At 32.9% G+C, this 61,970-nt stretch overlaps 11 protein-coding genes and 2 non-coding genes across 16 annotated transcripts; 7 read left to right on the top strand and 6 right to left on the bottom strand.

The window, feature by feature from the left end:
• The first annotated feature begins 13,358 nt into the window (after positions 1-13,358).
• Positions 13,359-14,352, top strand: LOC108832102 (40S ribosomal protein S29). Its single transcript, XM_018605593.2, has 3 exons — positions 13,359-13,520; positions 13,967-14,066; positions 14,180-14,352. The coding sequence occupies exons 1-3, from the start codon at positions 13,459-13,461 to the stop codon at positions 14,186-14,188; spliced, it is 171 nt and encodes a 56-aa protein (XP_018461095.1). The 5' UTR covers positions 13,359-13,458; the 3' UTR covers positions 14,189-14,352.
• A 435-nt stretch (positions 14,353-14,787) lies between these two features.
• On the top strand, positions 14,788-16,215 carry LOC108832099 (uncharacterized). The gene has a single exon (XM_018605590.2). It carries the CDS (start codon positions 14,981-14,983, stop codon positions 15,872-15,874), a length of 894 nt encoding a protein of 297 aa, XP_018461092.1. The 5' UTR covers positions 14,788-14,980; the 3' UTR covers positions 15,875-16,215.
• An 85-nt stretch (positions 16,216-16,300) lies between these two features.
• On the bottom strand, positions 16,301-17,770 carry LOC108832100 (uncharacterized). Its single transcript, XM_018605591.2, has 4 exons — positions 17,288-17,770; positions 16,888-17,116; positions 16,654-16,778; positions 16,301-16,541 (listed from the first exon to the last, which is right to left on the bottom strand). Exons 1-4 carry the CDS (start codon positions 17,660-17,662, stop codon positions 16,452-16,454), a joined length of 819 nt encoding a protein of 272 aa, XP_018461093.1. The 5' UTR covers positions 17,663-17,770; the 3' UTR covers positions 16,301-16,451.
• Positions 17,771-19,484: 1,714 nt separating this feature from the next.
• LOC108835712 (putative F-box/kelch-repeat protein At5g38680) lies at positions 19,485-20,534 on the top strand. The gene has a single exon (XM_018608933.2). The coding sequence runs from the start codon at positions 19,485-19,487 to the stop codon at positions 20,532-20,534; it is 1,050 nt and encodes a 349-aa protein (XP_018464435.2).
• Positions 20,535-26,734: 6,200 nt separating this feature from the next.
• Positions 26,735-26,820, bottom strand: LOC130512173 (small nucleolar RNA Z195/SNORD33/SNORD32 family). The gene has a single exon (XR_008945733.1). It is a non-coding gene; the product is annotated as a small nucleolar RNA Z195/SNORD33/SNORD32 family (small nucleolar RNA).
• A 66-nt stretch (positions 26,821-26,886) lies between these two features.
• Positions 26,887-26,976, bottom strand: LOC130512228 (small nucleolar RNA U31b). The gene has a single exon (XR_008945785.1). It is a non-coding gene; the product is annotated as a small nucleolar RNA U31b (small nucleolar RNA).
• A 2,747-nt stretch (positions 26,977-29,723) lies between these two features.
• LOC108853054 (F-box/kelch-repeat protein At4g23580) lies at positions 29,724-30,954 on the bottom strand. Its single transcript, XM_018626517.2, has one exon. The coding sequence runs from the start codon at positions 30,855-30,857 to the stop codon at positions 29,739-29,741; it is 1,119 nt and encodes a 372-aa protein (XP_018482019.1). The 5' UTR covers positions 30,858-30,954; the 3' UTR covers positions 29,724-29,738.
• A 1,089-nt stretch (positions 30,955-32,043) lies between these two features.
• Positions 32,044-33,174, bottom strand: LOC108849936 (uncharacterized). Its single transcript, XM_018623534.2, has one exon. It carries the CDS (start codon positions 33,172-33,174, stop codon positions 32,044-32,046), a length of 1,131 nt encoding a protein of 376 aa, XP_018479036.2.
• A 2,422-nt stretch (positions 33,175-35,596) lies between these two features.
• LOC130511459 (probable protein phosphatase 2C 63) lies at positions 35,597-37,572 on the top strand. Its single transcript, XM_057008453.1, has 4 exons — positions 35,597-36,077; positions 36,160-36,524; positions 36,857-37,093; positions 37,184-37,572. Exons 1-4 carry the CDS (start codon positions 35,816-35,818, stop codon positions 37,445-37,447), a joined length of 1,128 nt encoding a protein of 375 aa, XP_056864433.1. The 5' UTR covers positions 35,597-35,815; the 3' UTR covers positions 37,448-37,572.
• A 3,997-nt stretch (positions 37,573-41,569) lies between these two features.
• On the top strand, positions 41,570-43,177 carry LOC130494714 (uncharacterized). 4 transcript variants are annotated; one of them, XM_057008456.1, is made up of 6 exons: positions 41,570-41,672; positions 41,762-41,984; positions 42,150-42,346; positions 42,423-42,521; positions 42,727-42,778; positions 42,882-43,177. In XM_057008456.1, the coding sequence occupies exons 2-6, from the start codon at positions 41,846-41,848 to the stop codon at positions 43,019-43,021; spliced, it is 627 nt and encodes a 208-aa protein (XP_056864436.1). In that variant the 5' UTR covers positions 41,570-41,672; positions 41,762-41,845; the 3' UTR covers positions 43,022-43,177. The 4 variants fall into 4 exon arrangements, with proteins under 4 accessions (XP_056864436.1, XP_056864438.1, XP_056864437.1 ...); XM_057008458.1 differs by lacking the exon at positions 41,570-41,672 and having other exon boundaries at positions 41,679-41,984; positions 42,432-42,521; XM_057008457.1 differs by lacking the exon at positions 41,570-41,672 and having other exon boundaries at positions 41,679-41,984; positions 42,426-42,521.
• A 1,051-nt stretch (positions 43,178-44,228) lies between these two features.
• On the top strand, positions 44,229-46,959 carry LOC108837281 (serine/threonine-protein kinase SRK2E). Its single transcript, XM_057008454.1, has 10 exons — positions 44,229-44,865; positions 45,033-45,107; positions 45,200-45,301; positions 45,377-45,430; positions 45,511-45,603; positions 45,727-45,819; positions 45,961-46,065; positions 46,166-46,264; positions 46,397-46,595; positions 46,662-46,959. Exons 1-10 carry the CDS (start codon positions 44,695-44,697, stop codon positions 46,757-46,759), a joined length of 1,089 nt encoding a protein of 362 aa, XP_056864434.1. The 5' UTR covers positions 44,229-44,694; the 3' UTR covers positions 46,760-46,959.
• A 3,819-nt stretch (positions 46,960-50,778) lies between these two features.
• LOC108836999 (uncharacterized) lies at positions 50,779-51,519 on the top strand. The gene has a single exon (XM_057006950.1). The coding sequence runs from the start codon at positions 51,112-51,114 to the stop codon at positions 51,307-51,309; it is 198 nt and encodes a 65-aa protein (XP_056862930.1). The 5' UTR covers positions 50,779-51,111; the 3' UTR covers positions 51,310-51,519.
• A 9,573-nt stretch (positions 51,520-61,092) lies between these two features.
• LOC130511991 (pollen-specific leucine-rich repeat extensin-like protein 1) lies at positions 61,093-61,966 on the bottom strand (the record flags this gene model as incomplete). The annotated part of the gene is made up of 1 exon (XM_057010022.1): positions 61,093-61,966. A coding segment is annotated over one exon (612 nt), but the record flags the coding sequence as incomplete, so codon positions are not given.
• Positions 61,967-61,970: the final 4 nt, after the last annotated feature.

Below are 61,970 nucleotides of genomic sequence, written 5' to 3'. Positions count from 1 at the left end.
TTTGTATGATCTTTCTTTGGACGTCTTAAATCATATTCTCTGGTCCGAGGATCTTGCCAAGACAAGGATGGTTAATACCATTCCATTTCTCTTTATACTTGTACCAGCTTATTTCTTTCTCCCCCTGATGTTGGATAGTTGGATTCATCATGTAATCCGTAAACCTGGCCTTAATCTGATCACCCATATTTTGGCTCAAGGTCTCTTATAAAATCGTGGGAGGAAGACATTCTCATATCCAACATATATTCCCAATCTTATTTCATCTTCTTATGAGGTTCCATCCTAGACGGCACATATTATTGTGGTGGTCTATACATAATATCTTAGGATGGTCTATGTCTGGATCATGACCCTTTATAATTATTAGATGGGAATATCTATGCTCACTTTATATGGCCTGATGCATCTTATCTTTCATACATGTAAATCCATAATGTCTCCAAGCTTATAGACTTTGAAAGTCTGAACCTTATAGGTTATGGTCTGTTCGACCAAGCTCTTATATCTTATGGCCTGTTTGGCCAGGCTATCACATTCTGTTTGGCTATCATGTTCATGTTTTTATAGTATGGTCATGGACCACACGGGGTGTGTATTCTCCCCCTCATGAACATGCTATAAATTTGTTTGTGTAAGGACACTAAACCATTATGCCATTTCGTGATGCTTGGGACAATTGAGCCTCATGAGTTTCCCTTGTGTACATGTTTCACAACGTGAGATTTCTATGGGATAACTCTTTGTGCCTTTGTAATATTAAACTTTGCATCAAGTTTGGACTAGGATGGCTAATACGGTCATGCCATAAAGTGTTTAATTTCGTTGGTCAACCAATCTGGTTACCTAGGCCCTGTGCCTTTATCATACTGATCCTTGGCATAGTCTAGATCAGTAGAGAATGCAGGTATAGTCTCGACCATTTTCTATGGTCTTGGGCAATTTTTCTGTTCTCATATATCTGAAGGAACTTTTGTTTCATTTGCCCATTGGTTCAATGCGGAAACCATTCATTTTTAAATCTTTATAACTCAATGGGTCTTTTATTGGGTGTATATAATGCCTTGGCCGAGTGACTATACTCTTATTTATAAACTCATATATACTCTTATCTATATCATAGAGTTTTTGATGTCGAGATTTTTTTTTTCAAGGCATCTGAAGTCTCATAATCCATCTGATCATTTTCTTTTTCATGAGTTTCATACTCTATTTGATCAGTATGGTCATGATCCATGTCATCTTCACCATCTCGGTAAGCCATGTTGGCTTCCGGATTTTTCTTCAAACTCTCTATGTAAAGCTCATACAAGTGCTTTGGAGTTTGGCAATTATTTGCCCAGTGATTACCCATACCACATTTGTGACACAAATAAGATTTTATTTAAGGTTTAAAAGACACACTTCGACCTCGACCTCGACCACAGCTAAAACCGGGTGGTACTACGGCCTCGTCCTCGCCCATGTGTCTTAAATGTGTCACGACCTCGTCCATAACCTTTCCCACGGCTAGGGCCGGAATGGTTGTTGTGCTGGACGAGATTACTTTCTTTCTTAGGCTCCAAAGTCAGCCTAGAAATGTCGGGTAATGATTTTGTACCGGGAGGTCTCATCTCACTGTTTCTCACTAATAACTCATTATTGGTCTCAGCCAATAGTAAACAGGAGATCAAATCAGTATAGGTGGTGAAACCTCTTTCTCTATACTGCTGTTGCAGTAACACATTAGAGAAAGTCTTGTTCAGTTACTTCTTCACCACATTGTTTCAACATTGAAACTATCTTAAACAGAACCGAGTTGTATTCATCCACAGACTTATAGTATTGAAATCTCAGGTTCTTCCACTCAAATTTTATCCTTTGGTAATAGCACCGTTTTATGGTGATCATATCTCCGCTGTAAGGCGGTCCAAAGTTGTAGTGGATTTTCTTTACTGGGATACTGATTTCTTTAGACTCTCATTTAGATGGTGGCTAATAACTAATATTGCCATGTATCAATCTTTCTCGTTTGGCAATATCGCCTTATGTGATTCATTCACCAAGTCCTTTTGACTTTAGGATAACCTCGGTATCCAGTGCACATTTTAAATGATTATCTCTTTAGAGATTTAGGACAACATAATCCAAGTTGATTTTCGACATCTCATATTATATATCACTCAATCTTTATAAGAAAATCAATCATATAAATCGTGTGATCAAACAAACAATCGAGTTAATGCTTTCCTAATAAACAAGTCACACGGCTTAGATATATGTCTAAAATATAAAGTTTTTCCTTTTATAGAACGTTTCTGAAAATATAAATTTTCTGAAAATAGAAAGTTTCCATTTATAGTAAGTTTCTAAAAATAGAAAGTTTCCTAAAAATAGAAAGTTTCCTTTTATAGTAAGTTTCTAAAAATAGAAAGTTTCCTTTTTATAGTAAATTTCTAAAAATAGAAAGTTTCATTTTCTAGAAATATTCTGAAAATATAAAGTTTTTTTTTATAGTAAGTTTCTAGGGTTTATAAGAAATCGATCATAATTATGTTTTAGGAGATGATCAATTTCAAAGTTTAAAATCGATTTGATCATTCAGATCAATGATGTTTTCGAGATTCAGCAAGCCATTGAGGCTGTGATTTTAATTGATTAACAATCTCATATCGAACTTTAGGTTTAAGAGCTCCGATTTACTCATAGATGGGTTTGGACTTATTAATCTAGGTTGTTAGGGATTTTGCAAGATTTTAATTGTCATAACCTTTAACATCAAACCAAATTCGATTGTTTGTGTTCTCTTTTAGAGTTTCAGACAGTTTACCTTTGTTTAGAGAAGATCTGAAACCGGACCACCAAGAGAAAGAGAGATCGTAGATGGATTAGGGTTTTGACGGCGCAGCTTAAAACGGAAGGTGAGCGCGCGTCTGAAATCGGATTGATGTGACGTTTGCGGCACTGGATTCTTCTCGTCGAGAGCTTCAAATTGATAGGTTGATCGTCATCTGAGTCCTTACGGTTAGAGAGATATGACAGTTTGAAGTTGTAGCCGAAATTAGGGTTTTAGGTCACTTGACGGCGCGTCTTAGAATAGCGATTGAGAGCGCGTCCGACGTCAGATAGAGTCGAGGTCGACGGCGTTGGATTCGTCTCGTCAAGAGCTTCAATTTGGTATGTGGCTCGTCGTCTGGATCCTTACGGTTGAAGAGAACGAGCTGTTTGAAGTGGCGCCGTCAATTAGAGTTTTTGAGGTAGCTCGGGATTTCAGAGTTTCGTGCTGATAACGTGTTGTGAAAGTGTGTTTTATTATTGAATCAAAGTGTTCCTTATATAGGAAATACATGGCGACATGGGCCTAAATACAATGGGCCATAAACGGGCCAAGATTACAAGTAAATATCTAATGGGCTGGACATCCATAAACATAATATTTATAACAATATTAATATATAATATTCATAAAATAAAATAAATAACAAATATATATTCTATTAAAACACAGTCATGTCCAATTAATAAATATATGATCCAATTATATGTTTCATTTATTTAATAGATTATTATAACTCTTCTATTAATACTAAGTATAAATATGATTACAAAAAATACTAAATACAAAAATAAAAAATTTCAGTAAAAATTTAAACAAAAGTATATCCGTCTCTTTCAAAAAGCGGGGCATGATCTAATTAATATACTTAAAATAGATATATGCCCTAATCATTTCTATAGATGCATATGTATAATTTCATTCAAAAATTTATATATATAACATATATAAACTAGATAATTATTATTTTATGTAAATCCTACAATATTTTTTATTTGTTAATTAAATTAGCTAGTTAGTACTAACAATATATATTATTTACTAATGCTCATAAGTAAATCCTACGTTTTTGTATGCATGATTTATGTAAATCCTACAACATTCGTCATAACTACAAATATAGTAACATTCGTCCGCATACTTTGATTTTTAACACGTTTTTGTATGCATAATTTACAAGGTTTTAAGATATGTCAATCGCATATTATGTTTGTTTTTGATGAAACATCGAAAATTTAATGTGAAAATTTTGTGATATGTAATTAAGAATATTTTTACCTCAAAAATTCAGAAACCGAATCTGAATTGTTATACAAAAATATCCGAATGGAACTTAAGAGCTTAGTACTTTGGAGTTTGGTTATAATCCGAACTGAACCAAAATCCGAACCGAAATTAGTTAAATATGTTTATGTTTTTATATATCTTAAAGTGATTTAGATATTTTAGAGTATTCAAAAATATTTATTGTAGTTTGTTTTATTTGTTCTTTTGACTATTTTGTAGTTAATTTAAATTTAACTAATTATTAATTAGATTTGTAAATAATTTATATATTTTGAAAAAAATATTGTCAATTTTTGAAGTTTAAAAAATTATATTTTGGACGATTTTAAACTTTGGTTACATCCGATTTGAACCGAAAGGGACCGAACCAAATCCTATTCGATAATTAGTGAAACCTGAATAATATTTATGAGCATAGCACCGAAAATCCGAAGATATGAATCAACCGGACCGAAACCGAACGGATCACCGAACATTCATGCCTACTAAGTACTAACAATAAAAAGTGTAGTAATGACTAATGTTTCTATATTTGGAAGTTATGGAGCCACATGGTTAGGTAGGTTTTGGCGTGGATCGTATATTCGGGTTTTTAAAGATATTTATGATTTCCTTTGTATGTCATGGATATATAATTTTCGATTTGTTTTGTTTCGGAATACGAATATTCAAAAACGGATATTCGGAAAAATAAATAGATATTTGTAGAATATTTACAAATATCTTATATCTTTTGATTAATACAAATAATCTTAAAAATTATAATTTTCTTTTATAATTTTTTTTTGCATGATAATAAGATAAAACTAAAAGAAGTAGTGAATGTACATATTTTGTAAAAAAATTAAACTTACTTAACAATTATAATAGCACAAAATTAAGAAAATGTTATAATTGTCATAATTTTTTTCTCTTACTTTTATGTAATATTTTTGTATAAGTAATAATGTGAATAGAATTTGTTGAGTCATAAGTTAGAATAATAATTATATAATTTTATACATTTAAAACTTTAAATATAAAATCAAGATATACATGTATTTATATATTGTCGGATCAGATCGGACCGCTTTCCAAAATTTTAATATTTGTGACTTACTTCGATTTTAACGGATATTAATTTTTAGTAGATGTTTTGCCTCAAAATTTTATAGACCTTCGAATTTTTCGAATCGAATTGAAACGAATACGAACCAAATCAAATTTAACGGATAAAATGTTCGATTCTAGGGTTAGAGGCCTAAGGGTGTTACTAGTTAAATACATTTAAGGTAATAATGTACTTTAAGGCTCTTCCTCTGTTTTTCTGGTTTATACAGTTTTATACACAAAAGCAATTTCTTAAAACATTAAATTGTTTTTGTAAAATTAAATTTATTATTAGTTATTATCTAAAAAAGAGTCGAACTCTTCTGTTGCTTAAGTTATCATTATCCGCGAAGGGATGAGTTTATGAACTGGAGAAGGAGAACGAAGAGAGAATAGATGTGAAGTGGAGAATCAGAGACCTGGTTGTTGAACGTGACAGTTTTTGTGTCATAGTAATTTATTAAATTAGAAAAAAGTAATGAAGCTGATTTATTATGATTTTAAATGTTAAGTAATAATTGATTAGGTCGTCAACCACTGGACGGCAGATCGTGCGTGTGGAAATTCCACAAGCATAAGCCATATTAAAAAAAATGAGCACACTCTCTCTCTATCAGTTAATATCTCCTTTTAATTTTCGTTTTGTATCAGTTTGAAATTTCAAAACTTAAGCAGCACTCTCATTATTAAGAATTATAATTACTATTCAAATCTACTTCATCATCTAAGCCAACGTATATGTTTGTTATAAGAAAAATATAGCTTAATTAATTTCAATATTTTTACTCATAGCGCTTCCCTGGTCCTTTTACCTTTTTAGAAATTGATTTTTATTGAAATTGATTCAATTTACAAATGCTGTTTTGTGGGTTTTATCCACAAATATCAACGAATGAAATAAAAAGCGTAATGGAACTCAATATGTTATTCTTTTTAAAACCTTTCGGAGATTATAGGAAGTATGAACAATAGCCACACACCATAACAAAATATGCGAGAGCCTACTTTGTTGTAGCACTATTGTAGTATGTCATTTTGCATTACATTTTCGTAATAGCTTGTCTCTGCAAATAAATGTTGTTTATAATTTCTTCCAAAATTCACTTTTTATTACGTAAGTTGCTATTTTAACAAACATTCATTAAAATATTAAATTCACTAAAAATTTTCTTACTGTCAGACATAATAATTTAGTTATATATACTCTATAAACAGGTAGAATAAGAATTATGAAATGCAAACCTAAAAGGGAATATTAATTAGGAAGAAACTGACAGTTTCACTAATGATCCATACACATTAGAGATCGGTGAATATGTGTCGTCCAATATATTTTCTTTGAGCTGAACCAAAATATCATTCATTATACACAGTCGAATAATTTGCACAAAACATTCCATTTTATTCTGGATATTCAGTAGAATAAAATCTGTGCACAGCTCGAAAGACCCAATTGGGTAGATCTGATTAAATTAAATTAAAATTATATTGCTTGAACTATTTACCCAGTTTATTTTGGAAGGATACCTTTCTAAAGCAATCCTTGCACGCACGATCAAACATTATTGCAGATCGGGTGAGTATTATTATGATATATAAATAATTCCTATAGTTTCTTTGTTGTGTTGATAGCTGGCAATTTGATGTGGCTTTAAGATTTAAAATTAGCCAAACGACAATTTTGTTTATTCTTCATAACATTGTCGTTTGAGTTAACATGGACGACGCTATTTCTAATACTTTTAAACCTTTTTTAACAGCTCAATACTTTAAACCTAGTTTTTTTTCTTTTTTTTGTAGTAGTACTATTTTTTGGATTTTAATTCCAAAAACGAATACAAGAATGATAACAAGAAAGAAAAAAATATATAGCTGGGTTTTATTCATCTTGTTCACTGCTTTATCAAATACATTGCATCAAAAGTTCAAAAAAAAATACATTGTATCAGTAAGGGCGTGGCGACATATGTGTGAATCAAATTAGAGTTTATGACAAATCTCAAGATTGATTAGATTACCTATCTATTGTAAAAAAATGTGATGAATTTATTCATCATATTTTCAGCTGTTTAATTATATTACAAAACAAATCATAAATATTATCTATGTCCCTATAAAGGTTCTTTTTGACACAAAAAAAACTAGGACCTTATGGACATATATAGCTTATATTCATGATTTGTTACTATCTCAAATTACATGGACATTGGAGGCAGATCGTGCATCTTTAGTATGATTTTTACTACCTTATCGGTAAATTTAAATAGAAGTTGGCTGTGAAGTCTAATCCTTTGGATCCGTTGTATGACATCAATTTCAAATTTTATTTGAAAAAGCTCATTCTAGGTAATTAGGGTATTTTAGGTACGTCTTTAGCTCCCTTCTTATTACTACGTACATGAAAGATTAACACTATTTTAATGAAGTTAGTATTATGATGTCATTGATGAAAACTTTTATTGAAGTTAGTATTATGGTGTCATTGATGAAAATTAATAATCTGTGATAATCTACGTATCCTGCCAAACACAATTAGAGATCAAGGTGCAACGTGTGTCGGATATTCCTCAGCATCATTGTTCAATTTAAATTCCTAACGAATGCGTAGTGACACTTAATATATACACGTAGATGCAAACCACACGCAAATAGTATTAGAAAAAAGGATAAACAAAGCTAATTATGAGTCATAAGAAAATCACATATGTTACCCAAAATTGTAAAATTGTTATAGTCCGCTAGAGAGAAAAACAATGCTAAGTAATTCGTTTTAACTAAAGCAGAATGTATATTAGTGTTATAAAAAATTGTGACGTTTTCTTCTAATCTCTTACCGTTTTAAAATGTAACGATGTAAAAATACATAGTTTCTAATATCGAGACTCACCCATGTATATCACTTTTTAAACGAAGTACCAAATTCGAATCCTGTCTTTCAAAGTGTGGATATATTTTTTATATTATATTTAAAAAATAATAATTTTATGGTGTTCTAATTATACTTGTGTTTTATAATCATATTTATGTAAATAAAATTTTAAATGATTAGTAAGAAATTTTAATAATTGTAAATATAATACTCATAATTTAATATAATAGATATGTAAAGTACGAACTTATAATATCTCTGTTCAAGTGTTAAGCATATTATAAAGGGGTAATTATTTGATACTATATCTTATTTAAATTTGATTCGGCTGACGATTGGTAGTTGAAGAGAATGTCTTTATTTATTTATCTATATAACTATTGGCATTATAAGACCATCTAATAATAAAGTTTTCTTACTCTTCTCTTCTTTCAATATAGCTTCCTGATTTGATATACTTAACGATACGATTATTAGCAGAATCTTTAATATCATATTAAAACGTTTGTTACGGTTTGCGTCTGCCTCGTGCATTGGCCTTTTTCCCTTTTTTTGAATGGAAGCCTTTTTCTTTTTATTAAACTTCGACGTTTGGTGTATTGGTTGATGTAGGACAAAAAAATTGTATGGCTATACAATAGTGTTTTTAGACAACAAATAGCACTAACATTGTTTAATAAAAACTGTATAAGGAAATATATAATCGACCAAACAAAAAGAAATGAACTATACGTTAAAATACATATTCAAGTGATTTTGTCCGTATCGTTTAGTGGCCAGAGCTGAGGTTCAATCGCCATGGCTAGTCACACCATCGAAAGCTGATTATATCCTTTCTCAAAATTTTATTGTAATCCTATTAAACAGGGTTTGTAAGTAATGAATTTTCTTAGTTTAGAATATCTGCAGCGTCGGAGTTTTGACGAGTAAATGGTTTGTATAACTGAAAGTGGGTTGCGTCTCTAGCTAGGTCTCATTCTTATACTACTCTGTCGTATGATAAGATCCAAATGGATTTCGTATACTGCTTAACAGGTGTGTTCATTCAACACTAGTAATGCGTTGTTTAATTCTATTATCCTTAACATAATACGATCCACCATTTTTTGTCACTTGATTCAAATGTAACAAATTTAACCAATGTAACACGTTATTTGAAAATAATAAACTAAAGAGATGCATAAAATCGTATTTCTAACATCTACTTTCAAGATAAAAAGCTACATTACATACAATAGTATTTCCAACATCTACTTTCAAGATAAAAAAACCTACATAAAATAGTTAAATCATTTGTTATTTGCCATTTGTAAATTGAGTTCTCATCATATTAAAAGTATGTATAGTTGTTAGATATCTTTGAAGTTATATTTTTTTTTTTCAAACAATTGATAAGTGTATTGTTCCGTTGCACTACTATATATAGACTATCCACAATGTGTTCAAAATCATTTTAACAATCTACATCATTTTATTTTTATTTCGCCTTATCATTTAACACACATTTAACTTTTTTCAACTACAATGATTTTGTTTAATAAAATTCAACACTCTATTTTACTAGTTAATAATTTTTTTTCTATATCCAAATTAAATAAATATAGTATTTATTTATAAAAAAATAAAAATGATAAACTTTGGTATAAGAAATAAAAATAAATTATTTAATTTATAATAAAATTATTGGTTTTGAAAATATCAAAAATCTTTACAAAATAACATGTGTCATCGGTGTTCTCATTTCTTTTTACATGTTGAATTTATTCAGTACCAAACATTCTACATCATCAATTATAGATAACTTATGTCACGAGATATCGATACAATAGCAAACAAACAATAAATCACTTGTGTTTAAGCAAGTGATAGACATTCCACAATATGTCTTTTGTTTTTGGTAAAAGATTTCATAATCATTTTACTAAGCTTATTTTGCTAAAATGAACATAGAATAGTTATATACAGACAAATACCTAAAATATGTGACGTTATTAACTACTAAGTAAAAGACTACCTATAAATATGAGTCTACTAGACCTTGACCCGCCCGACCGGGCGGGTATTTATTTTCTGTTTTAAATTTTGTGTTTATATTAAATGATGAATTTGTAATATTTGCACATAAATTCCGATTGAAAATTAATTTTTGCAGTTATAATAAAATTTAAAATTAAAAGCTTAATAAAATATTTTGATACATAATTTAAATTTCTTAATAAAAATAATATAGAGGTGGGTCATATTTGTTTCCAATTTAAAAATCTTAGCATCCCAATAAAATAAATTTATAAATACATAAAATATATAAACCATATTTGGAAAAATATTTCTATCAAAATAATTTGTTAAAGAAAAATAATTTAGCGATGTTGTTGTTTATTTCTAGAGTTTGACCCGTGATCGTATAAATATTTGCTTTCATTTTAAAATTTTATTTGTACTAATGGTATAATATATATATATATTTAAATTAAAATGTATTACATAATTATTAATAAAACATTTTAAAACATAACAATTTTATTTATTATTATATTTTGTGATTTTGATCGTCTATTATATCACATTGTATCATATAAACAAACCCAACATTTATAACTTATTATATTTATATTATGAAACCATTATACTAATAATATATGAATAAATTATTTTATATTTTATTTATATATTATATAAATTGATTATGATGTGTGATTTTTATTTTATTATTTATACCAATAAATATTAAAAATATTTAACATGTTAAAACGAAGTATATTGGGAAATCTATTTTCGTAAATATTTGATTAAGAAAATCTATTATTTAAATTAAGAAAATACATTAAATGCTTAAATCTATTATTTAAATTATGAAAAGATAAGCATACTTAAATATAGGTTCAATAAAGATAAGTATACTTAAATATAGGAAAAGACAAGCATACTTAAATATAGGTTCAATAAAGACAACTATAATTAAGGAAAATGCATTTACAAATCAGAAAAGACAACTATAATTAAGGAAAGTTAATTTATTACTTCAGTGGCATTCTAATGTAAATAACTTCAAAAACTTAGGGACATTTTCAAAGTGTACTTCTATTTTAATAATATAGATATTCATATTTGAATCTATGTTTATTTATCTGCAGTGTTTTAATTATTACAAAAACCTAAGTTAATGTGCCAGGCCTTGACCATGAAACACATATTAGTTAAATCTATGGATTGGCAACAGCTCCAGAACACCATGAACTCTAATCTTAAAGTTATATATAAATGATAAATCCTGAAGGGAAAGGGAGGCGTTTGTTTTTCAACATCAAAAGAGGTACCTGATCGTCAAGAAGAATCATTTCGACCTCCATAAGCTCTCCGCTTCTATTCACATTCTTGGAATCCTAAAATCTGAGCAGACAGCGGTGGTGCTACAGCGACCATTGAAGTCATCAAGGAGGAGAGATAAGCTAGCCACTCTGCTCAAAAAAAGTTTTTACTGTTGTGAGAAAAATCAAAACAAATGTGTTTACGGGATTAAGGCAATAAGGCATATCTTTTTATACATGGAGATTCACCGACTGGAAGGAAGGGTAGATACATGGAATGAGGAATCGTGGTAAAAGTGGGATTAAGCACTTAAGATGATCACTAATGACGACGATTGATTGCATCATGTAACGCTTCGAATTTCTCTTCTCAGGCGTAATCCACTCTAAAGAAGACGAACAGATTATGCCACGGAGATTAGCCGTAAAGCTCGTCTCCCATCACTTTCAACAAAGTACATGCTCGGTCTCCAAAAGATGAAGATGGCCGTGTCGGCATGTCGAAGAAGAGGAGAGACGAACTCCCGTCATTAGGATTAGGTTACGGACGAACTCTGTTTATTTGGGCCGCATTGGTCAAAGCCCAACAGCTCACAGGATTAATGAAGTGCTGCGTTTAGACGGATGGGACACGTGTCACAATGCCATGACTCGAATTAGTGACGTGTCATCCTAGGTGGAGGGCCCTGGAGAGAGAGAACTCTACTTTATATAAATAGATATCAGTTTTTTACTACTTGTATCACAAATCTCATGAGTTTAGTATACTATGAGAACTTATAGAAGAAACATTCAGAAGGGTCACGCTTACACAAAAAACTAACATTTTCATTTATTCAGAGGAGTAAATTAAGATAAGTTTGTATTTGAAAGATCACTAACATATTTTCTAAACTTTAGAGATAATTTTCAAGATGTTAGTTTTAAATATATTGTGACATTTTTGACTGAAAATAATATTGTGACAATGCAGAAACATTTAGTGCGATTATTTGACACAAGTATACTATTTTTTATTTTCATAGTCCAAATATCTCTAAGTTAAACATATATATACTTTGTTGACAAAAAAACATATATACTTTAAATACACCTTTGATCTTGACATATAATTTTCCTTATAAATTATGAGACTAATTTCCGAAACTAATAAAATACATAAAACATGCATCAATCAAATAATAATACGGTTTACACTGGATATTCTTCACCAATTAATTCTATATTTTGAGACAGTGTTTTCGCAACCTGTTAAATTACAGTTGACTTTTGTGTTTCATCTCCTATTAAATCAGAATTGACTTTGGTTCATGGTATTTTAAATATACTGTATTGTTTAAACTTGTTAATAGCTAAGGCAAAAGTTATGTATATTTTTAAATTGAATGATATATTCAACAAAAAATAAAAGTCGAATTACAGAATGGCGAAGGGAAAAGTTATTTTGATTTTCCATATCCTGATATTTGAAGACTTGAACAAAACTATGCACAAGTTATAAGAGTTCAGTTTCAAAAAAAAAAAGTTATAAGAGTTTAATATATGCATAGAGGTAACAATATAGTCTATTTATATTGTTTTTATCACTTGACACCAAAGCTGATACATGTGACTGCTCCTTGGTGGTTACAAAGTATAAACTTCTCTGTCGTTTTCTTAACTTCTTCTAATACTTGCCAGTTATTTTTTTACAAATTTAAAAGATTTGTAATCACATAGAATATTAATCCAAAATAATTTGACAAGTATACTGAAATCTTCTCCACATTGTATGGTTTTGCTTGAATATTAATATTATATATGGTCACTGTGATTATTATTCTTATAAACTTTGGAATAGTAGCTTGTTTGAAGAAACAAGTAGTATCAAATAATCTGTTGACAAAAAATAATCAAATAATCTATTGAGCCTCCATAACTAAGCCCATCTTATAATTAACATGCTTTCTTTTTGGGCCAGTCACACACTTATATTAATTGGTTATGTCCGTCATCGCCTACGAAATCTAGGGTTTTCAAGAATCTGTGAGTGTTTATAACGCCGCTCGTCCTCGTCTTTTAGCTCCTCACGCCAGAGCAATCGAAAAATCATGGGTTTCGCTGCGATCTGGAACTCTCATCCTAAGAAGTACGGCCCTGGCTCCCGCACCTGGTATTCCCCTCTTCGTCTCCTCTCTCGTTTTCTTCGTCATTTGGATCTGTTTTATGATTAGTGTTTCTCTAGCTGGAATGTTTAACCTGCGGAAAAATTCATTTGAATCTGATCTTCTAATTGGTATGATTGATCTTGTGAAGCTTTTGACGTTCTGTTACTGTTTAGGCCTTATGTGTGTAATAAAGTAGGAAACTTGTCCGTGTCGGAATCAAATTCATTTTGATCTGTATCATAACCTTAAGATGGTTACATTTGTCTTTTATTGAAAAGATGTAACCTTTTGCTTGAATGATTTAATGTAATGATATAATGATTGCTAAGAGTACCATTTGATTACTTGGCCTTAGCACTCAATTATAATGGTTTAAAAGCAACCTTGTTTTGTAATCCCTAAAAATGTGTTGACGGTGTTGAGGGATCTAACTTAAGTTTGGTTTGTGTAGCCGTGTGTGCGGAAACTCGCATGGGCTAATCAGGAAGTATGGACTTAACTGTTGCAGACAGTGCTTCCGCAGCAACGCCAAGGAAATCGGATTCATCAAGGTAGAAGTTTTTTCATTACATAGCAGTTACTTTTGTCTCCATAGGATTGATTGTTTTTCTCATCCTTTCTGAAAGCTAACTAACTCAATTGTTGTTTTTTAACCTCTTTGCAGTACCGTTAAGAGATCCGGTGTTTATGGCAGGGCAGCTGTTTGGTTTTTAAGCTTTTGAAACTTTCATTTTATATTGTAATGGATCTTATAAATGTTCTATGATTTCTATAAGACAATTGAGTTGTTGAGCATTTTTAGCTTCTATGTTTTAATCCAAAATCTTGGCTCTACAATTTGACCATCCTATAGAGATTTTGAGTTTCTCTTTACTCTTTGAGTTCTGAGCTGTGTATTAATCTGTTTGAGCTATAATCTCTAACTCTCTATGTTACACCAGAGAGAGGAAAAATTGGTTGATTAGTAAATGGCACTAGTAAGCAACGAGAACTATTTCATCTCTCCAATGAAGCAAATCATTCACTATGATCATAAACTAATCAAACATGTAACATCGTATAATCACTTAAATAAAACCCACAGAAAAAGTTAACTTTAATCACGCATCATTCGATTACGAAATATATAGAGAAAAAAAAAACAAGAATCTAATGCCCTTAAAGAAAAAAACTCACACGTATGAAATCATCCAAAGTCCAGAAAGAAAAAACTCGCACGTGTGGAATGGTCTTAGTGTTCACTTTGTCACGTACGAACACGAACTCGACGAAACAAATGAACTAAACAAAAAAGCCCCCTTTTGTCTTTAGGGCACACACAAAGGAGAAGACTTTGAGGAGAGATTAAAGCAGAGATCCCTTTCTCCTCCGAATCTCCACAGGTACGCGTCGAGAATTAGGGTTATCAAGATCCCGAATCGAGACTCCTCCAATCTAATTAAAGAGATTGCTTCTTCAATCTAAGATGGGATCCGATCAAAACTCTTCCCGGTCCGATACGTCGGAGATCAAATCCCTAATCTACCGGCAAATCGGGACTCAAAGAGCTGACATTTACTTCCACCACCTCGGGAGATTCTTCGCCTCGAGAATCACCAAGTCAGAGTTCGACAAGCTCTGTCTCAAAACCATCGGGAAGCAGCACATCTCGCTCCACAACCGTCTTATACACTCAGTGATCAAGAACGCTAGCGTTGCTAAGTCTCCTCCTTCGAGGTACGCGAAGAAAGGTGGGAGCTTTGTTAGGTTGAGTGATGGGAAACAGAGCATTCGCGGTAGGAAGTTTAGAGACAGGCCCAGCCCGCTTGGTCCGCTCGGGAAGCCTCAGAGTGTGACTACTATCACCACCACGAGTGCTACTGAGCTGATGTCTCTAGGGAGTAGACCTCCTTTGGAAGTTGAGGAAGGGGAAGAGGTTGAGCAGGTAGCTGGGAGTAGTAGTGGGAGGAGGAGTCATGTCACTGCTCCGCTTGGTGTTGATTTGAATCTCAGGAGGAAGGCTGTTTGGTGTGGTGGTTTGAGACGTGAGAGTTGTCAGAGCAGCGGTGAGTTGCCGGATACGAGAACGCTGAGGAGCAGGCTGGAGGGGAGGTTGGAGATGGAAGGGGTTAAGGTGTCTATGGAATCTGTTAGTCTTCTTAATAGTGGGGTTGATGCGTTTATGAGGAGGTTGATTGAGCCTTGTTTGAGTTTGGCTAATGCTCGATGTGGTGGGAATGAACAGCAAAGGAGAAGGCTTTCTTCTTCGTGTGTGTCTATGTCTGATTTTCGTGCTGGTATGGAGCTGAATCCACAGATTCTTGGAGAAGAATGGCCTATACTTCTGGAGAAGATATGTTCGCGTGGTTTAGATGAGTAAAGGTTTAGAAGAAACGCTATAGTTTAGGTTACTTATACATAGCATTTTGATTCTTCTCATTGGCTATAGCCTATACCTGAACCTATACATTCTCTTCTTGAATTGGGTTTTGTGTCTTGGTTTGGTCTGTGAGCCACTAGAAAGTGAAAAGTTGTTTGGTTGTTTGAAGAGAAGAAGTTGTTGGGTCTTTGGTGTTGTACAAGTTCTTACGGTAGAGTGAGATTCAAGTAGAGGTTTTAAAGTAAATGCCCATGTTGTTTCATTCTCCTTTCTATTTTTTACGTTCTTTGCTTTCTCTGATGTAAGAAAATTAATAATGAAAGCAGAAAGCATTTCACTTTCTTTCTTGAAAAGACTTGTTCGAATATGTCTGGTCAAAGTTGACAGTAGCTAAGAGCCTTACATTTCACTAATAATTACATAAAAAGTTTTAAAAGAGTTCTTCCAAGGTTGGTTCTTTTACATTAACTCTCTGAAATCAACAGAGAGAGGAAACAAAGAATGTTGAAGAAAGAACGATTCCCTTTCTACATATCTGACTTAACATAACTGAGCCCATAACTGAAACAGAGCTGTTTCAACCAGCAATTGCAGTTGGTTTCTCACGGCCTGCCATGTAAGTTATGTAGATTGTCCACAGATACGAAAACGAGTTACTCACAAGTGGCTGCATACAAAAGGAAAAAAAAAAGATCACCGAGTTATATTCCGGATAAGAATAAAAATGATTTTTTTCTTGAACTAAAACAGATCCACATCAAAATGAAGTGGCAAGTTACCTGTAAATGAACTGGGAAGAACTTGAATGTAATAAAATCACACATAGGCCAATACATGACACCGTTCATCATCGTAGGTAGTAAATCTCTTTTCAATCTAGCAACTATCTCTGTACCGTTTTCACCTGAGAAAATTAACCGAATATATCAGACTTAATGACCTATAAGACCAAGCCTAGGATCAAAATTATCAGCAACCAAACAAACTGCTCAATAATCCATATCAAGCTTTACCTTGTAGGGCTGCATTCAGCGAGAAGAAAATAACGTTCATGGTAGGGCCATAAACCGTCTGTCCCATGGCCATTTTCTTAAACGTTGTGATCAGATCTCGCTTCGGGAAGAGTCTTGACATGAGATTGAACCAATAGTGAAGCGTAGGACCTAAGATCAACAACCCATACCCTGCCATCCTTGCTGTTCTCACCAAGTCATAAGACTCCGAAGAAGCTTGAGGAATTGTCTGTGTGGAAAACATCCAAAAGTCACTAACTATCTATGTAGAAACATCCAACAGTCATTAACCATCTAAGTCCCATTATCCAATATAAAACAAGAATCACAACAACACAAGGCACAAAGAAACGTAGCTAACTAATACAAACAACAACTCAGTTCACAGGAAATTAATTACCTGTGAAGACAAATCAGCGGCTATGTAGATAAGCGACGACGTTACGGACTTAGTCAGAACCGGCCGCGTTTTCAACATGCTCATATACCATCCCATGAATCCTGTCCTCATAAACGACGCCGTAGAGGCTGTCGTGGAAGAAGAAGAAGAGGAAGAGCAGAAACCGGAGATCAAAGAATGAGGAGGAGAGACTCTGGCTTCCTTTGATCTCCCGAGAAACTGCGGCGTGCGAAAATAAGGCCTCGGCTGGAATCGCCGGACGTCTCCTCGTGGTAAGAGATCGAGCTTTCCGAGAGGATTCGCCGTGGACGTTCGGTATGAGCGTAAGATCCGAGCGGCGTCGGAGGCAGCGTTTCTGAACAATGCGCCGGTCATGCTTGCGATATAGCTCCGAGGGTTTCGGGGAAGGGTTTTATATATAACGGCGGAGGAGGAGGAGAAGAAGAAAAATAGAACAGTGTTTAAAAAAAAAAAAAGCTCTCTGTTATGTAGTAAAAGGAGAGTTAATCAGATGCGATATTCTCGCGAGTATATATATATATATATATTTCTACTCGCGCTAAGGTCCATAATTACTATTCCTAATAAATACTATATTATACTGCATTTTCTAGAGACGTTGAAGAGTTTCCCAGATCTTTCCAACAAGAAATGACGCCATCGATATATTCATATAGCCAATAATCGATTAATTAATCATATAACAAGATAACACATTAATTAGCAACTCAATATATTCGATAAGTCCATCCTAAATTTAGTCTTCAATTTATGTGCATAATTACCTCTGATTGATGGTCTTTTCGTCCTATGAAAACGAAGTGAGTTCATTAGAGAGAATTGTACCTTGCAAACTTGTGTAGAAAGATACAACAACAGAAAAGTTGGACGGGTCAAAAACCAAACGTCCCCAAACTATTTTTAGTTTGTGTAGTTTTCTTGGCCGTCTAAAAAGTCGACTTCACATTGGCTCGGTCGATGTCATGGTCTCTGACACGTACAACTTTACTTCGTGACACTAACTTTTAGCAGCAGCCACGTGTTACTACCACTACCACGCTTCCGGCTGTTAAATATAGATTAGTGTTTGCGGCCTTTTAGTTTAACAAAACTTCAGCTCTGTTGGAAACTAATCTCCTCCCATGAGTTGAAGGTTAAGGATTCAATACTCTTTTGTGCAGTCTTTTATTAGCCTTAACTTTTTATTAAATTTACATATACCAGCCCAAAATCATTATTTTGCTTCCAACTCCTTATAAACCAGGACCAGTACTGTTCCCAAATTTGAGCCACTTGTTGGCTTATTTTTTTTTGTCTTGACCAAATTTTCACTAAAAGGCAATAGTCCAAAATGTGCAATACAAGATGGAAACTAAACCTTTTTTTGTTCACTCTTATTAATATATATATATATATATTAACAAAAAAAAAACTTTGGAAGTAGATGCTAAACAATAAACAAAACTAATGTATTTGTTCTTTATCACTTTCATTTTCATTAATGAATATTTAGCATTTTAGCAAAAACATCTAAAAACAAGAAGTTTCATGAAAACTTACACAAATTAGCGACTATGTATAGAATAAGCGACGACGTGAAGGGTTTAAAAAAAAATAAAGTTTAGTTTTCTATTTGAATACAATTTATTTTTAAAGTTTAATTAAATTATCTGTGAAATCTAAGATTTTTTAAAGTTATTAATTTAAGCTAATATTTAATAAGTATGTGTATATATATATATATATATATCTAAAATAATAATCTTGGAGATATTTCTATCTATTTTTTATGTTTAAAATATATTTATTTAATTCTATAAAACTAAGATAAAAAATTTATTAAGTATATACATAAAACAAATAATATTTTTAAAATTTTTAGATATAAAAAAATAAAATTATGGTATTAGGACTAGAAAATTATATTTTTTTAAAAAAATGCATAAAACTTTAATGAATTAGGACTAGGGTTATGGCCCAGGCCCGTTTCGAAGATCATCAAACCGTTAACGTTCCCCAACGTCTATAAAACCCGTCACGTTTAAAAAAGATCCACCTTTCTTCGTCTTCCTCGCATTCTGTTTTCTCTGCAAGAAAAGAAAAGAAAAGAAAATCAAGAAAACAAAGAAAGCTCCATCCTTTCAACATCTAGTCTCCTCTACTTTTTCTTTCTTCATCGTTCTTTACCACGGGAGAGATGGCGCCGCTCCATTGCCTCGATGATGACGTCGCCTCGGGATGCGTCGCCAGAGTACCAATTCTCCACCACCGGACTCTATCTGTAACGTCACCGGACCTGAGGAAGATGATCGCTTCGGATGATCTTTACGAGCGCCGGAAATCTCTAAAGATTCAAGAGCCGATCCTTTACGTTGCGATGTCTCAGAATCAGAACAGTAGGTGGTACTCTCTTGGACTCAAACCAGCAGCGGGATACTGGTTGATGAGCGTTCCCATGCCTATTTCTTATTTCCCATCATCATCAAACTCTGTTGTTGCTCTTGGATCAAATATCTACATGATCGATGGGGAATCGGATGTGTTTTCTAAGCTGATGGTCATGAACAGCGTCACTCATGCGTGGACAGAGACATTAGAGATGAGTCATTCAAAGATGGCTAAAAGTTGTTTTCTGTGTGTACTGGATGAGTCTGTTGTTGTTGTGGGAGGTTGTGACCAAGGGGTCAAGATGGAGATATATGATACACAGACTTTCTCATGGGAATCTGTCCCTGATCCAGTGTATAACAAGAAGAGCAAAGTTCTTTTGGTGGCTCCATGTGGTGGGAATATCTGCGTTTGGATGTATTCAACTGGAGAGCGACGTGGCAGCAAACAACTGTTCAACCTGAAGAAACGTTCATGGAGTTCTGAGCAGCCGTCTCATCTGTCTCCTTCTCTTTTCAACACGCAGACAGTCTTGATCGGAGACATCATCGTGAGAGTAATCCTGGGAAATATTCGTTTCTATGATGAGGAAAGTGATAGATTTTTACTCGTGGATGGGTACAGTGTTCTTGGTAAGCAGATTCTCTACACCGCTGTCTCTGCTGGTGGGAATCTTCTCGCATTTAGCAGGAACAGAGCGGTGGGAACTCAAGCTGCAACGCTGTTCACAGAGGAGATTAAGTTGGAAAAGCGTGGAGGTAAAGTTGTTGCAACTATGCTCTGGTCAAGCACCACGGCAAACTTAGATCATCAGTCTCCAGTTCCTAGGTTCTTTGGTTCAGCCTGTGTTACCAAATAGCTAGGAATCATCAAGTCTTAGATATGATGCATGTTGTGTAATTCTTTTGTCTGTCTTGTTACCATTGTAAGAACTTGATTTTTTTTCTTTCTTTCTTGGGGGGGGTGGGGGGGGGACATAAAGCAAGTGTAAACGCAAATACATTGTTCTTTCCTTTACATTTTTACTCTGAAATAGAATCAAAATTAACATCAATCCCCACCAGAATGTGTCGAGCACTCCAAACAAAGATCAACATTTTCACAAAAATTTTCCTCTGTGATGATGAGCTTGTTTCTGATGGTGATGAAGTTATTAAGTTGAAAATGGCTAGCTTCCCACATTACAATAGCCCTTGCCTTGTGCTTCTTGCGAGTCTGAAAAGGCTGTCTCAGGCTCCTAGACTCATTTTACACTGAATAATCCCATTAGCGTATATTGTCCAGCTTGCAGTAGAATTCTCAATGAGAAACTCTGGTTTTGTACTTGAATTTCCTGGATTTGTGGTACTTCTGCTTCTTCTTCTGACTTTCGATCCACATAACCTGCTTCACTATCAACACCTGCTTCATTAAAATAAAATAATCCAGAACTTGTGTAGCCATGACATGAAATGCTTCAAGTAATTGTTCCCCATATGTAACTGGCTCTTCTTTGGATATAGGCTCCAAATGCACAAGGTATCTCTCTGCAAAATCTCATTGATGACAGCCTTTGAATCATCCTCACGTCCCTTATATGGGGGTGTATTGAGTGGAGTTTGGTTTGGGGGATTGGATTGGATTGGATTGAAGTAAGCACAGACTTGTGTGACCAATAAAGTTCATGGGAGCTTAGCTATCCAATGCAGCCTTTCTTAAGACACACTTGGACTTGGCTGAATCACCGACCTCTGATGCATCTATCTTCATGATAACAACAGACAAGTGCTGAGAGGCATCTCAACACACCATTAGAGAAGCGATTCTGGAACTGTAAAAAGAAATTCCACAAGGGCAAGAGATATTGGAGTTGTTTGTTTTGTAGTAAGCTGCAGCTGGTGCAAATTTTTTGATAGTGAGAGCATCTAGTTAACGTTTACTTCTTCTTCTCTTGCCTTAATGTGATCAGGTAAGAGCTTAATTTGCTTGCACCTAGCTCACTCTGATTCTCCTTACCTCTCGCTTCAGCTATTGGTTTATACTCTTGTCTTTGTCAACTGCAAATAAAGTATGTAGCAGTAACTTGAGTAGGTTTCTCTTGGTCAGTCAGTAATATCTTGAACCATTGCTGTATTTTACTTGCAGCAAAGTCCGAAAGAAACCTTAATTTTCTTCAGATAAAACCATATGTGTCCTGCGGTATCTAAGATGTTGCTGGTCTTCGTTTCTAATTAAGGTCTCTACACCACCACTGCGTCTAAAGCTCCCCCCCCCCCCCCCCCCTTATTGGATCTTCCAAGCTAACCATCTTAAGATCATTCTTAATCTCAGAAATCAGGTCCGGGTGGGTTAAGAATCTGGAGGATCCTCCGGAGGTCGTGAAGAAGTTGGACTAACCCAGTGGCGATGGAGATGGAGATGATCTACGCGAGCGAGACGTATTCAATCACCATCGATTCCAGCTTTGCAAGCCCTTCGCTGCATCATATTGGTGTGATCCCTTTTGCTCAGCAAACTGGATTTCTTCGCAGCTCTTCCAGGCACTTCCTTATCTGTTTGTAATAAAGAAAGAGTTGATCAGATGCTATCTTTTCGCGAGTATATATATATATATATATATTAATATATATGTATTCCTACTCGCGCGTTATACCATCCACCATAGTTTCTGAATAAATAAGTACTAGCTGACATGTCCGCATCCTGTGCGGATATTGTTTCAAATTACGGACAAAATAGTGCTTAAGTTTGGAAGTAACGGATTTTATATCATAAGACCACCGTTTTTGGGATAAAGCATCATGCATAGTAAAAATGATGGTAGTCAATATTTTAAAAGGACGAGATAGAACAAAGTAACTTCGGTATCAAGAGATAATTATTGTGTGTATGTATAATTGCAACGTCCCGAAAATAATTTATGTGTTTAAGAAGATTTTTTTTTTCAAATCTGGAATTAATAATGTATAGTTAGAGAAGTAACATATTTTACATTATCACTAATTAGAATTGGATGATATATATGTTGTAATTATTTATTTTAGTGAAAATTATTTTATGCATAAATTTGACTCGTAAAATTATGTAGACATATTAAAAGAAAATATAATAAAATTGAAAATATTATCATAAATTCTATAAAGTATGAAATACAATTCTCGATAAAGAAAACAACTTCAATGAGAGACCTGAAAAAAAAAATCAATTTCATTTTGTAAGAAATTGGACGGGTTAACATAATTTGAAAGATTTAGAAATTTGTAAATTTTATTGAACATAAAAGAATATAAATTGACATACCATGATCGAAAAAAAAAGACATACCATGATCGGAATAGTCAGAAAACTGATTGGCAATGAAATACTATCGATCTTCATACTCATCACTACCCATCTGGCAAATAAAATAAATAAATATTGTAACAATTTATATATTTTAAGAAAAAATATTAGAAAAAAGTAGATAACAATTACGTACCCTCCCTACGGAATTTCTGAAAAACTTGTTTGTATACAACATTCAATGTTTTTTCTCCGGCTTCCTTTCTTTACTAGTTAATATGAATTTTTAATTCAGCTATCGACTTAACTTTTGAAAGTGCAACGTAGAGCTGACCATGAGAGAACACTGGCCTAGGCAGAAACAAACCAATACTTTCTAGTGTTTGACCTTGGCTTTTGTTGATGGTCATCGGCGAAAGCCAATGTAACGGAAAACTGTCTTTGACGCCTTCTGAAGGAAAACTTTGTGTTAGGTGGGGTGACATACATTCTAGGAATCCAAACTTTTTCTCCATCAATAGTGTTTCCGGTTATAATTCTACCTTTTATCACATGGGGCAGTAACTGAGTAACAATTAGCCTAGTACCATTGCATAAGTCATCTGCAAGATCCATGTTACAGAGACACATAATAGGAGCACCAACCTTCAGCTTCAAATAATGTCTAGGCAGTCCAACCACTTTAACACTGTTCAAAAACTTTGCAGGATATACTACATTTTCTTCTACGTCAACATCGGATGGGATAATACTGTCAGAGCTAAGGTAAACCTTTTCTTCACCTGAAAGCATATGTAAATCATTTACTTTAGTGACATATAAAAAATCACTGGAACATAAGAGTAAACACAAAAACATGTTACCTGGCAACTGCGAAAGCATGTAATCATTTATTTTATCCACTTCATCATTTGTGGGAGTGAGAATGGCTCGATGTCTATATAAATCCTTATCTGTTGAGGTTTGAAAAGCTTGTCCATAAACCTCTTTTGCCATAGTCTCAATAGAATCTTCTCCACTATTTTTTATCAGCAAATCAGAAGGGATATCAATCTCAACTTGACCGTCGTTAGGCAAATTTATTTTTCCATCTCCAATATCCAAATCCATTTTGAGAAGGATTGAAGCTTTTTGCTGCATCATCGGTAAGACCATCGAGCAATCTCATGTGCAGGCATTTATACGGTTCTTATGTTTTATGTATAAATATTATTAATATATAATCAAATGTTTTATGTATTATTAAAGCTAAATTTGTTCTTCATATGTTTTATGTATTATTCATATAAATATGTATTATTCAAATACGATTCATATGTTTTATGTATTATTAAAACTAAATTTGTTCTTCATTCAGTCTTTGTGATTCAAAACTATAAGCCTTTTAGACATTACTTAATTCAATCTACTTTGATGTTTAAATTATTATCATATACTTTGAAATATGAAAAAATAAATCATGCATGTGCGGGCATCGATATGATTATATATTGCATGTATAGCTATTATTATTAGTGCATAAGTGGATCGTAATTATATTTCACTCTCGTTGTATCTTTGTATCTTACTCATTTAGTTTTCTCCAAATATTAGTCTCTCTCTCTCTCTCTCTCTCTCTTTCTCTCTCTCTCTCTCTCAACATTAGTTTCTCTCTCTCTCTCTCTCACATTTAGTTTCTCTCTATTTCACTTGTTTCATCTATTTATCTCTTTGGGTCTCTCTCTCAGCCTCCCTCTGTCTCTCTCTATCATAATCTTTAATTTTTCTCTATTTCACCTATATATATATATATATATATATATATATATATATATATATATATATTATATCTCAGTCTCCCTTTCAGTCTCGCTCTCTATCTCTCTATTTCTAAGACTCGGAATGGTAACGTGCGGGACAACTGCGGAACGAGTACGGTGAGGTTGTAATAGTAACAAAAACATAGAGATATTTAGGTATATGGAGAGATTTTGTTACTATTCACAGCAGTGCATGGCGGTTCGTCACCATTCGAAGCCTAAATACTTCTTTCTCTCTCTCCCTTAAGAAATAACAAAAATCATTAAAATAATATTTCTTCTTTATTGTGAATATACATAAAGTAAATTCATTAATTTATTTACACTACACATTTTAATTGAACCATTATAAATTATGTAAGTTTTTTACAACAAATAGTACTTTCAAGATCATGAATAAACGTTTAAAAAAAATTCTAATGAATCATGGCACAAAGTTGTGGTTTATGTAGTTTTTTGTTTTAAAGTTTAAAGAAAATTCTTTTAAGAAAATGTAAATTAGGGTTCAAATTCACGTTCAAAATTTTAATTCAATAAGAATGTCACACTTTATCATAAGATCCAAGACTACTTTGGTAAAAGAAAAAAGATCCAAGACTAAAAAACCCTGTGATTCGGCTTGAATAGGTGGAGCACTATGGAGATATTGTTCTTGTCAGCGAGCATTGGAATCATCTCAGGCAACTCTTCAAAAGTTTGCTCTTTAAGATAACTATAAAACCAAACGACCATCTTCTCTAATGTCTTTGTTTTTTTTAACATAAGCTCCATGAAGGAAGCCACGTGTCTCGACTCTACATTCCAATGACTCAGTTTCTCAAAGATCCTCGCTTCCAAGCTCCAACGCTGATCCCGATTCAAGCTTTGCAAATCCAACTACGTGTCAATATACTCCTCCTGTACAACAGAAAAGGTTTTCCGTTATGCACACTGATAGTCAATATTTCAGGTTCTACAAACCCAAAGTGAAAGGACATGCATGGTTCTACGACTATATTTAAACTCGCTAATAGTTAGAATGGTCGAGGAAACTAAAAAAATAAAATAGGCTTATGGAAAAATACGGTATGGTGTCAAACTCCATTTTGTGTATTGTTGATAGCTTCTTCAATTCAGGCGAGTTTTATCGCACCCTGACTATACCAGGAATTGCATATTGAGAGATCATTGTCTCAAGTGTCAAATCTTTGACCTTGAAGCTCGGAATGGGAATACGGCGGAGCTCGGCAGGAGTTAGAACCTAACAAGAAGCATAGGTAGATAGTAAATACCAAAACCCAAACCTCTAAAAAAAAGAGCTAAATAACTAAAGCATTTCAAGACAAGAAAATCAATGATGATTGTCACCTTTTACAAACATCTATAGCTGACTTATCAAAAAGTGAATATAACATAGACTTAATGGAAACCAGAGATCAAGCTCTATAAAAAATGAAACAAACAAAGTGGGTTTGGTTAATAAGTACCTCGTTGACACCAGAGATTCTTTGTGTGAAAACAAAGTGTCTTCTTCAAGATTGCTCATTCATCAATGTATTTCTTTTCATCTTTTTGAAACAGTGTAACCGTACTTGGAACTGTACATTGATTTCCGTCCACGGACAAATCTTATTTTCAGGAGTCTATTGTAATACCTCGGTCTCTTATTATTATTTTTTGGACTTTCCGGATTCTAGCTAACCAGAGTTATTAGGAAATACATAGTTCCTTGAAGGCACACCAACATGTTTAACCAAAACATAGTAAAAACAAAACAAAGAATACATAAGTGGGAAGATATAAACATGTGTACAGTAACAGAGAGCTTATCAAGAGAAAGCAATCAGTGTCGAAAAACCTATTTTAATATTCAATCTACGCCTTGAATTACGAAATGTCCAACTACTTTTATAACTTTGGACATCAGATACATCTAGGCATTCATTCATCCAACCAAACATTAATTAATGAAAACGAAAGAAAAAATAAAAAAGATTTTACTAAATTAATTTAGATAACTAAGAGGTCATATGGTAGTGCATGTCATTGGTTCAACACTATTGTTCAGACTTAATAGACGTTGGATAAATTATCCTCATTCCTCTTCTTCTAAAAGATCAAATAAACCAAAATGAAATATTGAAACTATTGGATCAAGAAAACCATTTGATGAAATCAGATAATGAAAAGTCAATCACCATGTTACATCCATCGTAATGAATGCAAATAAGACTGGGGAGACAATTACGTATCATCATATTCCACCACTACCACCATCAAGAACAACAAAAGATAACATAGCAACAGATCAACAAAACAGAAGAAGATCATAAAGCAATTAACTTCAGAGAATAGAGCTGACGACGCATGTTATTTTGTTTCGAAGCCAAGTCTGGCCATTGTATATATAGTCAAGTCACACAAAGCTACTCGAGTCTAGGGTTTTACTATGAAGCATAAACGGTGTCGTTCCAATATGGGCATGTGTCCAAAGATATTAAATTTGTATTGTCATAAAATATATGCATATGATATGATTTTACTTTGCACAAGTAATCAATATTAATAAGGTAAGTTAATAAAAATAAGTTTCCTAATTAGATACAAATCGTTAAATGTCATTAAGCAATGTAATAAATGGTCAACATCAAAAGTGAATGGTTTACCATATTTGCAATAAGAAAACTAATTAATACACATATTTATTAACATTCTTGCGCAAGTTATAATTAATGTAATAACATTTGTATAAATTTATTTTCTAAAATATTTCAGATATATGACTGTTTTTAAAATTCCAACACAATAATAAATGTATATATTTTTTGTGAACACTTTTTCATACATAAAATTTTAATGTTTAATTTATTTTTTAATAACATAAATAATAAATTATTATTATTTTGAATTAATAAATATTTAAAATAAAACTATGCCCGCATGTGCGAGCAAACCACCTAGTTTATTTATGTAATATATATCTATATTTTTATTTATAATATAAATTATTAAAATTGTTTATATATTTATTTTAAAATGATGTTTCATTTTAGTTTTAAATATAAAAATAAATCAATCGTAAATTTCATTTTTAGAATAAAAAATTATTTAAACACATATAGTATGAAACTAACAAAAAATATGTTTAAAACTACCTTCATTCTGTTAGAAAATACTAATCATTTTGTCTATATTTATGTCAAAATTTGTATTCATCGATTTGTGCTCAAACAATTAGGTTGCTTTTGCTTTTAAGAAAATTAGGTTAAACATCAAACCATTATAAAGTACGTCAACCAAAGGCTAAAATAGAAAACGGATATTATCTTCTCATATTTAGGTTGATACGTTTGCAGTATATATTCATATTATGGTGTATTAGCCTTATTTGAGTGGTGCCTTCAAATTTCATTGATTCGTTTGAGCAAGCTTTCCAAAACTATAAATGAATGTCTTGCCCATAAAGTATGTCATTATTAAGACCGTATTAATTATATGGATTCAAATTTGGTAATGTTTGTGTCGATCAAATATAATATATTAATAAGACCGTATTAATTATATGGATTCAAATTTGGTAATGTTTGGTCGATTATAAAAATAAATGAAAAAGAAATTATCAAAAATTCAACCAATAAGATTAAGAGAATTAATCCTAGAAACTCTCTATGAGTGACACCTAAGCAAAAATCACTAAAGTGACTTCTCTTTTAATGTATAGGGGGATACATTTGCAGTATGTATTCATATTATGGTGTATTAGCCTTATTTGAGTGGTGCCTTCAAGTTTCATTGATTCGTTTGAGCAAGCTTTCCAAAACTATAAATGAATGCCTTGCCCATAAAGTATGTCATTATTAAGACCATATTAATTATATGGATTAAATTTGGTAATGTTTGTGTCGATCAAATATATATATTAATAAGACCGTATTAATTATATGGATTCAAATTTGGTAATGTTTGGTCGATTATAAAAAATAAATGAAAAAGAAATTATCAAAAAATCAACCAATAAGATTAAGAGAATTAATCCTAGAAGCTCTCTATGAGTGATACCTAAGCAAAAATCACTAAAGTGACTTCTCTTTTAATGTATAGGAGGATACTTTTTTATCAACAATAAATAAATATATACAAATGTTAGGCCATGATTATCATCAAGTCCCACACTTGATCCTTAATTGATTTGGTGTGGGCCCCAGACATAATGTCCCAAACTTTTTTCATTTATTCTTATATTAGATACGTCCCAGATTTTCTCTCTCTCACTCTCTTCTTTTCTCTCTCTCTCGCTTAACAGGAAAACAAAAGAAAAAATAAAAAAATAAAATTTAAGGACTTTTGAAAGACCTGTCGATGAGGTTGCTTTTATCTTGGCTAGAGCCTCTATTCCCATACGAGTAATTCTTGTTTTTTCTTTTTATTAGAAACCCTGAATATGTATAGATTAATGGTTCTCATCTGTACTCGTGTTTTTCAATTCGTTTCTTTTTGGGCAAACCGCTAATTAAGGTCGTGATAATTTTAGTTTTTTGGTCATGCTTGATTTTTCAAATAATATAGTCTTTTATGTTTTAGCTTTTGAGGGTTCTTACTTTCCTGTGCAATGCTAAGAGATCTATTATTTGACAAAATAATAGTAATATAACAGGTTTAGATTAAGTGTCAACCGAATATAAATGTTAAGTCTTGCCATATAAATCGCATATGATCTAAGCGCACCTCCAACAAGAAGTTTTCTAAGAGTTTTAAGGTAAAATTTTTAGAAAAAAGAAAAAGAGAGTGTAGAAGAGTTCTAATTTTTGGATTTTTTTAGAACCCCACTAAAACCTAATATGATACTTGTAAGCAATAGATTTGTTGATTTTTTTTTGTTATTAACTTTTAACTATTCAACTACAATTCAGTAGAATATTCACATTGCAGAAGATATATAGAAAACAAATAATTCTCAAAGAAATATTTTTGAAAAAAAAAGAGAACAAAACATTATAATATTTGCATTGGTGAATGGGTTCAGTTCACCAAACCGTAGAAGTTAAAGCATGCACTAAACCCACTGTACCGTCTGCCTTATTGGATATATAGGGATTATCATTGGATATTAACACATTCTCAAAGCATTCGAGTGTCCCCCAAATTTCCTGATTTTGGCGTTTTTCAAGGATAATTTCTGCACACCAAATCGTTATACTCTTATCAGCAAACACATACTCCTCGCACAAAATCGCTATTTTCCCACCATGATCGGCCAACTGAACGTTACCCTTAGAAAAAAGCAACATAGAGAATCTTTCCAAACCCTTAACAGTTGTCCATACTTTTTTTCGGACGTCATACCAATGCATCTTCCTATCACTGTAACGATAGAACACGTTCTCTATCACACAATAAGAGTATCGCGACAAAGCCCATCCTCCATCCATCCCTATGTCTGCCGCTCTCCATCTACCTTTATGCAACTTGTAAGTCGCACGTTTCTTCCGAGACCTCACATAGACGGTTCCTTCATACTTTGCGCTTTGGTACTCAGACCCTAAGCATATCTCCTCGCTCGGGATATGTAGAAACTCCCAAGTTTGAGTCTTCGTATCAAAAACCTCCATCCAGTTCGTTGAATCGAGATTATCATAGCCTCCCGCAACATATATTTTCTCATCAACGACGCAAGCAGATGGGAGCACACGGGCTACACGCATGCTTGGAGCCTCACGCCATGTGTAAAAACGACTGTCCATGACCATAACGCTGGACCAAGCATTATTCTTTGATCCACCGCCAATGACGTATATATTAGGACCAACCACTGCAACACCGGACAAAGATGCACATGTAGGACTGGGAATAGATATCGGGACCAAAACTTTTCTTGAGGTATTTGGTCTCTGGCAGAGAATGAACCAACCTAGTTGGCTAGGATCGGTATGGAGTCGTAAGCACACATAGACAAAACTCTCTGTTAGGCCTAAGAGGGTTCGGATTTGGAAAAGGTCCACTGAAGCAAGGAGAGACCGAAATCGTTTACAAACTAAAGATAGAGTTGGATAGTATAATCTTGAGACGTGGGCTAAGCAGTTTAATACCAAATCATCAGATAACATCAGCAAGTTATTGACCGGTGGCTCTTCTCTATCAATCATGGTTGTTGGCGATCACTTTTCTCTCTTAGGTTAAGGTTGCTTATCAAGTAAGCAACTATTTATAAAACTCGGTAATCTTAAAAAAAAAATGTCTCTCCCAATCTCCGCTATAGATATTAATATATAGGAAGAATATTCCATTCCTAATCTCATAAGGATCAACGTGTATTTAAAACATAAGTATATTTTACAACTAGGATATTTTCCTTTTTGTTGACAAAAAGGATATATTCTTTTTATCTTTAAGAGCAACTTTATTGGTAAGTTTCTTATTGAGTCTCGAAATTAAAAGGTTAGTGGAGTTTATAGATCTGGATCTAATATTCCACTGGTTAGATTGCAAGATTTTGCAATCTCCAAAAGCTGTAACTAAAGGAGTGATAAGCACTCAACGAAAGGTACCTAAGGTCCTTGGGATCATGGTAGCTTTTGTAATATTCCTTTCAACCAAATACAAAGCACTAACAAGGTTCCTAAGCTGTTACAATACACCAGGAACGGTTAGTCATGAATGTTAGAATGTTTATAGAAAGATGATGGACTCTAAAAAATAATGTAATATGAGAGAAGAAAAACCTTGTTCGAGTGCCCTTAGTGATCTCAGCAGTTTGTCCTTTCCGGAGAGCCAAAGTAAAAGGTTTGACATTAATCTTTGCTCTCTCATTAATAGTTTAGGATTGGTGTGCATTTGCAAAGTTCCGCAAATATATAGCCCTCCAGTTTCCAACTCAATACGTGCCATTTTTAGTTGAACCCAAGGAACAAAATAATGGAAACATACGTGTCTTCTTCGAAAGAGTCCAACAGCTTGGGGCAATGTATTTCTTCTAATTGCCACAGCGTATCGACACACAAGTCCGTCCATGTCAGTTTTCTTAACTAGATCATGCAACTTGAAATTAGCTTAAAATAATCATTACTACCATATTCACCATTTTGATCAGTTCTACATGACAAACATAGAGTTTGACTAGAAGATATAATATCTTTCTTATTCTTGAAGCTGCAACGTGATGATAAAACAAGATTAATTGATATACCCACAGTATATAATCCGTTCACGTCAGTTTCTTAATTACAATTGTAAACAATTTCTTTGTGATTAATAGAATAAAATGCCCAACTTTTTTTTTGTGACACATACTTCATTAAAATAGAAAAAGGCCTCAGGCCCAGAATCAGCCCATTACAGGTCCACAAGCAAAGAAGAGGAAAGGAAAAGTTTTGCCAGAAGATCGGCTTCGACATTCAAGGAACGATTAAAATGCGAAAAGATAACTTCGACGAAAACAGAGGAGATGCATTTGATATCGCGAACGATACCGAAGATTTCCTTGACCTGCATGTCGGTGGTAATAGCTCTGATGAGCGTTGCGTTGTCAGAGAAACACCGGAGCTTTGTGAGCCCTAGCGTCTCTGCAGAGAGGAGAGCCGATCGGAGGGCCATAGCTTCAGCAATCAAGGGGAATTTGACCCAGTTCTGTGTTGTCGATCCTCGATTGATTTCTGTCCCCGTTGAATCCGTGAAGATCCATGCCATACCAGCTCTCTTGGAGCGTACATCCCATGCCGCATCTGTTCGACAAGTAGTAACCGAAGAGTCTTCCATAAGGAGATTCAGCGATATTCTTCCTTGAGGTATAGGTCCTTTTCTTACTCTAACTGGATCCTGAGCTTTGGTCCATTCATGTGCTAACCGTAATCCTGTTGTTGCAGTATCGGCAGGGGAGATGGTTTTACCTTCAAAGAGTAGTTGGTTTCGTGCGTTCCAAATCGTCCAACAGACCCACGGTAGGATCGTGCTTGTAATTCCAGTTGGAGGTAGACACACTGCTCTCTTGAAGGCGACAACAACCTCTTTGAAGGTTCCATCTGTAGCTAGGGGAACTACGCGATTGAGGGGAATGAGATGCCATACCTCCTGAGCATAGGGGCAATGGAAAAAGGTATGCATCGCCGTCTCTAATTCGTGACATCTCTTACACAACGCTCCTGCAATCATGCCTCTTTGCTGTAGGTTTTCTCCCAGCGGCAGAGCTCTCTGGATAATGGACCACAAGAAGAGCTTCATTTTAGGTGAACAAGCTTCAGACCAAACATCTCTGACCCAGTTGAAGACTCCCGGGTCTGACGAGATTGGTAGCGTAGCTGTCTGCATAGATGCTGAGAAGTAACCAGAGCGCGTAGTGTAAATGCTGGATGGTAGTGGTTGCCATATGAAAGAATCCTCCACTTTTGTCATGCTTGGTTGTAGTAGCAGAATCTCCTTCATCAGATGTGGTAAGATAGTCTCAATTCTGTCTTGATTCCATTGCATATCTGATGTGAGTAGGTCTGAGACTGTGAGGTCTAAGCAATTGTTAGGAATAGGTCCAAACACCTTGATATTAGTGTCTAAGGAAATCCACGAGTCTTTCCACACTTTAGTCGTCTCTCCATTCCCTATTGCCTTACCCAGATTACCTTTTAGTAAGTCTCGTCCGTGTAGGATACTCCTCCAACCGTGAGAGCACACACTAGGCACTTTAGCATCTCAGAAGGAAGTAGAATGGCAGTATTTGCCTAGAAGTATTCAAGCAAGTAGACTGTCTGGTTTAGTGAGGATCCGCCAAGCCTGTTTTGCAAGCAGTGCTTGGTTAAAAAGTTGAATATCTCTGATACCAAGTCCTCCTCCGGCTTTTGGTTTAGTGATCTTATCCCAAGAAACCCATGATATTTTCCTTTTTCCTTTAGGGTCATCCCACCAGAATCGAAGTAAAGCTGATTGAATGCGTTTGCATAAACTTATAGGTAGCTCGAAGCAAGACATGGAGAAGGTTGGAATGGCCGTTAGGACGACTTTCAGCATAATGAGTTTTCCTGCTCTGGATAAGAAACGAGAAGATAGACTGGAGGCGCGTTGGCGAATTCTGTCTACTATAGCTGTGAAGAGATCTTTCTTTTTTCTCCCAAAATGTTCAGGTAAGCCCAAATATTTTCCAGATCCTCCTTCTTTAGATATTTCCAATAGTGCTTTGACCCTTTCTTTTGATTCTGTGGATGTTTTGGAGGAAAAAGTGATCGATAACTTCTCCTTATTGATCTTCTGTCCAGATGCTTGCTCGTATTCCCACAATATATCTTTAAGCTTGGTGCAACTGGAAGGAGATGAAGAGCAGAAGAATAGTGTATCATCAGCGAATAGAAGATGGTTTACCCTCGGGCTTCCTCTTGCTACTCAAATTCCTTGTAAGGTACCCTCTCTTTCAGCCTTTTGACATAATCCAGTACAACTACATTCACCATATGTTGATCAATTCTATAGTAATGCTGGAAACAGAATGTAACGTGATGAACCAAATGTAGATTAGTCTAAATACAACCCTAAGATGAGTAGATTAGCCAGAAATTGTATCCAATAGTTATCCATTTCTCTTAACCGACATGCAAGTATATATCAGATACACGTTGGCTACAGCTTTACTCACCTCTTATCACAACATCTCCATACTAATATACCGAATATTACTAGTAGGGGTGGACACGGAACGGATATCCGGAATTTTAAGGATATCCGTGATCCGATCCGTGCCTTACGAATATTCGATTTTTCGATCCGATCCGATCCGTAACTCTTCGGATATCCGGAACATCGGATATCCGCGAATATCCGAATTTTTCCGGATATCCGGTTCGATCCGTAAAAAATAATAAAAAATAAAAAAATAAATAAAAATAAAAGAAAAAGAAGAAAATCTGAAATAAAATAATAATATTTCATTATTTTTTATAAAAAATTACATACTTTCGAAATTTTTAATAACTAAATAATTAATTTAGTGAATAAAAACATTATAAAACTTATATAAAGATATAAAAGTATGTATATTATATAATTTTATAAACATGTATACATATATATGTATATAACGGATCGGATCGGATATCCGTTTCTAAAAATATTAGTATTTGTGATTTGCTTCGTCTTTGACGGATATTGGATTTTAGTATTTGCTTCGATTCGTTAAGTTACGGATATTCGGATTTTTCGGATCGAATCGGAACGAATAACGGATCGAATCAAAATTTACGGATATTTTGCCCACCCCTAATTACTAGTATCAATTGGTTGACAAAACAATTCAAAATAGAATTTACTTATAGAAGTGCCTGTAACTTGTAATGAAATAAGTCAATGAGACACGCCTTTGCATCTCTTATCCTCCTGAACAATTCATATGCTCGCAAATGAATTTAATATAGTTTCTTCCACAATTTAACTTCGATTATCTTTACATACTCTGGACATGAATTTAGTTTTACAAAGGCATGTTTTTATATAAATATAACCTTTGAATATTGACGGTGTATTATATAAATGTAAATACATTACACTAAAATAAAACACTATATATATATATATATTTTTTTTCTCTAAAATTCATTAAAGTAGCAGCTGTTGATTTCAGATGGAAAATTGATGAGGAGTCAGAGTAGATATTTTCGTTGGACCACGTTGAATTGTTCTATAAGAAAGATATTTATTTAAAATATTGAAAAAATGACGTTTTATGGTTTTATGTGCCCGCCCAAAACTTTGTTTTATTCAGTGTAAATTGTCAAACGGAGGTGGAAAATAAATAAACAACGCGTTGAATAAATTAAAAAAAAAAGATTGAAAAAGCACGGCAAATAAAGAAAACGACGCGTAGTCTACGGACATGTATAAAAAACGACAGAGTCCAAAGTCATCTTTCATATTCATCTTCATTACGCGGTTTTGTTTCACCAAACTCAAACAAACACACATTCCATTCAAACCTAACTAACAAACAATCAGATCAACACACACCCAAACATTCGTCGAAAAATCAAAACCGATCTCAATCCAATCTAAACCATTCGATCTCATTCCCAATCGAATCAGTTACAATTCTACTCTCAGAACTTGGAATCAGCTAAAACCCTAACAGTAAGTGATGTTGCGAGCTCTAGTGCGGCCTCTCGAGCGGTGGTGCCCAGGAAGCAGATCGAGCGGCGATAACTTACTCTGGCAATCGGAGCTGAGACCGCACGCCGGCGGTGAGTATTCGATCGCGGTGGTTCAAGCCAATTCGAGACTAGAGGATCAGAGTCAGGTCTTCACATCCTCCTCCGCCACTTACGTCGGAGTCTACGACGGACACGGCGGACCCGAAGCTTCTAGATTCGTTAACAGACATCTCTTCCCTTACATCCACAGTAAAAAAAATCACATCTTTCTCATCATTCCAATATCAAAAGCTTCCAAAAATCTGATTTTTTTTTCTCATTAATTTTGCAGAGTTCGCTAAAGAAGAAGAAGGAGGACTATCTGCGGATGTGATTAGCAAAGCGTTTAAAGAAACTGAGGAGGATTTTTGTCATATGGTTAAACGATCCTTACCGTCGAAACCGCAGATGGCTACTGTGGGGACTTGCTGTCTCTTTGGTGCTGTCTCTGATGGTACACTGTACGTTGCGAATCTCGGGGACTCGAGAGCGGTTCTTGGGAGAGTTGTTTCAGGGGTTGCTGTAGCTGAGAGGTTGTCTACTGATCATAACGTCGCTGTTGAAGAGGTGAGGAAGGAGGTTAAGGCGCTTAACCCTGATGATTCGCAGATTGTTATGTATATTCGTGGAGTTTGGAGGATTAAAGGCATTATTCAGGTTTGTTACTTACGAGCTTTTTTTGCTTCCTTGCTTGTTTGTGTGGTATGCTAGCATCTATGATTTGTGTTTCTATGCGTAAACGGAGTGTAATGGTGTCTTCTCTCTTTCGAGTAACTTTAAGTTTGATATAAATGGGGGCTTGTAATGTTCCAGGAATCCTTCACAAGGGGCTCCTGCAACGTTTCTTCCCCAGTGTAGTCAGAGCTCTACATGATTATGAAGATATATGCTTTGTGGTTGTTGATGAACCTTTCCATGAATGTTGTTGAGCTCGTTGTATATGACTATATGAGTTTAGCTAAATCGTTTGTATATGTGCTTCTCTATAGGTATCGAGATCAATTGGGGATGTATACTTGAAGAAACCCGAGTTTTACAGGGATCCGGTTTTCCAGCAACATGGGAATCCTATTCCTTTGAGGAGACCTGCGATGACAGCTGAACCCTCCGTTATAGTAAGGAAGCTTAAGTCACAGGACTTGTTTCTCATATTTGCATCAGATGGTCTCTGGGAACATCTTACTGATGAAGCAGCCGTAGAGATTGTACTCAAACACCCAAGAGCTGTAAGTTTACCCCCCTAAACTAAAAGCTTTATTGTGTATCTCTTTTTCTGTTAGCTACTTTGTAGATTTCTAACTCTCTGTGGTCTACAGGGAATCGCACGAAGGCTTGTAAGAGCAGCTCTGGAGGAAGCTGCCAAGAAGAGAGAAATGAGATATGGAGATATGAAGAAAATCGCCAGAGGGGTTCGAAGACATTTCCATGACGACATAAGCGTCGTTGTTGTTTATCTCGATCAACACAAACCGAAGAATGGTAAACTGGTACAGCAAGGAGGCATTACAGCTCCACCGGATATCTACTCACTACGCTCAGATGAAGCTAAGCAACGGCAGCTTCTCAATGTGTTATACTGACTCAGATTATGTTAAATGGGTGGTTTTGGATAAAAATCAAAATAGGGAAGAAAACTTGTTTACATATTTGTTTAATCTTTTACCATGGATGTATGTTCTTTTTATGTATTGGAATTGGATTTGTATATTCTTTTACCCTTTTCTTTTTGGGCAAAGCAGTTTTGCTTTTGACAATCAATACTTTTGTTGTACCGAAGTATGAAAACTTGTTTTGAGTTTATGAGAAGATTGATTGAGCCTTGCTTGAGTTTGGCTAATGCTCGACGACGTGGGAATGAACAAGTGAGAGAGATGAGTTTACAGTACTCACAACTAGGGATGTAAATTGGGTATAATGACTATGGGTATGGGTTAGCCTGGTTCCAATTACAGTAATATGGTTTTGATTTGGTTATGCCCAAGATCGAGTTTACCCGAAAAGATATGGGCCAAAATCATTTAGACATGTGTGTTCAATAATCCTACAAATCAAACATTAGAAGACAAAATTAAAATCATGCTTTTCTACTAAATTTGCAAAAACACGTTTCTACAATAAAACCACAACATCATATTTTTTTGGTAAAATCACATTTTCGCCAAATTTACAAAATTGCTTTTTTCTCACAAAAATGCAAAATTATATTTTTCATCAAAATCTCAAAATCATATTTGATAATGTGATATGTTAATTGGAGAAAGAACTGAACTCTTACTCTGCTAGATTGACATGTGCATATGAGCATTACTATCTCATAATGTGATCTGTTAGTGGGGAAACGAGGATAACACTTTTACGGCTAAACTGACATGTGTATATGAGTATGTTACCGTAAAGCGTATAGAATAAAACATAAACAAAAAAAATTTGTTAGTAGTTCTAACAATGTTACTATATCAGAAATAAGTTTTTGATTTTCCCCCTTTTGACTGAAGAGGAAAACATAAACCAAAGTTGAACCAGCTAAAATCAGATCTAAATTATGGAGGAGTAAAGATGAACTGCGATAATCTATTAAAGAACAATCATGAATTCGTCATAACCCTTATCGATCAAGAATTCGTGTAACCCTTAGACAGCAAAAGTTCATCTTTTTAGTACGTCATTCACAAAACATATATGTATAAAATATGTTTATCTAAAATCTAAAACTGAGATCTAAATTTTTTATTTCAGAATTTTTTTAAAAAATTCCTTAAATTTTGCTTATGTTTTACTATGTATTGTTTATTTTAAATTATTTTGTGTGTTTTAATGTATATACAACCTTTTAAAGTTATCAAGATTTTACCTTTAAGTCATGTAAAATTTAAATGAATATTTATATATAGCTACATTTAGTATTTATTAGTTTTTTTTTTGAAACAAATATTTATTAGTTACATTTAGTATTTATTTGTCACAAATCCATCAGATATTTACTCCATCGGGTTGTTCATCTTCTTAATTGCAATATTCCTTCCATCTTGCAGTGTACCTTTATATACAGATCCAAACCCGTCTTCTCCGAGTAAATTCTTGACTCAAAAGTTGTTTGTTGCATCTCTGAGAATTTGCATCGGGATGGCTTTGTTCTCGATGATCTCATTGTGCTCAACCATCTTGATCTCGTTGTGCTCAGCCATCTCGATCTCGTTGTGCTCAGCCATCTCGATCTCGTTATGCTTAGAAGACTGCACAAGATCCTTCAATAGGTTCCAAAAAAGTGTATTCCACACGAAGCATCTTCCGAACCATGTTGTGATATGGATATCACCTTCAGCTCGGGTATGGTCTATTTTCATAACAAATCAATTAATTGCATAAGTTTCAGACAAGTTGTAACAAGTCAACCATTTGCATAAATACGCTTTCACAAAAATGTATGTATAAAATATGTTTATCTAAAATTCTAAAATTGAAATTTCAAATTTTTATTTCATAATTTTTTTAAAAAAAATTGCTTAAATTTTTCTTATGTTTTACTTGTGCTTTTTTTGTGAATGCTAGTGGACTCAAACTTTGGTCACCCCAGTGAAAGAGATGTTTGCCCAATGTACCTTGGGACATGTACTGATAGACCAACACCCTGTCATTTCCTTCAATGAAATACCAATAAAAAAGACACTAAGTTGCGGTGATGAACCCTGGTTAGAACAATGACCTCAGATTTGAATTTGTTGAGGCCTTTACAGACAAAAACCGGGTTATTCATCTTCTTAACTGCAATATTCCTTCCATCTTGCAGTGTACATCTATATACGGATCCAAAGTTGTTTGTTGCATTTCTGAGAATCTGCATCGGGATCCCTTTGTTCTCGATGATCTCATTGTGCTCAACCATCTCGATCTCGTTGTGCTCAACCATCTTGATCTCGTTATGCTCAGAAGACTGCACAAGATCCTTCAATAGCTTTCAAAAAATGTATTCTGCACGAAGCATCTTCATGAACCATGTTGTGATATGGATATCGCCCTCAGCTCGATATGGTCTATTTTCATAACAAATCAACTATTTGCATAGATTTCAGACAAGTTGTAACAAGTCAACCATTTGCATAAATACGCTTCACAAAAATGTATGTATAAAATATGTTTATCTAAAATTCTAAAATTGAAATTTCAAAATTTTATTCATAATCTTTTATAAAAAAAATTGCTTAAAGTTTTCTTATGTTTTACTTGTGTTTTTTTTTGTCAATGATTATTTTTTGCCATGTATTTTTATTTTTAATTATTTTGTGTGTTCAACGTACGTACAACCTCTTAAGTTATTAAAATTTTAACTTTCAGTCATGTAAAAACTAAATGGATACATATATCTAGTTTCATTTAGTTAACAATTAAATTAGCACATTGAACACTTAAATACTCTTCACATCTCCCAAACATTTAAATATAATAAACTATAAACAATATTTTATACAACACTTTGAAATATGAATTCATATTTAATTTACTTATAGCCTTAGATTTCTAAAATAGTAATCCCTACAAATTTACTATTTTGAGTAATGATTGGTGCTATTGATATAAAACACACACACTAATCGGTTTACTTTATAGACTTGTATTTATACTAATTTTTTTTAGATAAATGATTTTAAGCTGGTTCATATACCAGTTTAGATTTTCCTCTTCAGTCAAAGGGGACAAATGAAAAACTGATTCCAGAAATAGTAACATCTACTAACCAATTTCTTTTAAATCTGGCTGGTGAGACGTTAGTTGCCACATATATTTGATACAAATTATGAACATATTCATGTTGCTCAGTTATAAGAGGGAAATTTTGTTCGTAAACATAGGAAAGAGATGGAGAAGAAGAAGAAATAAAAGAGGGAAAACAAAAATATAAAATATGTTTATCTAAAAAACTAAAACTGAGATCTAAAATATTTATTTTCATATTTTTTAAAAAAAAATTGCTTAAAATTGCTTATGTTTTACTTTTACTTATGTTTTTTTTCAGTGCTTATGTTTTAATATGTATTTTTTTTACAATATATGTATTATTTATTTTAAATTATTTTGTGTGTTTAACGTATATACAACCTCTTAAAGTTATTAAAATTTTACCTGTTAGTCATTTAAAAATACATGAATACCTATATCTAGTTACATTTAGCACTTATTATAGCACAATCCAAATTCTAAGAACTCTTCATATCTCCCAAAGATTTAAATATAATTAACTGTAAACGGTACTTTATACAACACTTTGAAATATGAATTTATTTTTAATATTACTTATAGCTTTTAGATTTTTAAAATAGTGATCCCTACAAACTTAATCTTTGGAGTAATGATGGGTGTTATTGATATAACACACACCCATTAAATTCTTAATCAAGTGTTATTCAATCATACAAATATAATAATAGATTCGATTTTATAATAGATTTAATAATAAAGTGTTTTTCAATCATTGTTAAAAATAGAAAGATTCAAATCCGAGGAAAACCCTCCAGATTTTTGTAAATACAAATTTGAGAGAATTTGAAAATTTGTTATTTTACTTGGATTTATAAATAATACATGGATTTCTAAATCAATCAAAATATATTGTTTCATAAGTTTACTATTATACTATGTATGTAAATCGTTTTTCTTACAATGCCTTGCCACAATTTGTTAATATTGTTAAAGTAATTATATTGGCTGTTTATTAGAAAAATGATAATTATATTGGCAAAAACATCCTTGTATCTTTACTACAGCAACATCTGTCTAAATAGATCCCTTGCCTTGCCGGAACTAACCTGGGTAAAACTGTCATTTGATTCTGAACATACGCTTTGAATTTTATCTTCGAAGTTTATCCTCTTTAATAAGCTGTCTTAAATCCGGTGCAGAAAAAAAGATGTTTCAATTTTCTCATTTCGTAAAAAAAAGAATCTTCTAAGAAAGTGACGAAACGAAGAGAGAGAAACAATCAAATGGATGTAACAACAACCGACGAGGTAATTGTTGATCGGAACGAAGCGGTGGAGACGCCTCCAGAGGATGATTGTTGCCCGATCTGTTTCAGCTCCTTCACGGTCCCCTGTCGAGGCAACTGTGGCCATTGGTATTGCGGTTAAGTGTTTCATCTTAATATATCATTTGGTAGCTCTCTGGGGGAATTGCTTAGGGTTCGGTACTGATTTAGGGTTCCATTCGTAGTGTGTGTTTTGGACAACATTAATTAACAAGAGTTTATATGTTAGTGTACTTTCGCTGATTAATTAATTACATTACCAGGAAGCTGCATATTGCAGTATTGGAACTATGCTGCAGTCTCTAAGCCTTGCAAGTGTCCTATGTGTGTTCGACACATCACCACGCTGTCACCGGAAGCATCCTTGCAACAGCGGCAAGAGCAAGAGGTGAAGGAGGTTCTTGCTAAGATCCGTAGGTATAACCGTCTCTTTGTTGGAGGTTTAACTGGCTTTCTTCAGGTATAACCGTCTTTTGTATTCTTTTATCTTGCTTGTCTGTAAATGGAACAAGACCGCCTTTGTTCGAATGTTTCAGAAGCTGCAGGAGCTGCCTTTGCTGATAAAGAGATTGGTGTGGCACATGATGGATCCAGATACAAACACTTTGTATTTTCATGAAGTTCGCATCTTTGCAGTTAAGAACATCTTACCTTTATTAAAGTTTAAATCTTGTTTATAGTGCAGTATCTGACGCCTTACTCTTTATAGTTTAGTGTTTAGTTACTATCTCTGCCCACTAAGTCTTTGTTGTGATTCGTTGTATGTACTAATGACCAAAAACAAGGCTACACAGATCTATCATTGAAGGACGAGAAACTAAGTTTCTTCCGGTGTTGCAGATGTTGATGAGTACCCTTTACACTGCGGCAGAGTTTAGCTTCATCCCAACGGGTAAGTTGCCTCTCACAAATCCTATAACCAGTTTTCCAAGAATCATTTGGAACTCCGATAATCTTAGTTTGATATTGTGTGACTTCATGCCCGTTTTGTACAGGAGGGTTCAGAATAGTGACGGTGTTCGACTACACTGCTATTGCAATGATCTTGATTCTGCGCGTGGTGGGGTTATATCGGAGGAGACGTCTTGCTCAGCGTGTTAGGCATATTGCAGCTGCAGAAATTGAACCAGAATAAAGTTCAAAATGAATTGTATTATATCATGTGAAGGAGCAAGCGTTTGTTTGTTGTAGGTTTGGTTTGGTAGATCATAGAAAAGCCAAGAGCCTTTAGACCACTGTAAAGAAAATGAAATGCAATCTTTTATAAATAAATATAATTACACGGACATAAGATGGGCTTGTACTTTGTTATTATGTGTCCCAATGTTGGGCTTCAATAGCAAGTCTACTACTCCATTTATGTTCCCGAATCCCTCCAAAATGGCCAACTTCAATTTGTCCTTTCTTATGACTTTCCACATGCTACAAACTCTTGTAACACATTAGACACAGTCAGCTAAACATTGGCAAAGTATTTGTTCTTTTCTAAACTGCCGTTCATTTTAAGCAAAGACAAAATTTTGAGGAACCTTTTTTTTAATAAAAAGGAGGTCAAAATGTTCATGTGTCCGACTCTGCACTGCATCCACGAGTTAATCTCTAGAAGAGTGTATTCGGTCTATTACGCACGGAAATCTCTATTTTTTAATATGATTAAAATGTAACTATATTATATTGCGTCATGTGGAGGCGCATTCACAACTATTATAATATATCTAGAGAATGGGCTATGAATCTCTCTGATGATATCGATTTCTACTTTTAGGTGGAGATCGGACAAACTAGCCAGCAATATCTCGCCAAATGTAGTAATCTTCTCTATTTTATTTTTCGTTTTTAAATGTGAAAATACTTTTTATATACCGGAAAGGAAAGTATTTTCTAAAATTAGATCAATTGATTGACCTTGGGGAATGTCCAAAACCAAAAAACAAAACATAATGCGGGTTTTCAAGATTTTGTTCGAATGTTATTACTACGTGTATTTTTCATTTTTAACTAATTAAAAATGTAAGATTTATGATCCTTTAATAACTATTTTAAATTAATTATATTGTATTTTAACCATTAAAGTTATATTTTGTTACAATTTTCTTAAATATTTCTAGTGATGTGATAACAAAAATATCAAGGTAAGATTTTCCATATTTTATTGTGTACATCCGTAACTAGTACTAAAAAGTCTTAAATTTGTATCAATAATTTAACAAACTGCAATTGTTTGTCAGAAGTCGAACCTCTGACATCGCTTCTTTGTAAGAACGTAGGGCACTTCCGTCATTTCTGACCATCCCCCATAATTTTGACAAATCACATTTAACAAAATGTGAAAACTCTTTTTTCTCTCTCTCTCTCCTGTATTAGGCTTCCTTCAACCAGTGGTTTAAACAGAATAGAGAGCTTGTTTCATGCGAGAGCTGATAGAGAAAGATAGATAGAGAAAGAAACCAATCTCAAGATCACGAGCTTTCTTTCTTCTTTCTTCGTTATCGTCTTTGAACTGAATCAAGAAAAAAGACAGCGATCAAACAAAGGAACAAAAGGATCTCAAGAAACCCACTTGTTGTTGGTTCAAGATTTCACGGGTCTTAAAATCTCTGTAAAGTCTCTTTCCCACACACCCATAACTTTCATCATCATCATCATCATCGCCACCCACTACTCTTTCTCAATTTCAACGGCTTAAATTCCTCCACGTTACAGTCTCTCATTTCCTCAGATGTAAAATGTCGAGTCTCTGTTAGATATCTCCCAGAAAACCTGATCTGATCTTAAGCTAAGACAAACTGAAGTCGCAGAGAGACAAGAATGGATCGACCAGCAGTGAGTGGACCGATGGATTTGCCGATCATGCACGATAGCGATAGGTACGAGCTCGTCAAAGATATTGGGTCCGGTAACTTCGGAGTTGCGAGGTTAATGAGAGACAAGCAGAGTAACGAGCTTGTTGCTGTCAAATATATCGAGCGAGGTGAGAAGGTAAAGTGTTTTGTTCTTGTCTTATTCTCATTGAGATGTTATGGTTTATGAAATGGTTTTGATCATTGATGTTGATTAATATTAGTAAATATTTCTAACATATTGTTCATTTCTTTGTTCTGGTATCTAAAATTTCATAATTGGTATAATGTTTATATTAATTACAGATAGATGAAAATGTGAAAAGGGAGATAATTAATCACAGGTCCTTAAGACATCCCAATATAGTAAGATTCAAAGAGGTTTGGCTTCAACTCTCTTAACCTTTCTTATTATTAAGTTCAAGTGAAATTAACTATATTTTTTTTATATAAATTCTCCTGTTTGATTTCAGGTCATATTAACACCAACTCATTTGGCTATTGTTATGGAATACGCAGCCGGAGGAGAACTCTTTGAGCGTATCTGCAATGCAGGCCGGTTCAGCGAAGACGAGGTTGTTTTCTTGAGTAAACAAGTCTTCTCTTCATATGCCGAGTATTGATGAATGTGTTTGGTTATTACCGTGTAGGCAAGGTTTTTCTTCCAGCAACTCATTTCAGGAGTTAGTTATTGTCATGCTATGGTAATGAGAAAATGTTTTGTTTTACATCCTCTGTGAAAATCAACTAGCTCTCATGTGATTCAGTTTTTTTTATGTTGTAGCAAGTATGTCACCGAGATTTGAAGCTCGAGAATACGTTACTAGATGGTAGCCCTGCCCCTCGTCTAAAGATATGTGATTTTGGATATTCCAAGGTATCTTTTCTTTGTCAAAACATATACAAAAATATATAAAATTTCATGATATTTAAATTTTGTTAGATTCTGTCTTCAATTTTTTTTTTTAAAGTTGTGCATGCTCTTGTTTGTTTTTTCTAGTCCTCGGTGTTACATTCACAGCCAAAATCAACTGTTGGAACCCCTGCTTATATTGCTCCAGAGGTTTTACTAAAGAAAGAATATGATGGCAAGGTACTCCACTTTCTTACTACTACTCCATACTAATCATATATACTATACAAAGAAATATGTTTTATTTAAGAGTAATTTATATTTTTTGACAATTCTGGAATTGTTGGTTTTAAATTGGTCAAATGCATCATAATTCATCAGCTTGCAGATGTTTGGTCTTGTGGGGTAACACTGTATGTGATGCTTGTTGGTGCATACCCTTTTGAAGATCCAGATGAGCCTAAAAACTTCAAGAAAACAATACATGTGAGCTTTTCTTCCCTCAATGGCTTATTAGCTTAAGAATGTTCTCTTTTTTATATATATAGCTAAACATCATGCTCTGTTCTGAAAATGTGTTTCTCAGAGAATCTTGAATGTTCAGTACGCTATTCCAGATTATGTTCACATATCTCCTGAATGTCAACATCTGATCTCCAGAATATTCGTTGCTGATTCTGCAAAGGTATAACTAGTCTACTTCAAAGTCTATAGACCTTGATAGCTACATTTGTTGATAGTGTCTGGATTACATTTTGTATGTTTATATTGTGTTCTGTTTAGCTGAATTGGCTATCTATTGGCTGGTTTCATGCAGAGGATATCAATCCCTGAGATAAGGAACCATGAATGGTTTCTCAAGAATCTACCGGCAGATATCATGAATGATAACGTGATGAATAGCCAGTTTGATGAATCAGACCAACCAGGTCAAAGCATTGAAGAGATCATGCAGATTGTTGCAGAAGCGACTGTTCCTCCTGCTGGCACTCAGAGTCTCAACCATTATCTCACAGGTGAAACAGAAACAAAACAAAAACATTTTCTTGTTTCTTCAAGTTCTCAACAATGTGACAATACAGGAAGCTTGGATTTGGAGGATGATATGGATGAAGATCTAGAGAGCGACTTGGATGATCTTGACATCGATAGTAGCGGAGAGATTGTGTATGCAATGTGATGTAATCTCAATGGTTTCTGATACAAAAAAAATGAACAATAAGGTGTGTTGTTTGGTATTGATATTTGAGTTCTCTTGATATTTCCCCAACTTTGTCAATGGGCACAGTTTGTAACCGTTGTTGATATGCAAAAAAAAAAAGATATGGGCGCTAGTAGTGTACTGTTACTCTTTATTGTATGGTTTTCGCTTTTCTGTTAGCTCAGCTGACTGGTAAGGTGATCCATGTCTCTTGTTCTTATTTTTAATTTGGTTCCAAAATTTGAACCAAAAACTTGTAACATTCAAAATAATGTTCATGTGTTAATTTTCTAATATAAAGAAAAATATGCCCCGTTCAAAAAGTAATAATTCTCGGAATATAAAAACGGCACTAATCAAGAAAGAGATAGATTCTGTTCATTACATAATGAGCTAATAGCCTAATACCAATTGGATTGTTCATTTGTTATTTGACATTCTAATTATTAAACAATATTTAGTTATATTTTTAAAAATTATTGATGGTTATATTACCTTTTAGTAGTCCGGGATGGATGCTTGTTATGAGTATGACTTTGTATTTCATGCTTGTCATGCTTTAATGCTTTGTAAAACCCTAAAATGAGCTGCATCTTTGCCCAATATTATCAAGTAGAAATTCTATAAACTAATACTTTACAAATTTAATAAATACTATATATCAAGAGCAGATCTACATGTATCAGGGAGGGGCAACTGCCCCCAGTCAAATTAGTGAATTTTTCTTTAATTATGTGAGTTTCTAATTAATGCCACTATCTTAAATTTAAGTTTTGCTCCCATTTTTTTTTGAGCAAAGTTTTGCTCCCATTCACCTTTTAGTTTCTCACGTGTGTGTATTTTTCCTTTTCAGATCTTTAAGTTATTTGTTTTTTACCTAAAAACATGGATAAATATACAAATTCAATTGAATTACATAAGCTATTAATAATGTGTCTATCATGACAAATGACTTAAATCTTTAACGCTTGTTTTCATTATTTCTATTAATATTTAACGTTTGGTTTGGACTTTAAATAGTACTCTTAGTTTATCATTGTTTTCACAAATATACAATTCTGTTGACTTGAATACTAAACATACTTACTACATACATAATAAATAAATCATAATTATTTTTCATAAATATTAAAAGAGTACACTAAGTTAATACTACTAAAAATTTAATAAAAATAATTTTGCGAATATTTCAAAAATATCGTAATAATGGTCTTCTGCATCATTTATTGTTTTTTCTTAACCTAAACGGCTAAACCTTTATAAAAGTAGAGTTTATGATGCTAATTTTTGGATTTGTTAAAATTTGAATAAAAATAAAATTTGAGAATTATCAAAAAATGAGCTTAAGTATGCTTATATTTTGTGAAGGTTTTTGAATATAAAAAATGTATATTTTTGCTTAAAATTTTGTATTTTTTGCTTAAAATTTTGTGTTTTTTTTTTTTCTTACAAATTTGTATTTTTCCTTACAAATTTGTATTTTTTTGCTTAAAAATTGTATTTTTCCTAAAAGCTGTATATTTTATAAAACTAAGAAAAGCATTTGAACATATTATTATTTTTTATAATGTAATAGTATATATCACTATATAGTCTCCCCGGTAAAATAAATTTTTTAGATCTGCTACTGTTATATATTATTATTTTTTTCCGGTTTCAAGTTGGACCGAATTAAAATAGGACTTAAATCAATAAATAATAAGATAATATATTTTGAAAAGAAATCTTATGTAAATATATGGTCCTATAAAATTATAAATTAATAATTTATATATATGTACATTTCATATAAGAACAAAGAAGCTATTATATTGTTTATTTTATATTCCTAATGGAATTATCTTTATATTTTCATAACATTTAATATATTTTGATGAGATTTAATAAATTTATATCTAAAATCATATTTAAATTCTATAAAACATATTTTATGAACATCAAACAATATAATCAAACCAATATAAATGTCAATTTTCAAAAAACAAATTAATGTATATACATTAAAATAAAATATTTTTCTTATTTTAGAAAAAAATATCTTTTTGATGTACATAAAATAATAAAATAGTTGCTTTTAATCTATATATATTAATTATTTTTTGCCAAGGTCATATTATCATATTTGATGTATATAAAATAACAAAAAAACATACCTGAATGTCAATACAAAGGAACGTTGTGCCAAGGTTCGTCTAAACCCAAAAATAAGTTGGATCTGGTTCGGTTTCGAATTTTAACAACCAAATATAACCAAAAAACGAAAAACACAAATATGACCATAATAACCGAAAATATTCCATAATATCTCTACTTAATTGAATGTGTTGTAAAGTTCCTTGTAATATGTATGGTATGCAGTGTAAGAAACTATGACCATATATGTGTGGGCCTATTAACCGTTATTTAGTATTTGAATGTATGAATAATTAAGTATTATTGTGTTTAATAAACTGCTTATAAGTGTAAAAGAAAAAGAAGCTAATACCAGAAGTGTTACAAAAGAAGAAGCTAATACCATTTGGATTGTTCATCACAAACGAATTTTATGTTCTTCTTTTACCATAGTCATACTAAATCAATATTAATCGTACTTTAAAATTAAAATATACACTTAAGCAAATTGTGTTAAAAAAAAAACTTAAGCAAATAAAAAGGAAGAAAACAGCTGTTATGTTATCTTTATTTAAATGATTGAAGCATGCATGGACCTATATATGTGAAACAGTTTCTCACTGCCTCTTGGTATAGTAACATAAACTGGATAGTTTGACCTGTAGATGAGATATGGCTTCCTTGGCGATTGTCATTGTTATCTTCTTATCCTTTTTTTGTCTTACTTTCAAATTAGTTTACTATTTTTTTTGACATATATACTGTGTATATAGGCAATATATAGGGTGGAGACAAATTAATCACTATTTACTATTGTTTATCGATTTGGATCCTAGTTTAATAAGTTTTGTTAGAAAAGGACTAATTTATGGTGGGGCCTTGGCTTATTCGACAATAGTGTGGGAAAGGGGCCTCTATTATGAGGATGAAGATGTGATGTGTGGGAGGATCAGGGGCCTCTATTTTTTCGCTGTTGAGTGTGTACAAATTACGGCGCGATTAAGGACAGGCTAATGGCGACGTAATCCCATTCATGTTAGATTCTTCCTTTTTTGGTAAGTTAAAATGGAGTTTAAGCTAATGTATATCTATTCAAAGTAGTTGAGTTTCGCTTTTAACTTTTAATTAACTTGTCGGAGAAGTATATATCACTCAAGTCAGGTGTACTGAATTTTTGGCGTTCATTCAGATTTATAATGATAGTTGATAGTTGATACCAAACAACGATAAGATTTGTGTCATATGTAGATGATTGTTTTAAAAAAATCGAAACCACTTAGCTAGATGTTTTTTTCCATGGCGGATATAGAATGAGACACAATCATATAATTGGATTTTTCGATGATTTAGAAACTCTGGATTCATAAGTCCATACAATTAACTAGGACAAAATCCAAATAATTTAATATAGTTCTTGTTGGAGAGTAGATTATTCTTAACGTGTATTAAACATGCATGTGATTTCAAAGTTGCTACATTTTGGTAATCTAGAAGCTTAACCATTAGCCAAGTCAACGATAGCTAATTGGATTTATACGATAGATATGCCATCTATTCTTAACGGATTAAAGTCGAATTTTAAAAACTTACAAGTCAAGACATTCTTGACGACCCCAAATAAACGAAGATTTAAAACAGACGATATAGTAAACATATAACTAAAAGTATTAATTAGGGTGTGTGATTATCCAAATGATCTCTTTATAGCGTCGGTCGTTAAAAGATCTCGTGCTCGTCGTTTAAAAAAGCTTGTCGTTTGGGAGCGTCCAAAAGCCACACCATCCGACTAACTTTCACATTCAGAGACGTATTTGTCAAGTACCAAATCAAATATAAAAAGAACTATTAGTGAGTAAAATAATTCCATTACAGAAAGAAAAAAAACATATTTGTTCAACGAAATTTGAAATCATTAACAGAAAAAGAGCATCAAATAGAACAATCTATTATCCTTTTTGTTCATCTTGGGCTGCAATCAACGGATGCATATAAAGAGTCAAGACAACTTTAAAGTAAGGGACTAAAGAAACAAGAATAATATTTTCTGTTCGGTTTTTTTTTCTTTCTTTTCACGGTAAAAGTGTTTTATTTCATTTCCTGTTTTTATGTCACTATCATAAGAAACGATAAATTATAAACGCTTTTGGATTCTTGGTATAAATACAAAGAAGATGAAGTGATAGAGTTCGAAAAAAAAATATTAAAACAAAGAGAAAATCATGATGATAAAAAGGATAGAGATTTGTATAGAGCTTCTGAAGATAGGAATGGAGTTCGTCGTACGGGTGGCGGAAGCCGTCCAGATTGCCTGGCGGCAACACCTCAATCACCGTACTCCTATGCCTCCTCCGCCTCTCCTTCCCCATGGCATTTCCACTTCTTACCATTCTCCATTCCTCTTTGGATTTCTCCCTTGAATAATTTTTTTTCTTCTTTTATGGAACCTTTTTTTTTTTTAATTAACCAGTAAGTGATCCAAAGCCTTTCTTTTATGAAACTCTTCTGCTTCTTTCTTTTACTCTTTTTTTTATTTAATTTGGATAGACTTTTAGATGTCGGTTTTGTTGATTCTTGTAACTATGTAAATTACTTTTCTTTTGTCAATAAGATTTGCAGTTTTCTGTCGAGTTTATTTCTTCATGATCTCCATTTCTTTTGATTATATCTAGCAAATAGTTTCGAGACTAATATAATAATCAAATGCTCAAATTGGTTAACAAGACGTGCATCCGAAACAATTTTCATGTTCAACCAAATTGTTAAATATTTTTTTTTTGGTGAACATGTTAAAAAAAAGATGATTTCACCTCTTTGCCGGAAACCCAAGCATTGTAAATAGTTTCTCCCACCGTGAATTGAACCCGGATAGCGGAAGTTACAGCCGCAACCCCTTACCAATAGGCCAACTCAGCGTTGGTTAAATTTTGAAATATTACATGCTCCTTGATAACGATACGTACTTAAGTACTCCACGGCAAGTTATTCAGTTAATTACTATATCAATCTTCCATTATCCTTGGACATGCCTTGGGTTTCTGGGTTTGGACTTGGACTTTTTCATATAATTGAGAAAAACAAAATTCTCTAAAAAAATCAAGAGGGTATTTTCTTTTAGTTATTTCATACAAAATATCTCATTCGAAGCTCAATAATCTTTTTTCAAAAAAAAAATATTTTGTATATTTTCACTTTTACAGCTTCCTTTAATTATCATTAAAAAAAATCTTGCAGACCTTCCACTATCATAAATTATATCATTACACCTTGAGAAAATATGAATGTTTGCATTGCATATACGTACACATTATTTTAGGCAATTAAGATATAGTATATTAAGTAAAAAAAATTGAACAATAATCTTACCCTGCATTATATTTGGTATTGATCAATAATCTTACCCAAAATTATATTTGGTATTTATCAATAATCCAACCCAAAAAGTTAATAACGGAGTATTTTTCATTAACTTTTTACTGTATTGTTACAAAAACAAGAATTTTTAAAAGAGCTTTAGTGGTACACATACATATACAAATGCGTTTAAGGTTAAAAGATTGTGATAAACCATGCGGCCGTATCACCAAGAAAAGAAAACCATCCTTCATGTGTGGTATGAGATCAAAGATTGTCACGAATGATGGCGGTCGTGGGTTCGTTCATATTTTTCACCGCTGAATTTCAATCTCGTGATCTTTAAAGTAAAGTATCTTTAAGAAAACTTTTACATCATTAAATGTATACATGTACACTAAAAACATCATAGTTATCCAAATCAATTTTAATGTTGAACTTTATTTCAAACAATCCTCCAACTAATATATACTCCCTCTGTTTTTTAAAGATGTATGTTTTAGAAATTTTTTTTGTTTCAAAAAGATGTATTTTTCATATTTTCAATGTAATTTTTGTCAACTAATTATGAATAATTGTGAATCTCAAAAACATTAATTGCATTTCTTGAAATTTTATTGGTTTAGAAATATAGGAAATATAAAATAACAAAAAACTATGCACTAATAAGTAGATTTTAATATGTTTTATTAAAAAGTGTGAAAATCTCAAAACATGTATTATTTAAAAACAGAGGGAGTAGAAGCGTAGTTACCATTAATTTCCATAAAAAGATATTAGCTATTAAGATTTGGTGTTTGTATTGTTTTTAGTTAGAGTGAACAGCTTTGTCTTTTACATTTTAGAAAACGAAAAGTTAAGGATGTGAAATTTCTTAACTCCTCGAAAGCGAAGGGTCGGATGGGAACAACACTCAATTATTTAGAGTTGGGGAGAAGAGATGCAACGTACGTAATGCCATTGTCTTTTCTTATCTTATTCTCTTGCTGCGCACATTTTTTAGCTGATACAACAATTTATTAAATGAAATATTTGGACATTGCCTCTTTGTTTGTAGATGTGCCATTGTATCAGACACTTTATGGATCTTGAGAAACAAACTGTGTGATTTGCTCGTGATTAATTAATTACCAATAACAAAGTTAATAGATATATACAAAGCTCATAAGATAACATAAAGTTTTAAAAACTTGACACACACTCAGTCACCATGACAATTTTCATGACAATGTTTATAATGTATACTCCTTAGTTTCAGTCTAATTATAGTTGCAAAGTAAATTTTTTCGTTTTAAAATAAATATCTTTTAGAATTTAAAAATTTAATAATAATTTTTAATATATTTTTATTGATTAAAATATACTTAGATGTATAGATATTGATGTTTTTATTTTGAAAATATGTAAATTTGAATATTTTTAATCTGCGGACATATTCTATATCGATAATTAAAATAAAACGAAGTAAATATATAATACTGACAGTAAAAATATACTAGTGTGAGGCGCATGCAGTTACAAGTCACGCAGCACAAACATCTCACATTAATTTTTTCTTTTTTTTGGACAAAAACATCTCACATTAAATTAGTTGGCTGAAAATTAAACAAACAATCCTGTCGTAATCAATTAAATTTTACTTTTCATATTTCTGAGAATAATTGTTGAAATTAAGATACGAAGCCAAAAAAAAAGTGTACAATTAAAGGATAAAGTGTTGCGAGTAAATTCCTGGGTACTTAGGTCAGAATGTAAATGTTAGATTAAGTATTCTCAAGTCTTAACCTATTCCTAAACATAGTGGTTAGTTTTTAAGCATTTTCAAAGGAGTTTTTCACCAAAAACTCTTAATGAAGTATTATATTAATATTTGTTTCAGATATAAAAATTATACTAATATTTTATTAGTGAACTTTAAAATGGGTAAATTCACACAAAAAATCAAATAAAAAGTTTTAGAATGGCTTCCTCAATTTTTTCAAAAATCCACCAATGAAACATTTATAATATTATTGAGAGGTTTTTGTGAAGATTTCATATTATAAATAAATTTGAAGACTTTTAATGTAAATATTTCATGAAAGTTTCTCAATTTGCAAAAAAAAATAAAATAAAATATATATATGATTGGATTTCTCGGATAATAGAGAAATACATTCAAATTATCTCATTCACACTGTGGAGATCATTTGAAATACATTTGAATGAATTTTCTGCATTATTTGAGAAACTAAATCATTTAAACAATAGATTTTTTGTAAAGAGCATCTCCAACAGACCCTCAAACCCTCAAATTTTAAGGTTTTTGTCTCTCCAACAGACACTTAAATCCTCAAATTTTGAGGGCTTGAATAGTGAAACCTCAAATTTGAGATTCCACTATTCAGGCCCTCAAAACACTATTTACTTTTCAGTTTAGTCCTTATAAATTTGTAACTTACATATATTTGTACTAATATTAATTTTCTTATTACTTTAATCCTTGTAACTATATTTCACTTAAATCTTTAAATATATCTTTTATATACATATATATATACATATATATATATGTATGTTAAAACTAAAATAAAATAAATAAATAAAAAATATTATTTATTATTTCACAGAACATTACTATTAAATTGAACAATATATTACAAATTAAAGATCAAAAGTACAAGACTAAATATTTTACAATAAATATTACACACATATATATTACACAAATTATAATCAATACACTGATATTAATAAATGAAAATGCTCGATTCCAACAGTTTTTAACTCGTAATCTTCAGATAAAAAATCGAGAAGCTCATTTCTTACTTCGAAATGCGTTGATTGATCATATATGGGAATACTATGGAAATGGCAATAATGAGTAATTTGTATTTTTCTATATTTTTATGAATGAATCTATGTTTTATTATTATTTTATGTAATTTTGTGTTATAATAAATTGTATTTATAAATATTATGTTTTATAATTTCAGTGTGTATGTACTATCTATCTATGAAAAATATAATGATGATAGTTAATTTATATTAAAGTTAGGGACTGAAATGCAAATTACATAAAATTTTAAAAATAAATTTGAGGATCTTTGTTGGAGTAACCCACCCTCAAACCTTCATTTTGAGGATCATTGGCCCTTAAAATGAAGTTCCTTGTTGGAGATGCTCTAAGTTGAGATATTTATATGAGATGCTTACATTGAGGGTGCTCTTATCTTATTGTAATGTATGAAATATATTGTATCATGTTATTCTTATATAATGTATCATGTTATTCTTTTACCAAAAAAATGTTATTCTTAAGTCAAAAAAAAATGTTATTCTTATATAATGTAATTAAGGATAAATGGGTTTTTTAACACAAAAAGTTATGTGGACCCGAAGCCATCAATAGCTGCAGTTCCACACGAAGAAGGGTACTGAACATGGACGCGACATAGGGTGGATACGGTCTGATATAAAGACAAAGAAACGCTGTTATCCATGGTGGTCTTTTAAATTATCACATTTTTTTAGTAAAGCCAATTTTAGCACAAGCCTTTTTCTTCGTTCGAAGGTTATTTCTGATTATTTGATTATTGTAGAAAGAAGTGACTTCTCAGATCTCATTAATGTAATACACTGATAATTTACAGTCAAGTATAAATGACAAATATGGATCACGTTGAAAAAGGTTCCAACAAAAGCAAAAAGCAAAATACAAAAAAAAAACAAAAAACAAAGTTCCAATAAGATCCCTCCCTAACTATTTTCTTTCCGACTTCAGAGTCTAGATCTGATCCAAGATTTAAAGACCGAAAAACAAGAGAAACAGAGCTAGGACTTATCTGTGAGAGGTACAAACGATATTATCAACAGGAAAGTGAAAAGTCAAAAACAGAAACAATATGACTTTATGCACAAGGTACCGATGTGGATATCACTTTCTGTGATAGTTATTGTTTGTAGTCCTTCATAATTTGAGATGGTTATGGTATGGTCAGAGCGAAATATTATTGTTGGAACTCACAGAAACTTCCTTGAAGCTCTATATGTTTCAGACACAGCTAATATACCTGCTATATATATATACAAGTATCCCCTATATATTAAAGGAGAAGCATTTTTAAGGCTTTCCTTAAACGATTTTTGTAAGAATGCATGAGAAGGCTCGGATCCACGTGTCACTCTGTGAACGATTTGAAGAAAAACGTAACATTTATTGCCTAACTTTCTTTCCTTTTTTGCTTTAATAACAAAGAAGAGAACGGATTTTTTTTTCATAGCTTTGGCGTTCAAACGATAAGAACCAACCACAACTCATCGTACCAAACTCACCACCACGAACCAGAAACACTTAGAAGCATTTCATGTGGATAATGGATGGACCCGACTCATCGTACTCTCCCTTCGAGATCCAAATCTGTTTCAAAAACACTTTCCGTCAAAGCGATACATCCTAAAACCCTTTCCGTCAAAGCGTCCGTCAAAGGCAGCTCCATCGCGGTAAACTTTTGCTGCAAATAAACCAAAACCGAAAGAACCAATCGGAATGCTTCCGACAACAATGTTGTGGTTAACTCCAAAGTTTTTTGTCCCAAAAAGCTCTGCATTCATTGTCACGGAGAGAGACGTCAATGCTCCGGAAAAGATGCCGATCATCCCCGTGCTGACGTAGAGAGCAATGTCAGAGTCGATGAGGAGGAGGAGAAACGAAGCAACCATTGCTACGAGTGAGACCGCCATAGAAACCGGGCTTGATGGCATGTATCTGTTACTGTAATCAATAAAAAAGAATAAAACTATAATAATTTCCGAAAATCAGGGAAAATAATTATAAAGATGGTGATCGCTTTGTCCACAGGTTGTTCGATGAATTAGACCAAACACGTAGATGCAGGGAATGCGACATGTGTTATAATGGTACGTGCTAGGTCAACGTAGTTGTATTATTATGGAATAATTGATTAGGTTTTTAATTAGTATCTGTTTTTTTGTAACACGGTTTTTAATTAGTACTAGGTGTTTTGTCCGCATATGCGAACATAATTTACTTACTGATAATTATTAGTTTATGTTTTACTAATTCAAAAATCAATATAATAAATAGTTATTTATGTTTTAACATAAAGTTTAAATCAACATTGAATATATATATATATATATATAAACATGTTTAAATATTTTAATTAAGTTTTTATTAATTTTTTTAAACATGTTTTTATTTTGATGATTTTATTATATTAATTTATAATCAATTAGCCTAATATATCTTATAATATATCTTATTATACATTATTTTTAATTATACAATAAGCAAAATATCTAAAATCATGGAAACATGATATTATAAACACAATCACTTTTTTTTGATTATTATTTAATTATAAATTATTCTACGTCTTAGTCTTTTTATAATAGAAAGTATTTATTTTCAGATAACAAAAAAATATATATAGATATTATTTTTTTAAAATATAGTTTTGATGATTTATTATATTAATTTATAATCAATTAGTTAATATAAATATACCCAAATATTATTTTCTAGATAACAACAATATATATATATATAATCAAAAATTTATCTTTTAAAATATTTTTGTAATAAAAATATTATTTTCCAGATAACAACAATATATATATACTATATAAAAATTATTTAAAAAATATTTCCTAAATTCATGGAAAAGTTGGCAAATAAGCTAAATCACTTAGTAAATAAATATATATATATATATATAATTATTATTTAAAAACAAATCCCTAAATTCATGGAAAAAATGACACATAAGCTAAATCACTTCATAAATTATAATATAGATCTTTTTAATCCTCAATATATTAAAGGAGAAGCATTTTTAAGGTTTTCCTTAAACTATTTTTACCAGAATGCATGAGAATGCTCCATTCCACGTATCAGTCTGTGAGCGTTTTGAAGAAAAACGCAACATTTTGCCTAACTTTCTTTTTTTTTGCTTATATGACACGGAACATAGAACGACCAATTTTTTTCAAGCTTTGTCGACGCAAACAAAATATCACACAAGCTTTTCACTTACGGACAAGTCGGGTGAACTCGTGTTGATATTGAAGCAGGCCACTCTTCTTTAAGCTGACTGTCTCTCGAGTCTCGATGATCTCTTTTACAAACTCGATACATATTATATGGGGATAGCTACTCCGTCGTTCGGGTTTTATCTGCTTTTGTTCAGGCAAGGGATTTTGATGGCGTGGAGTGGATTGCTGATCTGGTTGAAGAGATGTAGATGCATAAGAACTCTTGTGTGTATGCGACGCTCGAGTGGATTCCTGTCATAAGATTGGTTGATCCTAACTAAGAAGATTGCAATGTATAAAAACAAGCAAGCTCTTTTGTGTGAGCTTAAGAGCATATCTATATTGCTCTGTTCACCCGACTTGAACAGAGTTATCAAACAACGCTTCCTTCTCGAACTCAAACTAAAATATACAAATATATCTACATTACTCTGTAGCTCTGTTCACCTCTCTTTGTGTGAGCTTAAGAGCATATCTATATTGCTCTGTCACTCTATTCACCTGACATGTGGTCTTGATTGGAGGCCAAAGGTACAATGTCGTTATAGCAAATAAACAAACTGAACTTCCTTCTCGACCACAGCTTCAAGTCTGTCTCTGTTGAATTATGTGTTTCTTCTTCGCGGAAATTTCATAACCGAAATAACAGCTTCAAATAATGTTTATTCTCTTCTCTTTTTGTCAAACAAGGTTATAGAAAGAAACGTGTTCAAAAAAAAAAAGGTTATAGAAAGAAGCTATATAGACGTACACTGCAAGAAAATCTTGAATTTCGGACATGGGTGGATTTAGTTGAACTTCACGACATGGGTGGATTTTAGTTGAACTTCGTTGGCTCAGGATCACATTGCATGATAATAATATCGAGTAGATGCAGTAAAACACATTGGTTTGTTTCCCGCTTAAGAAGACGTTGTGCATGTAAATTTTTTTATTAAATTTTATTTATGACCCTTTTGGTTATTAAATATAACATTTATTATTTACTAAAGAGTAAAGTTAACAAATATATTTGTCTTGCTTACCAAGTCTCAAATCAGTAAAAAAATGTTAAATATCTAATGTACGAACTTATAAAATATTTATTTAACATAATCTAATTTTGCATTTCCTTTCTTATTAACAATAATATTGCAACTATATAAATTAAAACACTATAATTATGTTATAAAAAAAGCCAAAACAAAATAAATGATAAATTAACCAGATTATAACAAATCTAACCTCAATAATATAAATAAAAACACTATATTGACTTTTCTATAAAAATTGTTACATAGAAAGCGTTGTCTATTTGTATATGCATAACGTTTCCAAACTTATGCATATACAAATATTTAGTTAATTAATTAGAATGATTTTTAGCTTGAGTAGGAAGTTATATAAGTTACTAAATCATATTCAGACAGAAAATGAATATAGAAGATATTGAATGTAGTCGGTTGAGTAAGGTAATACAAAATTTTGCCTATGAATTTTTTATGCAAATTTACTAAAGAATTATTAAACTCAACAAAAGCTAATTTCTATGAATATAAATATAAACTTTTATATTATGTCTAACATATATGAAAGTTCAAAGAACACAAATAATATTATATTATCTTATATAAAATACAGAATCTTAAAATGTCACCAAAATTGTTTGTACAAACAATACAAATAATATTGGATGTTTTTTTTCTTAAACTATTATTTAGATTTTATTTGATTTTGCAAGCATTTAGAAATTAAAAAAATGAAACCATTGGTTCGTCATAAGAACCGTCAAAAATTCATATTACATGAAACCACACAAATATAATAGTTTTAGGTTTATCACCGAATATTAAAAAACCTCGATCATTTCAACTGAACAAAACAAAATAAATATGGATTTAGAATGTTATTTATATTTTAGTAGGTTAGAAAAAATAACGTAAAACCGAACGAATATCAAGATTAAACAGACATAATGTCTTTTTATCTTAAAAAGTAGGGCTGGGAAAAATATCTGAAACTGAATAACCGACTGAAAATCAGGGTCCTGAACTCGATCATACCCGGGATAAATACCCAAATGGATCTTAAACTGATGTATCCGAAGAACCAGTACTCAACCCGATCGGAACCAAGAACCGAATGAGTATCTGAAGATATCCAAAATGTAAATAAATATTTAAAAATATTATTTATAGTTATATGTATAATTATTTTAAAAATTAAAATTATGATTAAAATAAATATATTAATTATTTTTGTGTATTTTTGGATAAAATATGATAGTTTGGATATAAATACTCAGAAAACCGTGTCTAATGAGTAATTTTAGTTATTTTTGGTTCCTTTGGATAGTTTGGATACGAAATATCCGAACCGAATTGTGTAATATGGTTATTTTGGATACTATTATCCAAACATGTTTCAGATACTTTAGTTATTCGGTTATTTTTATATTTTTACATCAAAATCGAATCCACCCGACTCCGGAAGAACCCGACTCAGTTGTAATACCGTAACAGAACTTAATTTTTAAACTCGAAAATCCAATATCCGAAAGAACCGACCCGGGTATACTTGAATACCCATACCTATTAAAAAGATAAAAAATCAATAATCTCATTCCGTGCAAGGCACGGGTTATTACCTAGTTAAAGGTTAACGTAGATACAGTCACTCTACGTACAACTAATTTGAGGCAAAAGAATAAACAAAACCAATGCGTTAGGTTTTTAATTCCAAGTACCACAAAGTTGATTAAGCTTTGCATATACGTTGAGTACTCTTATTCACAAGTGTAGGATTACGCTTATTGCTTTATGGCAAATCGTAGATGATAAGAGTCTACAAATCATATTTAAAACATGTAATTAGTTGGAATAAGAGAGTGAAGACATTTAATTTTGTTTAGAAAGTTTAAAATCTTTATCTACTATCAGAAGTTGTCATTGTACAAATGAATCGACATCGGTAACAAGTTCGTTTCGGTTATCATACATTAATTGTTTTCTTCTTCTTCTTCTTTCGTTTTACAAATTTAGTTCAAGAAGATACAATTGCTTTTTATATAGTCGGTTCTTCTCTCGTTGATGGATATTAGTAGCCGGGGAACATTGGAGGTGGTGGCGATGCGTATTGGTGGCCGACGAAGGGTGGTATGATGAATTCATCACTTGGAGCTGGTGCTTGTGCCAGCGGAGACTCTTTCTTTTCCACCGGTGGCGGCGGCGAGTTAACCGGAGGAGGTGGCGAATGGACTGGTGGCGGCGGGGAATGTACCGGTGGTGGTGGTGGTGGTGAAAAGACAGGTGGTGGAGGAGAGTACACAGGCGGAGGTGGTGGGGAGTGGACCGGTGGGGGTGGAGAGTGGACTGGAGGTGGCGGAGAGTGAACCGGTGGGGGTGGAGAGTGGACTGGAGGTGGCGGAGAGTGAACCGGTGGCGGTGGAGAGTGGACTGGAGGTGGCGGAGAGTGAACCGGTGGTGGTGGGTGGCGGCGGAGAGTGAACCGGTGGTGGTGGAGAGTGAAACTGGTGGAGGAGGTGGTGGCGGAGAGTGAACCGGTGGTGGCGGAGAGTGAACCGGCGGTGGTGGAGAGTGAACCGGCGGTGGCGGAGAGTGAACCGGCGGTGGCGGAGAGTGCACCCGGTGGTGGTGGAGAATGGACCGGCGGTGGAGGAGAGTGGACCGGCGGTGGTGGAGAGTGGACCGGC

The sequence above is a fragment of the Raphanus sativus genome, chromosome 4, assembly GCF_000801105.2.
Source record: "Raphanus sativus cultivar WK10039 chromosome 4, ASM80110v3, whole genome shotgun sequence".
In the NCBI taxonomy this organism is placed as follows: Eukaryota; Viridiplantae; Streptophyta; class Magnoliopsida; order Brassicales; family Brassicaceae; genus Raphanus; species Raphanus sativus.
The sequence above is the reverse complement of the archived record's forward strand: the minus strand, read 5'-3'. Positions and strand labels throughout refer to the sequence as shown.

Coding starts and splice junctions, on each gene's coding strand:
- LOC108832099 (XM_018605590.2), top strand. CDS start 14,981: ATGGGATCCGATCAAAACTCTTCCCGGTCCGATACGTCGGAGATCAAA.
- LOC108837281 (XM_057008454.1), top strand. CDS start 44,695: ATGGATCGACCAGCAGTGAGTGGACCGATGGATTTGCCGATCATGCAC. Junction 45,431..45,510: donor TTAGTTATTGTCATGCTATG/GTAATGAGAAAA, acceptor TTTATGTTGTAG/CAAGTATGTCACCGAGATTT. Junction 46,066..46,165: donor ACTTCAAGAAAACAATACAT/GTGAGCTTTTCT, acceptor TGTGTTTCTCAG/AGAATCTTGAATGTTCAGTA.
- LOC130494714 (XM_057008456.1), top strand. CDS start 41,846: ATGGATGTAACAACAACCGACGAGGTAATTGTTGATCGGAACGAAGCG. Junction 42,522..42,726: donor ATGAAGTTCGCATCTTTGCA/GTTAAGAACATC, acceptor CCGGTGTTGCAG/ATGTTGATGAGTACCCTTTA. Junction 42,779..42,881: donor GTTTAGCTTCATCCCAACGG/GTAAGTTGCCTC, acceptor CGTTTTGTACAG/GAGGGTTCAGAATAGTGACG.
- LOC108836999 (XM_057006950.1), top strand. CDS start 51,112: ATGATGATAAAAAGGATAGAGATTTGTATAGAGCTTCTGAAGATAGGA.
- LOC108832102 (XM_018605593.2), top strand. CDS start 13,459: ATGGGTTTCGCTGCGATCTGGAACTCTCATCCTAAGAAGTACGGCCCT. Junction 13,521..13,966: donor GGCCCTGGCTCCCGCACCTG/GTATTCCCCTCT, acceptor TGGTTTGTGTAG/CCGTGTGTGCGGAAACTCGC.
- LOC108849936 (XM_018623534.2), bottom strand. CDS start 33,174: ATGCAATGGAATCAAGACAGAATTGAGACTATCTTACCACATCTGATG.
- LOC108853054 (XM_018626517.2), bottom strand. CDS start 30,857: ATGATTGATAGAGAAGAGCCACCGGTCAATAACTTGCTGATGTTATCT.
- LOC108835712 (XM_018608933.2), top strand. CDS start 19,485: ATGGCGCCGCTCCATTGCCTCGATGATGACGTCGCCTCGGGATGCGTC.
- LOC108832100 (XM_018605591.2), bottom strand. CDS start 17,662: ATGACCGGCGCATTGTTCAGAAACGCTGCCTCCGACGCCGCTCGGATC. Junction 17,117..17,287: donor CCGCTGATTTGTCTTCACAG/GTAATTAATTTC, acceptor TTTTCCACACAG/ACAATTCCTCAAGCTTCTTC. Junction 16,542..16,653: donor TCTTCCCAGTTCATTTACAG/GTAACTTGCCAC, acceptor TTTTGTATGCAG/CCACTTGTGAGTAACTCGTT.
- LOC130511459 (XM_057008453.1), top strand. CDS start 35,816: ATGTTGCGAGCTCTAGTGCGGCCTCTCGAGCGGTGGTGCCCAGGAAGC. Junction 36,525..36,856: donor GGATTAAAGGCATTATTCAG/GTTTGTTACTTA, acceptor GCTTCTCTATAG/GTATCGAGATCAATTGGGGA. Junction 37,094..37,183: donor TACTCAAACACCCAAGAGCT/GTAAGTTTACCC, acceptor TGTGGTCTACAG/GGAATCGCACGAAGGCTTGT.